A 72,089-nucleotide genomic window follows, 5' to 3' on the forward strand; every position below is an offset into this window, starting at 1 on the left:
CTTAAAACGATTTGTTTGATGTTTTGGATGGTATCGTGTTGTTTTGAGTGTTGTTTGATGATTGATTGATGTTTGTGAATTTTCGTGAAAAATAATTGAGTATCTGTTTCTAGAATTATTTTTATTGGATAGTATGGAAAAAAATTAAGCAATTTACTTTTTTACAGAACTCAATTTCGATTTAATTTGAATTAGTTATGATTTTTTGAAGTTTCGAAAAATATCAAGGGTCGTGCATCTACCCACGCGCGCGCACGAGGGCTTGTCTCTCGGACAACACGCGCACAAAAAAGTTTCTTGTCTGAAACCGAGGCTTCCGCGCGTGGAGAGGCTGCATGCAGCCTCCTGCGCGATGTTTCTCGGTCAGCCTCCCTTGAGCCCCCGCGCGGACAGTATGCAATGCATACTGTCCGTACAGCTCGCAATTTTTTCGTTTTTCTTCGATTTTTCATGCTATTTCATGGAATTAACTTCCGATTTTTTGTGTAATTTTGTATTTTGATTTTTGCTTTTCAATTTTTAAATCTAATATCAGAAATAAATTAATTTGAATTTTTAAAATTTAATTTTAGATATTAGTGTAATTTGAATTTGAAAACAAGTAAATATCTATCTTTTTGCTTGATTTTATATCTTATTTTTTAAATTTGATTATTTTATCTTATCTTTTAAATTTAAAGGTCAGATATTAAATATTTTTAAACTAATTTTTTTTTAAATATTTGACCTTATTTAAATTTAAAATAAGATTATTATAATCATGTAATTTTAAATAGAAGTAAGAAATTTTGCTAATTTTTTTAAATTTTTGTTATTTTATTTAAATTAAATTATAAAATCTGAAAAATATTTTTTTTTATTTTATATTTAATTTATAAAATAATTTTAAAAATTTAAAAGGTAGTTAGCAATTATTTTTGAAGTGATATTTAGGTTAGTTGAAACCTAATTTTTCAAAAATTGTAGGTTTAATTTTAATTTTTTTTTATTTTTTTTAAACCGAAATATTTTTTTATTATTTAAATATTTTCGAAAATAATTATTTAAAATTAAATAATTCCTACATCCAACTATCCAATTCATCTTGTTGGAGGAGTATGTGTTTTAGCTTGTATGTAAGTTTTATAAAACCTATTATTGCTTGATTGCAAATAGCCATGGTTAACTTGTTGACAGATCCAATGATCTGATTTTAACCCATGGTTCAATTGGTCAAGTAAATAATTTGTAACAAGTAAATTTTACAATCTTCTTTCATCTGTGTATGACCTAGCAACATGATAGGATCCATCCTAATGTGTGCCTGTGTGAGCCTATATGTTTAATTTTTGTTATAGATGCATATAGGTTGTTGTTGCTAAATAAAATATCATAGTTTTTGATAGATTTTATTTAGGCCCATTTAATTTTTGGGCCTATTCAATTAATAACAGTTGTTCATTTTAAGGTTAAATTCCTCTCTTTTGGGCCTTGTGTGAGAGTTGGGAGCCATAGTAGTGGGTACGCCATACTGATTGTGAAGGCCCATTTGCCTGATTTGGATAACTGTACTAGGTTAATTAAATTAGTTTAACCTAATAAAATTGATTAGCAACATAATTAATTTCATTTATTTTGAAATTAATTTAAGAAAAACATAATTTAATGAATTATATTCTAAGCTAAACTATATGTATTTTCTTGTATTTAATTAAATAAAGAATTATAACCAACTAGATTCTTTCTGAAGCTTAATTTAAATTTTTCATTACATATTCCTATTTAAGTTGAAAATCAGTTATTTCTAACTAATCAACTTAAATCGGAATATCTTTTGAATTTCAAATTTCAAAATTAAGTTGAGGAATTTTAGGAATTAGTTATTAAGACTCTTTAGATATTTTTTAAGTTGATATTTTTCAAATATTAACTTAAAATGGAATATTTTCAAATTAAGTGGTTACAACTTAATTTTATATTTAACTAAATCTCATTTGAAAGATATTTAAGTTGATTTTTTTTAGATTCTTCTAAACAACTTAAATAAGATATTTTCAAATTTGTTCCATTATTTTTCGAATTTATTTTTCGAATTTAAATAATAATTGAAAATTAATTAAAGTTGATTTTTTATTTAAACCAACTTTAATTTGTAATTTTTCATTATTAAAATATGGAACAGATGATTAAATAAAATACAATTTTTTTTAAATAATGAGCTTTAATCAAATGATATTCGATCTCCATTGTTGGTCTTACAATAGTTAAATTTTTTCAATATAACCTCAAGACGCTAGACTTCGTCCCCCTTATGGATGGTTATTCGTTGAAAACTTTTAACACCGTAAGATTTCATTTGATAAGTGTTTTGTGAGTTTTCGTCTCTATTAGACTCTCCTCTACGGTGACTACTTAGAGATAAACTCATAAAACATGAAACAATGGTGGAAGCTCATAAATTGAGAATAACCTTGACTCTCGCCTACCGGGACAACGTTGGATTCTCATTTTGATCGAATAAAAGGTTGTTAAAATGGTTTTATTTTAGATGAGCTGACTACTCTATTCAACTAATGTTATCTTTGACTCTCGCCTACCGGGACACTGTATTTCATTATGTTGAAAACCTTGGAAAATAAACTATGTTAGTGTAAAGCCCGCTTAGTTAATTTGGAAATTAGCAGTTGTTTATGTTTAATTATGAAATTATTTATAGCTATTTAAATAATTTATTACTGTTATTTACGGAATTCTGAAATGCATGATTATGTCATCAGTAGTTTTTATATTTCGCATTTCCGGTGTCCAGTATTTTGGAACTCGGCGTTTGGCTCAGTAGAAATCACAACTTAGTATGATTTATGTGATTTTATGGTGGAGGGGCAAAATGGTCTTTTTGCCCCATTAGTGTTTTCTCTTTTGTGGCTTTATGAAATGGAAAAATAAATGTTTATTTTATTATTACATGGCTGAAATAAAATGAGTAATGTGATTTATATTCTTCTTTTCTTAAAATTCAACACTTAGTCAAATTTAAAAGGAATTTTCAAAACACTCAAGCTCTCTCTCTCTCCCTCTTTTCGGCCAAGGCTTGGCTGTGCAAGGGCTGGGTTTTGCTTGGTGATTTCAAGTAGGTTTAGCTAGATCAAAGTGAATTTTCATTGAGGTATTTCTTGGCTTTAATTTCTTACTTTGTTTTTCTTGAAATTTATGATGAAAATGGGTGTTGCATGCTTGAATCTTTGATGTTGTTGCTGCTGAATATTATTGTTGTTGTTCTTTGTTTAAATGTTGAAATAATTAGGTTTAATGAGATTGTATAGCATGCTTGAATCCTTGTTCTAGTTGGTTAAATGCTTATGTGAAAAAGTTATGAATTTTTGAAAGAAATGGTTCATTTTGTTTCTGTGAAGTTGCTGGATGTTCTTGTGTGTTTTCAGAAGCTTATTCTTGCTTAGTTGAGTAGAATTAACTAGGTTGGGATGCATGTTAGTGGATTTAACCAAGTTTGAGTTTTGGAACTCAAAGCTTGGTCTTTAATGGTGATTTTTGTATATGTGTTTTACGGTGGTTTTGATGCCTTGGATTTGTTCTAGGGATAGTTTAGAACGGGTCCGGAAAGTTTGGGACCAATTGGGGTTGAATTGGTCGAGTTATGAGAATTTTAGTGGCTGCTGCGAGGAACCGGAATTCGGTTGTGCATCCGGAATTCGGATGAGGGTTCGATAATTCCCGAACCGGAATTCCGGTTGGGCAACCGGTGTGCCGGTTGGGGAATTTTTCCGAACCCTAGTTTTCCTCGTTTTTAGGTTTTTAGGGGTATTGCCATGCTTTTTATCGATAGGGAAACTTTTAGTTCCAAGTTTTAGTCCCCGGGAAGTGATTTAGCGTGTCACTTATAGCGTTGTGATTTTTATGGTTTAGGAGCCGATGTCCGCCGCTCGGCTTCGGTTCCGGTCGGGTTGACCGCACACACGAAATCGGAATCCGTGTAAGATTAGTATAAAAGTATGCATATGTAGATTACATGTTTAGCGTGCATGTAGGAAGCCCGCTAGATTACATTAGTTATGTATTTAGGCTTCGAACCATCCAACCCCGTCACGTCGGTACATGTGCCGGAGTATGACCGACGGCGGAGTATGACCGGTTCGACCGATCAGTGACACTTGGTTGGTGGTTCGGTCTTATTGACCTATCCCGTCGGTACAGGCTGGAGTATGACCAGCAGCCGGAGTATGACCGGTTCGACCGATCAGGAGGATACTTGTCAATAGTACCGTCCCCTGAACGTTCAAAACTCAGTACCATGTTGGACATGGCAGTAGTGGCTCAGTACCATGTTGGACATGGCAGTAGCGGGACTCAGTATCGTGTTGGACACGGCAATTAGTATTATGTATGATATTATTATGCTTTTCTTACTGAGTCTGTCGACTCACAGTTTATGTTCATGTGTAGGTAAAGGCAAGGCTGTAGCTGATGGACCGTGAGCGAGCTTATGAGATTGTACATGTCGGGGCGGTTAGGCCTGGAGCGTACGATCCTCGGGACAGCAAGGCTGAGATTTTTGTAACTGTCGTTAGACGACTTTTATTTTGATGTAATAGTTAAACAGTGAAACTTTTTGTAAATATTTTTATAATCGGGATCCCGAGTCTTTTATAATATGTTTTACAAGTTTAATCAAAAAGCAAAATTTTAATTAATCACGTTTTTCCATAAACCTCGTTGATTAGCAACGAGCTGCACAGTACGTTTAAAAATCACGTAATACGCCTAAGGTAGTTAGGGTGTTACAATTTGGTATCAGAGCCGCCAGGTTGTCTTCCGAAGATCGTCACGACATGTACAATCATCATCAGCAGTTAGCTCGGTTCACGGTTCAGTAAGCCTTTATTGCTTTAGTAGTTTATTTTATTCAGTTATAAAAAAAAAAAGAAAAGCCTGTTAGGAAGCATGTTAGTAGCCTGATAGTAGAATAGGCGCATGTTTCGTTTCTAAATTTCCAAATTAAGCGGCATTAGTAAGCTCGCCTTGAATACGACCTGATATGCCAACTCTTGGTTTCGCAGGCGGTTCTAATCAGATGGACGCCAGGCGGACTACCGGGAGTCGGGGCGCAACTCCGTAGGGTCGAATCAGGGACAGGGAGCTCAGTTTCCCCCACCTGCTAGGGGCCGAGGCAGAGGTCCCCGAGGCAGGGCTCGTGGCCGGGGTGATGAGAACCCGCCACAGGCTGCCCAGGCTCCCCCAGCCGATCAGGGAGCCCCGAATTGGGAGTTGCGGTTTGCGGAGATGCAAGCCCGGATCGAAGAGCAAGACCTCGAGATTCAGAGGTTGAGACAGCAGGGTGCTCCTGCAGTTCCTGTGCCCATAGTTCCAGTGGCACCTGCCCCTGCTGCCCAGGCCGAGATAGTGGTGGCGGCCCATAGATTGGAACCATTGTATGAGCGGTTCCGGAAGCAAGCACCTCCGGTATTCCTGGGAGGTCCGGACGTGATGAAAGCCGAACAGTGGCTGACGGTGATTACCAGAATCCTGAATTTCATGGGTGTCACCGGTAACGACAGAGTGGTGTGCGCCACGTTTCAGTTCCAGGAGGACGCCCTGGTATGGTGGGACATGGTGTCTCAGATCCATGACGTCACCACCATGACTTGGGAAAGGTTCCAAGAACTCTTCAACGCAAAGTATTACAATGAGGCGGTCAGAAGCGCCAAGAGGAAAGAGTTCGTTCACCTGACCCAGCGGGAGAACATGAGCGTCACTGAGTATACTACTCAGTTTGATCGGTTGGCGAGGTTAGCCTCGGGAATTGTGCCGACCGACTTCAGCAAGAAGGAGAAGTATCTGGACGGGTTGAATCCCAAGATCAGGCATGACCTGATGATCACCACCGACGACAGCACCACCTACGCTCAGATGGTGGAGAAGGCACTGCGAGCTGAGGGCGCGGTGGGGTGTATGTCAGAATCAGCCAGTACTCCGGTGAGTGGCGGAGCTCCTACCCCTCCTGCATCAGGCTATAGCAGGGGGAGTAGTGGATCGGCCATTGACCTGAGGAAGAGGGCACCCACTGCTTCCGGCGGCTCGAGTCAGAACAAGAGGTTCCGGGGGAACCAGAACAGAGGGAGTCGTCCTGGTGGTACTGAGACCCGATTCTCCTATCCCGAGTGCCCTAGCTGCAAGAGGCATCATCGGAGTGAGTGCAAGGGTCAGGGATGCTTTCATTGTGGCATGCCCGGACACTTCAAGAGGGAATGTCCCCAGCTCCGGCCAGAGGCACCGAGAGCTCCAGCGATACCCACTCCAGCCAGGGTGTTCGCTATCACGCAGCCGATGCGGATGCCGGCCCATCGGTTGTTACGGGTCGGCTTTTTATTAACAACTCGCTTTATTCGGTCTTTGTTTGATTCTGGGGCTACACATTCTTATGTGGCGGCCAGAGTCTTTAGTAAGTTGGGTAGACCCTTTGATAGATATGAATCAGGGTTTGGAACCCTGTTACCTGGCGGAGAATTGGTTATCTCCAATAGGTGGATTAGGTCTATGCCGATCAGGATAGATGGTAGAGAGTTAAGCGCTGATCTGATAGAGATGAGCTTAGTCGAATTTGATATTATTTTAGGAATGGATTTCCTATCTAAATATTCGGCGAGCATTGACTGTAAGAGGAAGATGGTGGTCTTCCAACCGGAAAGTGAAGAACCGTTTATATTTGTGGGTTCGGTTCAGGGATCTCGGATCCCGGTGATCTCGGCTATGTCAGCGAGAGAATTATTGCACGGTGGGTGCTTAGGGTTTCTGGCCGTGGTAGTGGACACCACTCGGCCAGACACCATTCGGCCAGAGGACATCAGAGTGGTTCGGGAATTTTTGGACGTCTTTCCCGAAGAACTTCCAGGGTTACCACCTCAGCGGGAGATCGATTTCGTGATTGACTTGGCACCAGGGGTGGATCCGGTTTCCAAAGCCCCGTATAGGATGGCTCCAGCTGAACTTAAGGAACTAAAGATTCAGCTCCAAGGGTTGCTTGACATAGGGTTCATTCGGCCCAGTGTGTCACCCTGGGGAGCCCCGGTTTTGTTCGTCAAGAAGAAGGATGGATCTATGAGGATGTGCATCGACTACAGGGAGTTGAACAAGCTAACGGTGAAGAATAAATACCCATTACCTAGGATCGATGACTTGTTCGATCAGCTTCAGGGGAAGACGGTCTTTTCCAAGATTGATCTCCGTTCGGGTTATCATCAGTTGAGAATCCGAGAGGAGGACATTCCAAAGACGGCTTTCCGCACTAGGTATGGACACTACGAGTTTCTGGTTATGTCATTCGGACTAACCAATGCTCCTGCAGCATTCATGGACCTGATGAATAGAGTATTCAAGGATTTCCTCGATATCTGTGTGATTGTGGTTATCGACGACATCCTCGTGTACTCTCAATCAGAAGAGGAGCATGAGTTACTGTTGGAAATTATTTTACCAGGATCTTAGATCTACTCACAAGTATGTTTATTAACATCCTAAATATGAACTTTCTAAAACGATGAAATAAACACATATAAAGTTTAAGAAACCTTACATTGGGTGCAGCGGAATATAATGACTCCTTCCGTTCAGATATCTAGCCCTTGATTCCTTTCTGTAGCAGAGCATTATCAATATCTGAACCTGGATCTCTTTCTCTGAATCTTTGATGCTGAAGCTCCTTTGCTGATGATCTTTCTTCACGATCTTCCTCACTATGATTGAGGTATCACTTGATGTGTGTGGGCACTACTCATACACTAAGGATTTCGAAATATTGAAGGAGAAGAGAGAGAGTGGTCAGCTAAAGATAGGGAGAGAGAAGGCTCAGTTTTTCTGAATAGAAAAAGTCAGAAGAAAAGTGTAATTTTCCTGAAGCCTTCACTATCTATTTATAGCATTCCTACTAGGGTTAGATTTGAATTATATGGCATTAAAATAATGAAAAAATCAGTTTAAATTTCCTACAAAAGTGGCTGGCCCTAAACTTAGTGGATTGGGCCTTGCTTTTTGCAATTTTACAATTTTAACACCTTTTGTATCTGATTTTCTCAAAAATGCCAATTTCCTAATTCAACCATTTAAATGTCAATTCTAACTATTTAATAACTATAAATAATTATTAAATAATATTGTCATTTATCATATTTATTAATTGAACCATACAAAGTATCATAATTAACAAATATGCCCCTATAAACTCTTTCTTTACAATTTCGCCCTTACTTAGTGAAAAATTCACAAATAGACATAGTCTAATTTGAGAATTATAATTGATTAATCAAAACCAATTACATGAGTCTTACAAGCAATATTATCTCAACTAGTGGGGGGACCATGGGTCTATATAACCGAGCTTCCAATAAGTAGATCAAGAATTTAACACTAAAATTCACTAACTTATTAATTCTTCGTTGAATCCACGCATAGAACTTAGAATTGCACTCTCAGTATATAGAATGCTCTATATGTTCCACCATATAGACACATCATTAGTTATCCATTGTTATAATCCTAATGTGATCAATGATCCTCTATATGAATGATCTACACTGTAAAGGGATTAAATTACCGTTACACCCTACAATGTATTTATTCCTTAAAACACTTGACCCCGTATAAATGATATTTCAGCTTATGTGAAATGAGTACTCCACCATTTATGTTCGTTTGGTCAAGCTCGAAGGAGATCATCCTTTGCTTACTATTCGCCAGATAGAAGCTATAGATTCCATGTTTATGATAGCGCTCCCACTCAATTGAACTACCGTGTTCCCAAAATGTACGTATCACCCTGACCTAAAAGTAGGCTTAACTAACAAATCAAAGAACACGAATAGCCTTTCAAGATTGAGCCTAATCATAACAGGATTAAGATCATTTGATCTAAGATCAACTAGGCGATATTGACTTGAATAGATATTACGGTAAGTTTAATAAATCTAAGTCAAAGTTCAATATCGGTCCCTTCCGATGCATACTCCATGCATCCAACCTGAGCTTTACTTTAACCAATGCTCTGGAAAGAACATAGCACTTCTCCAAATGCAAGTAAACTCTTGTTGTAGATTATCATATCAGTAAAACCCTGTGTCTGATAAATCTAGGAAACTTTATTCACATAGTCATGTTTACTTTCCAATGTGTTGACGGCACAATAAACAGGATCAAGTATGTGAAAAGGGTTTCAGATGAATGTATACATTATGTACATATAATCATGAAATAAATCATGTGAACCATGCAACATTAAATGTTATTTCTGATCTATATTAATAAGTAAATCTGATTATATTGAAATGAGTTTTATTTAGGGCATAAAACCCAACAAACTCCCACTTGCACTAATATAAAACAAAAAGTGCGTTTCAAATAATCTCAACACCTTGATATACAAATCAAGTGTAGTAGTAGTAAACTCCTCATAATAGGATCTGAAAGGTTGAATTAACCACAACCTTTTCTCCACCATTACTCTTCCTTAATCACAAAATCATTGATAATGTGAAATTCCTCTCTATATGTCTACTCTCTTGGGATACTGGATTCTATACCTTTGGCAACTACTTTTGGTTAATCAGGAAATTAACACTAGTAGTTTAAGGCAATTTGGAATGGTGCCAAAGATGTATAGAACTTTCCTTAGACTGAATAAGTAACTTTCCTGCAGCTTTAACATTCAGTCTCTCTCTGGTAGACTTAGAGAATTCAGATAGGTTTTTACACTTCTCCAAAATCACTATTCCACCCCCAGAGTAACCACCATCTTATCAGAAAGATTTTCTAGCACTAAGGCAAATTTCGAAATCTGATATGGTGTAGTCTAAGAGTTTTTAAACACACTCTTATAGACTAACATATAGTTCCTCTTCTTAATCTTAAAATTTACTTGATTGTCTTCCAATGTTCTTCTCCTGGATTAATCTGATACCTACTCATTACTCCCACTCAACAAATTGCATGTCCGGGTCTAAGGCATACAAAAGCATATCTAAGACCTCTCACTGTTGATGTAAGAAATTCTTTCATGGCTTTATCTTTTCTGGAATAGTTAAGACTTTTCCTTAGATAAATAAAATCTATGCCTAAGAAGTTGTGAAGCTTCTATAGATTGCCATTAGAAAGAAAATGCTTCAGCATCTTACTTAAGTTGCTTGCATTAGAGTAAGTAATTACCAGGTATACCACAAGCCATAGGTTTAGATAAACTCAAACCTATAATACTAGGAACAGGAAGTTTTGTTCAGTCCATTGAATGGACTTATAAACGAAAATTTCCTTTTATGTCCTTGTAATAGAAAACTTTAGGTTATTCCATGTGAATGGATTAAACCATAGTTCTATTCGCTTTCTTATTAGTTTCTTATCTTGACAATCCATTACTTGTTTAAACTCACAATGGATTTTAATCACTTGTGTCTCCCAAGTCATAAGAAGGTGAGTTCCTAGAAACTCTCCCACTACGACAAGGTACCGTGAATTATGTCGAAGAAAACTAAATGGTATTGATCTCTTCGGTTGTGACAAGACAACAGAGGCAGTGGGATCATCATATGTTATATAAGATGATAGAACACTTTTGGAATCAAGAATTAAATATCTCCTTTATTTGCTACTTGTTTTTCAGACTTAGTCATTTTCTTAGAAAAGTAGTATTTGTTTGAACAAACACTTTCTTATCTATTGACAATGGGATGGTCCACCCCTAATCACTTAGAAAAGCTAACAAACCATGGTTAACAGTTCTAGCCTTTCTTAAGATTTTGATTAGGTCATCCATGAATCTAGTAATGATTTACATTAAGTATACAACCATTACATCATTCTGAAATTGTATTACCATAGAAGGACTTAGGCAACGACTAGTAACTAATCATCAATATGCAAATCGAAATTTACGGGAGGTAAGTTTGGATATAATTCAAAAATCAATTTAATGATCTTTGAACTGCATATCTACTAACTATTTCTCCACCCCTATCAGTTCGCAAGATCTTTAACCACTTACCTTAATGGTTTTAACCATTGCTAGAAATTAATGAAATTTTTAATATTTCAAATTTTTGCATAAGGTATAATCTAGAGTTATCGTTTTAAGAATACAAGGAAAAACTCATATCCACCCCTGAATGTACATTCATCTGCGAATGAGATGAACTACTTTCAGTGGATATAGGCATATTAACTCTTTGCAGAGATTGATCTTGTCAAATCCACTATGAACAAGATACAAATGCCATAGATTAAGAAAATGTGGTAGTATCTATGATGACATAGGTTTAGTTACATCAAAGAGTTCTTAGAATACTTCAAGTGGATCCTGGTCACAGAATACCTAACTCACATTCCATACAGTTTTAATCCATTAATAAAAGATGGATATTAAACACTTGAGAAAGTGTAACTGTATTGTATTCTGGAATTAGAAATTTAAGAAAATTTCTATTTGGAATCTAAAATCAAAGTCAAAGACTTAAATTTATACCAAATATAATGAGTAATTCTATCTTGGACCAGCACTACTAATACAAACTCTAAGTCAGATTTGCCCATACAAGTAGGAAATTTCTAAGATTGAGGATTTATATCAATTGGGAATAGAATTTCGGGATTATAATCATATGCGTCATATAAAATGACATGAAATGATTTATAGACCATTCATCCAATGATATGTTTTGAAGCTAATTCTAAATGAATAAGCTAAGAGGAATTAGGATAATTTCGTTTAAAATAAGAATCCAACGATGCTTCGATTAGCGAAAGTCAAAGTAATCTTATTTATACAATCTTCTTGTTTCATATCGTAAAAATACTAGTCTAAGGTGTCATCAATTGATGAACAGCTAGATGTCGCATATACAATATTTATCTTTCGAGATCTAACACTATTATGTATGTCTAATGGTGAAAATCCACTAGGGATTTATCTCATTAGATAAACAAGCCAAGTTAGACCAACAATGAAGATTCGAAATTAAACTACAACTTAATAACAGAAAATAACATGGTTCAATATAAATTCATACACAATTCAGAAATTATAAGCATATAGCAAGTAGGAATGACAAGTGAAAATACTAAAACTTACAATCCTAAATAATTTCCAAGGTTTTCAACAAGGCGATATCAGTGTCCCGTTTAGGCGAGAGTCAAAGCTACCATTCATTGAATAGAGTTGTCAGCTCGTCTAAAATGTTAAACATTCTAGCAACCTTTTATTCGATCAAGATTGGAATTCAGCGTTGTCCCGTTTAGGCGAGAGTCAAGGCAATTCTATCTTATGAGCTTCCACCATTGTTTCATAATTTGCAAGTCAAGTATGGTCGCCACCATTAGGGTGATCCATACCATACAAAACACTTACAAACTACTTATCATGCGAGGTTAAACGGTGCGAAATTGCTAATGAACGTTCCTCCATTAGGGAGGATTACTCACTAAAACAAACGCGGTGTAAAACCCACAATGGAGATCGAATGTCTCTATAATAAAGCTCATTATTTGAAAAGAGTTGTATTTTCTATTGATTCTCCTTATTTATTCTATTTATTTTAAATATATATTTATTTAATTAAAATTTCCAATTTAGAATGAAAAATTCTAAATATAAATTTTAATTTAATATTTATAAATTTTACTTAGATGGATATGAAAATAACATGAATTATTTCCATCTTAGTAATAATTTCCAATAAATATTTAGAAAAATATTCAATTTAAGTTGTTACAAAATTAATTTAAATTAATTTACAACTCAAATTTAATTTTCTATAAATATATATTGCATTTCGAAAAATTAAAGTATATAAGAATACAATTTTCGAAAAATGCATATTAAAATAAAAAATAAATCCTGGAAAAATTATTCTAATTTAATGTTGGCCCAAAATTAATTAATAAAATTAATTTACAACAAAAAATATAATTTTCCTATTTAATTAAATATATAAGAAAAATTTAAATATTTAAGTATGATGATGAAAATCAACTTAAATATTAATTTTCTATTTAATTAAATACACTAGAAAAATACTTCAAGCAAAAATATCATCTATCTAGATTTTCCTTTGACTAATTAATTCAATTTCTAATAATATACTTTAATTCAATTTATTTTAAATTAATCAATAAATGAAAAAATCATTGATTTAAGTTGGTCCAAAATTAATTAAAATAAATAATTAATTTACAACTTAATCTATTTTTCAAGATAAAATTCGAAATTCTAGCATTTAAGAAATGCAATTTCGAAAAAAATTGATTAATAAAATAAAGAAAAAATATATTTTGAAAATTATTTAAATTTAGTTGAAAAATTAAATTTCAACTAAAAATAATTTTTTATTTAATTAAATGTCATGAAAAAGAAATATTTAAGTATGATGATAAAAATCAACTTAGATATTTAATTTTCAAATTAATTAAATGTATTAAATTCAAGAAATAAATAATTAAGTGTAGAGAAGACTTAATTATTAATCTCTAGTTTAATACTAGGAAAAATATACTTAAAGTAAATTGTACCAAAATTAATTAATAAATAATTAATTTCACAATGTATAATATTTCCTATTTAATATTAGAAATAATAAGTAGTCTAGAAATAACTATCTAGAAAATATCTTATTTGACTAAGTATCTTTTCCACAAAATTTGAAAAAATATCTAATTTAAGTTGACTAGAAAAAATCTAGAACTTAAATATTTTTCAAATTTAAATTTAATTAAATATCAAAAATTAAGTTGTAACCACTTAATTTGAAAATATTCCATTTTAAGTTAATATTCGAAAAGATATTAACTTAAAAAATATCTAAAGAATCTTAATAACCAATGCCTAAAATTCCTCAACTTAATTTTAAAATTTTGAATTCAAAAGATATTCAGATTTAAGTTGGTTAGTTGAAGATAACTAAATATCAACTTAAATAGGAATATTTAATGAAAAATTTAAATTAAGTTCCAGAAAGAATCTACATGGTTATAATTCTATATTTAATTAAATACAAGAAAATACATATAGTTTAGCTTAGAATAAAAAATAATTCTTTGAACTATAATTTTCTTAAATTAATTTCAAAATAAATGAAATTAATTATGTTGCTAATCAATTTTATTAGGTTAAACTAGTGTAATTAACCTAGTACAGTTGTTCAAATCAGGCAAATGGGCCTTCACAATTGGGGTGGTTTGTGTGAGGGGGTGCTGGGTTCAGTATGTCGTACCCACTTCTATGGCTCCCAACTCTCACACAAGGCCCAAAAGAGAGGAATTTAACCTTAATAAGAACAACTGTTATTAATTGAATAAGCCCAAAACTAAATGGGCCTAAATAAAATCTATCAATGACTATGACATTTTATTTAGCAACATTAACCTATATGCATCTATAATAAAATTAAACACATAGGCTCACACAGGCACACTTTGGATGGGTCCTATCATGTTGCTAGGTCATACACAGATGAAAGAAGATTGTAAATATACCTGTTACAAATTATTATCTTGACCAAGGGAGCCATCAGATCATTAGATCTGGCAAAAAGTAACCATGGCTATTTGCAATCAAGTAATAATAGGTTTTAAAAACTTACACATAAGCTAAAACACATACTCCCCGCAACAAGGTTAGGTTTGGATAGTTGGATGTAGGATTTATTTAATTTTAAATAAATATTTAATTTCGAAAATAATTAATTAAATAAATAAAAATAAAAAAAAAATAAAAAATTTTTAAAATTTTTAAAAAAATTAAAAAAAAATCGAAATTAAAAAAAAATTAAAATTAAACCTACAATTTTTGAAAAATTAGGTTTCAACCAACCTAAATATCATTTCAAAAATTTGCTAACTACTTTTAAATTTTAAATGTTATTTTATAAATAAAAATTAAATAAAAAATTAGAAAAGATAAATAAATATCTTTTTCAAATTTTTAAATGTAATTTAAATAAATAAAATAACAAAATTTAAAAAATTAGCAAAATATCTTATATCTATTTAAAATTACATGATTATAAATATCTTATTTTAAATTTAAATATGGTCAAAATATCTAAAAAGATTTAATTAAAAAATCTTAAAAGATAAGATATTTTTAAAATATCTTAAAAGATATTATAAATATCTTTAAAAGATAAGATATTTTTAAATATCTTAAAAGATATTATAAATATCTTAAAAGATATTATAAATATCTTAAAATATCTGACCTTAAATTTAAAAAAAAATATAATCAAATTTAAAAATAAGATAGGTTTTTAAGCAAAAAGATAAATACTAATTCTATTCGAATTCAAATTACACTAATATCTTGAATTAATTTAAAAAAAAAATAAAATTAATTCAAAAAGATAATTAGAATTGAATTAGGAATAGTATTAGTATATATACAAAACCATACAAAAATTTGGAAGTTAGTTCCATGAAAAGGTATGAAAAATTGAAGAAAAAGGGAAAAAACCGAAACTGTACGGACAGTTCTGCGATCGCAGAAAATATCAGCACAGCCCCGATTTTGTCAAATCTTCAAAAAATCATAACTAATTCAAATAAAATCCAAATTGAGTTCTGTAAAAGGCTAACTTGCTTAATTTTTTCCATACTATCCAATAAAAATAATTACAGAATCGAAATCACAATTATTTATCACGAAAATTTAACAAACATCAATCATTCATCAAATAACACTCAATACAACATGATACCATCCAAAGAACATACAAACAATCGTTTTAAAGTCCAAATTTCATGTAAGTAAATCAATTACCATGGCTCTGAGGCCAGTTGTTGGAAATTATTTTACCAGGATCTTAGATCTACTCACAAGTATGTTTATTAACATCCTAAATATGAACTTTCTAAAACGATGAAATAAACACATATAAAGTTTAAGAAACCTTACATTGGGTGCAGCGGAATATAATGACTCCTTCCGTTCAGATATCTAGCCCTTGATTCCTTTCTGTAGCAGAGCATTATCAATATCTGAACCTGGATCTCTTTCTCTGAATCTTTGATGCTGAAGCTCCTTTGCTGATGATCTTTCTTCACGATCTTCCTCACTATGATTGAGGTATCACTTGATGTGTGTGGGCACTACTCATACACTAAGGATTTCGAAATATTGAAGGAGAAGAGAGAGAGTGGTCAGCTAAAGATAGGGAGAGAGAAGGCTCAGTTTTTCTGAATAGAAAAAGTCAGAAGAAAAGTGTAATTTTCCTGAAGCCTTCACTATCTATTTATAGCATTCCTACTAGGGTTAGATTTGAATTATATGGCATTAAAATAATGAAAAAATCAGTTTAAATTTCCTACAAAAGTGGCTGGCCCTAAACTTAGTGGATTGGGCCTTGCTTTTTGCAATTTTACAATTTTAACACCTTTTGTATCTGATTTTCTCAAAAATGCCAATTTCCTAATTCAACCATTTAAATGTCAATTCTAACTATTTAATAACTATAAATAATTATTAAATAATATTGTCATTTATCATATTTATTAATTGAACCATACAAAGTATCATAATTAACAAATATGCCCCTATAAACTCTTTCTTTACAATTTCGCCCTTACTTAGTGAAAAATTCACAAATAGACATAGTCTAATTTGAGAATTATAATTGATTAATCAAAACCAATTACATGAGTCTTACAAGCAATATTATCTCAACTAGTGGGGGGACCATGGGTCTATATAACCGAGCTTCCAATAAGTAGATCAAGAATTTAACACTAAAATTCACTAACTTATTAATTCTTCGTTGAATCCACGCATAGAACTTAGAATTGCACTCTCAGTATATAGAATGCTCTATATGTTCCACCATATAGACACATCATTAGTTATCCATTGTTATAATCCTAATGTGATCAATGATCCTCTATATGAATGATCTACACTGTAAAGGGATTAAATTACCGTTACACCCTACAATGTATTTATTCCTTAAAACACTTGACCCCGTATAAATGATATTTCAGCTTATGTGAAATGAGTACTCCACCATTTATGTTCGTTTGGTCAAGCTCGAAGGAGATCATCCTTTGCTTACTATTCGCCAGATAGAAGCTATAGATTCCATGTTTATGATAGCGCTCCCACTCAATTGAACTACCGTGTTCCCAAAATGTACGTATCACCCTGACCTAAAAGTAGGCTTAACTAACAAATCAAAGAACACGAATAGCCTTTCAAGATTGAGCCTAATCATAACAGGATTAAGATCATTTGATCTAAGATCAACTAGGCGATATTGACTTGAATAGATATTACGGTAAGTTTAATAAATCTAAGTCAAAGTTCAATATCGGTCCCTTCCGATGCATACTCCATGCATCCAACCATGAGCTTTACTTTAACCAATGCTGCGGAAAGAACATAGCACTTCTCCAAATGCAAGTAAACTCTTGTTGTAGATTATCATATCGGTAAAACCCCGTGTCCGATAAATCTAGGAAACTTTATTCACATAGTCATGTTTACTTTCCAATGTGTTGACGGCACAATAAACAGGATCAAGTATGTGAAAAGGGTTTCGGATGAATTTATACATTATGTACATATAATCATGAAATAAATCATGTGAACCATGCAACATTAAATGTTATTTCTGATCTATATTAATAAGTAAATCTGATTATATTGAAATGAGTTTTATTTAGGGCATAAAACCCAACAGTTACATCTTCAGATGGTACTGCAACGACTTCGAGAACATAAGCTCTACGCCAAGTTCAAGAAATGTGAGTTCTGGTTGTCTCAGGTGTCCTTCCTAGGGCACATTGTGAGTAAAGATGGGATCAAGGTGGATCCCGGGAAGATTGAATCCGTCAGGGATTGGCCGAGACCGAAGACAGTGACGGAGATCGAAGCTTCTTGGGATTAGCTGGGTACTACCGTAGGTTCGTGGAGGGGTTCTCCAAAATTTCAATGCCCCTAACCGAGCTTACAAAGAAGAATCAGCGATTTATCCGGTCGGATAAATGCGAAGCTAGTTTTCGGGAGCTGAAACGAGAGGTTGATTACTGCTCCGGTACTAGCTTTGCCTTCGGACAAGGAGAAGTTCGTAGTCTACTGTGACGCATCCAAACAGGGTTTGGGGTGTGTATTGATCCAAGTCGATCGGGTTATCGCTTATGCCTCCCGTCAGTTAAAGGATTATGAACAGCGATACCCGACTCATGATTTAGAATTGGCCGCAGTGGTTTTTGCACTGAAGATTTGGCGGCATTACCTTTATGGGGAGAAGTGTGAGATCTATACCGACCATAAAAGTCTCAAGTATTTCTTTACTCAGAAAGATTTGAACATGAGACAAAGGCGTTGGTTGGAATTAGTGAAGGATTACGATTGTGAGATCCTCTATCATCCCGGAAAAGCCAATGTAGTGGCCGATGCCCTGAGCAGAAAGGGTCCCGGGCAAGTAGCTAGCATGGTTCGGATCTCACCTCAGCTAGCGAGAGGATATGGTTAGATCCGGCATTGAGTTTGTGGTAGGTCGGCTTCACAACTTAACGCCTGCAATCGATACGTTAGAAAGAATAAAAGTCGCTCAGATGACAGATCCGGAGATAGTGAAAATCCGAGATGAGGTATTGGCCGGTCAAGCCAAAGACTTTTCGAGTGTCGGACGAGTGGGATACTTTTGTATAAAGCCAGGGTTTGTGTTCCGAACAGTGCGGAACTTAGAAATGAGATCTTTGAGGAGGCTCATTCTACTCCATATTCTCTGCATCCCGGCACCACCAAGATGTACCAAGACTTGAAACCGTACTTCTGGTGGAACGGTATGAAGAAGAATTTGGTAGAATTCGTATCGAGATGCCTCACTTGTCAGCAGATCAAGGCTGAACATCAGAGACCCGACGGGGGTTGTTGCAGCCTCTAACCCTACCGGAATGGAAATGGGAGGATATTACGATGGATTTTGTGGTCGGGTTACCTAGGACCACGGGTATGTACGATTCCATCTGGGTAGTGGTGGACCGATTTACGAAATCTGCTCATTTTCTGCCGGTCAGAACAACATTTACAGTGGATCAGTTGGCAGAGTTATATGTCAGGGAGATAGTGAGACTTCACGGGGTACCGAAGTCTATAGTTTCGGACAGGGATCCGAAGTTCACCTCCAAATTTTGGCAAAGTTTGCAACGGGCAATGGGTACGAAGCTGAAATTTAGTACAGCATTCCATCCTCAGACAGATGGTCAGTCCGAAAGGACAATTCAGATATTGGAGGATATGTGGAGAGCCTGTGTTATGGACTTTGAGGGTTCATGGAGTAAATATCTACCGTTGATAGAATTTTCGTACAACAACAGTTATCAGAGTACGATAGGGATGGCTCCCTATGAACTGTTGTACGGTAGGAAATGTAGATCCCCTATCCACTGGGATGAGACAGGGGAGAGGAAATACCTAGGTCCAGAGTCAGTTCAGCGGACCAATGAGGCAATAGAAAAGATAAAAGCTAGAATGCTTGCCTCACGGAGCGGACGATGAAGAGTTACGCGGTCCGAAACGCAGAGATATTGAGTTCCAAGTAGGGGAACATGTATTTTTACGGGTATCTCCGATGAAGGGGATTAAACGTTTCGGGAAAAGAGGCAAGTTATGCCCTAGATTTACAGGACCTTTCGAGATTCTCGAGAGGATAGGTCAAGTGGCATATCGGTTAGCATTGCCTCCAGCCTTATCAGCAGTGCACAACGTATTCCATGTCTCAATGTTGAGAAAATACGTTTCAGACCCCTCTCATATACTCAGTTATGAGAGTCTTCAGCTTCAGCCAGACATGTCATATGAGGAACAGCCAGTGCAGATCCTGGATAGAAAGGATAAAGTCCTTCGGAATAAGACCATAGCATTGGTCAAGGTTCTCTGGAGAAACAGTAAGGTGGAAGAAGCCACCTGGGAGCTAGAGTCAGATATGAGAGCTCAATATCCAGAGTTATTCAGGTTAGATTTCGGGGACGAAATCCTTTTAAGGGGGGAATAGTTGTAAAGCCCGCTTAGTTAATTTGGAAATTAGCAGTTGTTTATGTTTAATTATGAAATTATTTATAGCTATTTAAATAATTTATTACTGTTATTTACGGAATTCTGAAATGCATGATTATGTCATCAGTAGTTTTTATATTTCGCATTTCCGGTGTCCGGTATTTTGGAACTCGGCGTTTGGCTCAGTAGAAATCACAACTTAGTATGATTTATGTGATTTTATGGTGGAGGGGCAAAATGGTCTTTTTGCCCCATTAGTGTTTTGTCTTTTGTGGCTTTATGAAATGGAAAAATAAATGTTTATTTTATTATTACATGGCTGAAATAAAATGAGTAATGTGATTTATATTCTTCTTTTCTTAAAATTCAACACTTAGTCAAATTTAAAAGGAATTTTCAAAACACTCAAGCTCTCTCTCTCTCCCTCTTTTCGGCCAAGGCTTGGCTGTGCAAGGGCTGGGTTTTGCTTGGTGATTTCAAGTAGGTTTAGCTAGATCAAAGTGAATTTTCATTGAGGTATTTCTTGGCTTTAATTTCTTACTTTGTTTTTCTTGAAATTTATGATGAAAATGGGTGTTGCATGCTTGAATCTTTGATGTTGTTGCTGCTGATTATTATTGTTGTTGTTCTTTGTTTAAATGTTGAAATAATTAGGTTTAATGAGATTGTATAGCATGCTTGAATCCTTGTTCTAGTTGGTTAAATGCTTATGTGAAAAAGTTATGAATTTTTGAAAGAAATGGTTCATTTTGTTTCTGTGAAGTTGCTGGATGTTCTTGTGTGTTTTCAGAAGCTTATTCTTGCTTAGTTGAGTAGAATTAACTAGGTTGGGATGCATGTTAGTGGATTTAACCAAGTTTGAGTTTTGGAACTCAAAGCTTGGTCTTTAATGGTGATTTTTGTATATGTGTTTTCTGGGTGGTTTTGATGCCTTGGATTTGTTCTAGGGATAGTTTAGAACAGGTCTGGAAAGTTTGGGACCAATTGGGGTTGAATTGGTCGAGTTATGAGAATTTTAGTTGGCTGCCTGCGAGGAACCGGAATTCCGGTTGTGCATCCGGAATTCCGGATGAGGGTTCAGTAATTCCCAGAACCGGAATTCCGGTTGGGCAACCGGTCTGCCGGTTGGGGAATTTTTCCGAACCCTAGTTTTCCTCGTTTTTAGGTTTTTAGGGGTATTGCCATGCTTTTTATCGATAGGGAAACTTTTAGTTCCAAGTTTTAGTCCCCGGGAAGTGATTTAGCGTGTCACTTATAGCGTTGTGATTTTTATGGTTTAGGAGCCAGTAATCCGCCGCTCAGCTTCAGTTCCAGTCAGGTTGACCGGCACACCTGAAATCGGAATCCAGGTAAGATTAGTATAACAGTATGCATATGTAGATTACATGTTTAGCGTGCATGTAGGAAGCCTGCTAGATTACATTAGTTATGTATTTAGGCTTCGAACCATCCAACCCTGTCACGTCGGTACAGGCTGGAGTATGACCAGCAGCCGGAGTATGACCGGTTCGACCGATCAGGCTGACACTTGGTTGGTGGTTCAGTGCTATTGACCTATCCCGTCGGTACAGGCTGGAGTATGACCAGCAGCCGGAGTATGACCGGTTCGACCGATCAGGAGGATACTTGTCAATAGTACCGTCCCCTGAACGTTCAAAACTCAGTACCATGTTGGACATGGCAGTAGTGGCTCAGTACCATGTTGGACATGGCAGTAGCGGGACTCAGTATCGTGTTGGACACGGCAGTTAGTATTATGTATGATATTATTATGCTTTTCTTACTGAGTCTGTCGACTCACAGTTTATGTTCATGTGTAGGTAAAGGCAAGGCTGTAGCTGATGGACCGTGAGCGAGCTTATGAGATTGTACATGTCGGGGCGGTTAGGCCTGGAGCGTACGATCCTCGGGACAGCAAGGCTGAGATTTTTGTAACTGTCGTTAGACGACTTTTATTTTGATGTAATAGTTAAACAGTGAAACTTTTTGTAAATATTTTTATAATCGGGATCCCGAGTCTTTTATAATATGTTTTACAAGTTTAATCAAAAAGCAAAATTTTAATTAATCACGTTTTTCCATAAACCTCGTTGATTAGCAACGAGCTGCACAGTACGTTTAAAAATCACGTAATACGCCTAAGATAGTTAGGGTGTTACAATTTGGTATCAGAGCCGCCAGGTTGTCTTCCGAAGATCGTCACGACATGTACAATCATCATCAGCAGTTAGCTCGGTTCACGGTTCAGTAAGCCTTTATTGCTTTAGTAGTTTATTTTATTCAGTTATAAAAAAAAAAAAGAAAAGCCTGTTAGGAAGCATGTTAGTAGCCTGATAGTAGAATAGGCGCATGTTTCGTTTCTAAATTTCCAAATTAAGCGGCATTAGTAAGCTCGCCTTGAATACGACCTGATATGCCAACTCTTGGTTTCGCAGGCGGTTCTAATCAGATGGACGCCAGGCGGACTACCAGGAGTCAGGGCAACTCCGTAGGGTCGAATCAGGGACAGGGAGCTCAGTTTCCCCCACCTGCTAGGGGCCGAGGCAGAGGTCCCCGAGGCAGGGCTCGTGGCCGGGGTGATGAGAACCCGCCACAGGCTGCCCAGGCTCCCCCAGCCGATCAGGGAGCCCCGAATTGGGAGTTGCGGTTTGCGGAGATGCAAGCCCGGATCGAAGAGCAAGACCTCGAGATTCAGAGGTTGAGACAGCAGGGTGCTCCTGCAGTTCCTGTGCCCATAGTTCCAGTGGCACCTGCCCCTGCTGCCCAGGCCGAGATAGTGGTGGCGGCCCATAGATTGGAACCATTGTATGAGCGGTTCCGGAAGCAAGCACCTCCGGTATTCCTGGGAGGTCCGGACGTGATGAAAGCCGAACAGTGGCTGACGGTGATTACCAGAATCCTGAATTTCATGGGTGTCACCGGTAACGACAGAGTGGTGTGCGCCACGTTTCAGTTCCAGGAGGACGCCCTGGTATGGTGGGACATGGTGTCTCAGATCCATGACGTCACCACCATGACTTGGGAAAGGTTCCAAGAACTCTTCAACGCAAAGTATTACAATGAGGCGGTCAGAAGCGCCAAGAGGAAAGAGTTCGTTCACCTGACCCAGCGGGAGAACATGAGCGTCACTGAGTATACTACTCAGTTTGATCGGTTGGCGAGGTTAGCCTCGGGAATTGTGCCGACCGACTTCAGCAAGAAGGAGAAGTATCTGGACGGGTTGAATCCCAAGATCAGGCATGACCTGATGATCACCACCGACGACAGCACCACCTACGCTCAGATGGTGGAGAAGGCACTGCGAGCTGAGGGCGCAGTGGGGTGTATGTCAGAATCAGCCAGTACTCCGGTGAGTGGCGGAGCTCCTACCCCTCCTGCATCAGGCTATAGCAGGGGGAGTAGTGGTTCGGCCATTGATCAGAGGAAGAGGGCACCCACTGCTTCCGGCGGCTCGAGTCAGAACAAGAGGTTCCGGGGGAACCAGAACAGAGGGAGTCGTCCTGGTGGTACTGAGACCCGATTCTCCTATCCCGAGTGCCCTAGCTGCAAGAGGCATCATCGGGGTGAGTGCAAGGGTCAGGGATGCTTTCATTGTGGCATGCCCGGACACTTCAAGAGGGAATGTCCCCAGCTCCGGCCAGAGGCACCGAGAGCTCCAGCGATACCCACTCCAGCCAGGGTGTTCGCTATCACGCAGGCTGATGCAGATGCCAGCCCATCAGTTGTTACAGGTCAGCTTTTTATTAACAACTCGCTTTATTCGGTCGTTTGATTACGGGGGCTACACATTCTTATGTGGCGGCCAGAGTCTTTAGTAAGTTGGGTAGACCCTTTGATAGATATGAATCAGGGTTTGGAACCCTGTTACCTGGCGGAGAATTGGTTATCTCCAATAGGTGGATTAGGTCTATGCCGATCAGGATAGATGGTAGAGAGTTAAGCGCTGATCTGATAGAGATGAGCTTAGTCGAATTTGATATTATTTTAGGAATGGATTTCCTATCTAAATATTCGGCGAGCATTGACTGTAAGAGGAAGATGGTGGTCTTCCAACCGGAAAGTGAAGAACCGTTTATATTTGTGGGTTCGGTTCAGGGATCTCGGATCCCGGTGATCTCGGCTATGTCAGCGAGAGAATTATTGCACGGTGGGTGCTTAGGGTTTCTGGCCGTGGTAGTGGACACCACTCGGCCAGACACCATTCGGCCAGAGGACATCAGAGTGGTTCGGGAATTTTTGGACGTCTTTCCCGAAGAACTTCCAGGGTTACCACCTCAGCGGGAGATCGATTTCGTGATTGACTTGGCACCAGGGGTGGAACCGGTTTCCAAAGCCCCGTATAGGATGGCTCCAGCTGAACTTAAGGAACTAAAGATTCAGCTCCAAGGGTTGCTTGACATAGGGTTCATTCGGCCCAGTGTGTCACCCTGGGGAGCCCCGGTTTTGTTCGTCAAGAAGAAGGATGGATCTATGAGGATGTGCATCGACTACATGGAGTTGAACAAGCTAACGGTGAAGAATAAATACCCATTACCTAGGATCGATGACTTGTTCGATCAGCTTCAGGGGAAGACGGTCTTTTCCAAGATTGATCTCCGTTCGGGTTATCATCAGTTGAGAATCCGAGAGGAGGACATTCCAAAGACGGCTTTCCGCACTAGGTATGGACACTACGAGTTTCTGGTTATGTCATTCGGACTAACCAATGCTCCTGCAGCATTCATGGACCTGATGAATAGAGTATTCAAGGATTTCCTCGATATCTGTGTGATTGTGTTTATCGACGACATCCTCGTGTACTCTCAATCAGAAGAGGAGCATGAGTTACATCTTCAGATGGCATTTACGTTTGGGTCACATAGGCTATGACAGACTAAATAAGCTAACCAAAGACGGTCCATTGAAAAATGTCGTCTTAGGTGAATTACCTGTTTGTGAGTCTTGCCTAGAAGGAAAAATGACCAAACGTTCTTTCTCTGCAAAGGGAGAGCGTGCCAAACAACCCCTAGGGTTAGTGCATTTAGATGTTTGCGGACCTTTGAATGTAAAAGCCCGAGGTGGTTATGAGTACTTTGTCAATTTCATTGACGATTACTCTAGATATGGACATATTTACCTTATGCATAAGAAATCTGAAACGTTTGAAAAGTTTCAAGAATTTCATGCTTTGGCTCAAAACCAATTGGGTAAAACATTAAAGATCTTGCGAACTGATAGGGGTCGAGAATATATGCATATGCAGTTCAAAGATCATTTAATTGAACTTGGAATTGAATCCCAATTAACCGCCCTTAGCACTCCACAGGAAAATGGAGTTGTAGAAAGACGAAATCGCACGCTTTTAGAAATGCTTAGGTCCATGCTTAGTTACTCAACTCTACCTACGTCCGTCTGGGGATATGAAATTCAGATGGCGAACGACATTTTTAAATGTTTTTCCATCTAAATCAGTCCCTAAGACACCTTTAGAACTATGGAATGGTCGTACACCTAGTTTACGCCATTATAGAATCTGGGGGTGCCCTACTCATGTCTTAAGAAAGAAAGATGGCAAACTTTAAAAGCGAACTGAAGTTTGCATGTTTGTTGGAAATTATAAAGAGACTAGGGGTGGACTATTTTATAGTCACAAGGATGATAAAGTGTTTGTTTCCACAAACGCCACTTTCCTTGAAGATGACTATATTAAGAATTTCAAACCACAAAGTAAAGTAGTGTTGGAGGAAATGCTTTCAAATATAAGTCTTTCCATTGTTCCGTCCTCTTCCACTCGAGAAGAGGACAATCCCACTCCCTCGGTAGAACCTACTGAGAAAACTACTACCAAAGTTCCTGTTTAGAAGATCACCGCTCCTCGTCGTAGTGGGAGGGTTTCAACAAAACCAGCTCGTTATGGCTTGGATGGTGAAATCAATATGGTCGTTGGTGAGGGTATTGAAGACGATCCATTAACCTATAAATAGGCAATGGCTAGTCCGCAACGGAAAACGATGGTCAGCCAGCATGGATTCAGAAATGGATTCCATGAAAAAGAACAAAGTCTGGGAATATGTAGACGCACCTGATGACTATCATCCAATCGGGTGTAAATGGGTTTACAAGAAGAAAAGAGGAGCTGGAGGCGAAGTCGAAACTTTTAAAGCTAGACTTGTAGCCAAGGGTTATACCCAAAGAGAAGCTGTGGACTATGAGGAAACTTTTAGTCCTGTTGCCATGCTCAAATCCATCTGAATTCTTCTCTCCATAACTGCTGCTTTCGATTATGAAATCTGGCAAATGGATGTCAAGACTGCCTTCCTTAATGGGGTACTTGAAGAAACCATCTATATGGAGCAACCAGAAGGCTATGTTCTTCCAGGGCAGGAAAAGAAAGTTTGCAAATTAAATAGGTCTATCTATGGACTTAAGCAAGCTTCTCGCTCATGGAATAAAAGGTTTGATGAAATCATCAAGACCTACGGCTTTCTTCAGAATGAAGATGAACCTTGTGTTTACCAACTCAAGGAAGACCAAGTAGTAGTATTCCTGGTCCTTTATGTTGACGACATTTTGATTATTGGAAACAATATCAAGAAAATGACTCACATCAAGGAATGGCTTAACACTCAATTCGATATGAGAGATTTGGGTGAAGCAGCCTATGTTCTTGGTATTCAGATTATCAGAAACTGGAAGAACAGATCTCTTGCTCTCTCTCAAAAAACCTATATTGACAAAATTTTAGAGAGATTCTCCATGAACAACACCAATGGGGCGAACATGCCTTCTAGATATGGTATCCGTCTGTCTAAGGAACAGTCTCCAACTGATCCTCAAGAGATAGAGGACATGGCAAAAATTCCTTATGCCTCTGCAATTGGAAGTCTAATGTATGCAATGTTATGCACTAGACCTTACATCTGCTATGCAATTGGAATCGTGAGTAGGTAACAGTCAAATCCAGGACAACAACATTGGAATGCAGGTAAGTATATTCTGAAATATTTAAAGAGTACAAGAGATCTAGTATTAGTCTACAAGGGTAGAGCTTTAAATCCCATAGGCTATACTGATTCAGATTTCCAGGCATGTCTTGAAGACAAGAAATCTACATCTGGGATGGTGTTTACTCTTGGGGGTGGAGCAGTGGTTTGGAGAAGTGCTAAACAAACCGCGATATCGGACTCGACGATGGAAGCAGAATACATAGCTACAGCAGAAGCTGTGTAAAGACCGCTTAGTTTAATTTGGAAATTAGCAGTTAATTATGTTTAATTATGGAAAATTATTTATAGATATTTAAATAATTATTTATGTTGTTATTATTGAATTCTGAAATACATTTTATGTCATATAGTGATTTTCATAATTTTGCATTTCCGGTGCCCGGTAACATGGAACTCGGTGTTTGGCTCAGTAAAATCACAACTTAGTATGTTAGTATATTGGGACAGTTTATTAGACATTGGGAATGTCAGGATTGGTCGGGAATTTAGAATTTCCTAAAATACCCCTTTAGTGTTCTTTATGTTATTTTAGTGTGAAGGGGCAAAATGGTCATTTTGCCCCATTTATGTTTTGTCCTTTAGTGGACTTAGTGTTGTGAAAATAATTAATTTATTATGTTATTTGTTGGCTAAAGTAAAGGTTGTTAATTGCATTTCACTCTCATTATTCAAAGATTTCAAAACTTAGAAAATTAGAAAATTTCAAGAGCTCTTTCTCTCTCTTTCTTTCGGCCAAGCTTGGGAGCTGCTAGGGCTGTGTTTCTTGGTTTAATTCAAGTGATTTTCAGCAAGTTTAAAGTAATTCTAGTAGAGGTAAACCTTGTTCTAGCTTCTTTTCTTGTTTCTTGGAAATTTTGGGAAGAAAATGATGGTTTGCATGCTTAGTTTAGGTTGATGTTGTTGCTGTGATTTTGTTGTTGTTTCTGAGGTTTAAAGCATGATTATTTGAGTAGCTTAGAGCTGTTGTTGATGCATGGTTGTTGCTTTGGTTCAAGCTAGGAATTTTATACTCAAAACTATGGTTGTGCTTGAGTTCAGTTTCTGCAGTTTTTATATGCATGAATATGTAATTTTAATCAAGGTTTGATGCATGATAGTGTTGTATAATCAAGTTTGAGTTTGGAACTCAAAGCTTGATGCTTTAATGGTGATTTTTGATTGTATGCATGAAGCTCAGTTTTGATGCTTTAGAAATGTTCCTTAGGGTCTAAATAGCAGGTCTGGAAGGTTTGGGGTGAATTGGATTTGATTTAAGTGAGTTATGATTTTTTTTGGTTGAATCATGCGAGGAACCAGAATTCCGGTTGTGCATCCGGAATTCCGGATGAGAGTTCAGGATTTCCTAGAACCGGAATTCGGGTTGTGCAACCGGTCTGCCGGTTGGGAAATTTTCAGGAACCCTAGATTTTCTCGTTTTTATGTTATTTGGGGTATTGCCATGCTTTTTATCGATAGGAAAACTTTTAGTTTCTAGTTTAAGTCACTGGGAAGTGATTTAGCGTATCACTTAATAGTGTTGTGATTGTTATGGTTTAGGAGCCTGTAAATCGCCGTGCAGTTCGTTCCTGTCAGGTTGACCGGCACACCTGAATTCGGAATTGAGGTAAGATTAGTATAACAGTATGCATATGTATTACATGGTTAGTGTGCATGTTAGGAAGCCTGTTAGATTACATTAGATATGTATGTTGGCTTCGTACAATTCGACCATATCACATCGGTTAGGCTAGAGTATGACTAGCAATTGGAGTATGACCAGTATACCGAGTATAGGCTGATACTAGGGTTGGTGGTACAGTGCTATGTGACCGTATCACATTGGTTAGGCTAGAGTATGACTAGCAGCTGGAGTATGACCAGTGAACCGAGTGTAGGCTGATACTGTAACACATCGGTTAGGCTAGAGTATGACTAGCAGCTGGAGTATGACGAGTGAACCGAGTATAGGCTGTTACTTGTCAATAGTACCGTCTTATGAACGTTCGGGACTCAGTATCGTGTGGGACACGACAGTTAGGGTTATGGTCAGGGGTATGGGCGTCTGATCATAACCCGGGATTTATGTATCATTATGATTTATGCTTTTCTTACTGAGTCTGTCGACTCACAGTGCTATGTTTATGTGTAGGTAATTGCAAGGCCAAGGCTGAGGAACCGTGAGAGCGAGCCGGTGAAGATTGTACATGTCGGGGCGGTTAGGCGTGGAGCGTACGATCCTCGGGACAACAGTGCTTTTTGTAATTAGTCGCTAGGCGACAAGTATTTCGTTTAGTCAGTAAATTTTTGCAAAGTGTTTTGTAATCGGGATCCCGAGTATTTTTTGTATAAATATTTTATAAGTTTAATTAAAAAGCAAAAATTTTAATTAATCACGATTTCCATAAACCTCATTGATTAGCAACGAGCTGCACAATACGTTTAAAAATCACGTAATACGCCTATGCTAGTTAGGGTGTTACAAGCTGCTAAAGAGCTTGTCTAGCTAAGAAAGTTCTTCACCAGTATCGGTGTCGTGCCTGGAATGGAAAAGCCTCTGGTCCTACTTTGTGATAATAATGGAGCAATAGCTAACAGTAAGGAACCTCGAAGCCACAAGAGAAGCAAACACATTGAAAGAATCACATCATCAGAGAATATGTGGCAAGAGGGGATGTACTAGTTGAGAAAGTGGACACAGAAGACAACCTAGCTGATCCATTCACCAAAGTCTTGGCCGTGACTGCATTTGAAAAGCACCGTCAGAATTTAGGATTAATTGATATGTACTGATTAGTTTTATATTAGTGCAAGTGGGAGTTTGTTGGGTTTTATGCCCTAAATAAAACTCCATTTCAATGTAATCTATTTTATTCAACATCAATAAAGAAACAGAAGTATTTTTCATTCATTTGTGTATGTTTTGGTTCATCTTATCAATTGCTTGTCTATTTGATTTATAAATTCATCTGAAACCCTTTTCACATACTTGATCCTGTTTATTGTGTTCTCAACACATTGGAAAGTAAACATGACTATGTGAATAAGGATTATTAGATTTATCAGACACAGGGTTTTACTGATATGATAATCTACAACAGAGTTTACTTGCATTTGGAGAAATGATATGTTCTTTCCAGAGCATTGGTTAAAGTAAAGCTCAGGTTGGGTGCATGGAGTATGCATCGGAAGGGACCGATATTGAACTTTGACTTAGATTTATTAAACTTACTGTAATATCTATTCAAGTCAATATCGCCTAGTTGATCCTAGATCAAATGATCTTAATCCTGTTATGATTAGGCTCAATCTCAAGAGTGTTATTCGTGTTCTTTGATTTGTTAGTTAAGCCTACTTTTGGGTCAAGGTGATACGTACATTTTGGGAACACGGTAGTGCAATTGAGTGGGAGCGCTAACATAAACATGGAATCTATAGCTTCTATCTGGCGAATAGTAAGTAAAGGATGATCTCTTTCGAGCTTGACCAAACGAAAATAAATGGTGGAGTACTCATTTCACATAAGCTGAAATATCATTTATATGGGGTTAAGTGTTTTAAGGTTAAAATACATTGTAGGGTGTAACGGTAATCTAATCCCTTTATAGTGTAGATCATTCATATAGAGGATCATTGATCAAATTAGGATTATAACAATGGATAACTAATGATGTGTCTATATGGTGGAACATATAGAGCATTCTATATACTGAGAGTGCAATTCTAAGTTCTATGCGTGGATTCAACGAAGAATTAATAAGTCAGTGAATTTATGTTATAAATTCTTGATCTGCTTATTGGAAGCTCAGTTATATAGACCCGTGGTCCCCCCCACTAGTTGAGATAATATTGCTTGTAAGACTCATATAATTGGTTTTGATTAATCAATTATAATTTTCAAATTAGACTATGTCTATTTGTGAATTTTTCACTAAGTAAGGGCGAAATTGTAAAGAAAGAGTTTTTAGGGCATATTTGTTAATTATGATACTTTGTATGGTTCAATTAATAAATATGATAAATGACAATATTATTTAATAATTAGTTATAGTTATTAAATAGTTAGAATTGGCATTTAAATGGTTGAATTTGAAAATTGACGTTTTTGAGAAAATGAGATGCAGAAATGATAAAACTGCAAAATTGCAAAAAAGGAGGCCCAAATCCACATAGCCATGGCCGGCCACTTTTATAGTGTTTATCATCTGATATTTTCATTATTTTAACCAAATAATTCAAACCTAACCCTAGTGGAATGCTATAAATAGATAGTGAAGGCTTCAGGAAATTTATACTTACACATCTGATTTCCTTCAGAGAAAAACCTGAGCCTTCTCTTCTAAACCCTATTCGCCACCTATACTCTCTTCTTCTCTCTTAAATTTCGAACCTCTTAGTGATAGAGTAGTGCCCACACATAGCAAGTGATACCTCAATCATAGTGAGGAAGATCGTGAAGAAAGACATTCAACAAGAAGGAGTTTCAGCACTAAAGAAGGAGAGAAAGAGATCCAGGTTCAGATCTTAATAATACTATGCGACAGAAAGGATACAAGGGTTAGAGATCTGAACGGATGGAGACATTTTATTCTGGTGCACCCAATGTAAGGTTTCTCATACTTTATATGTGTTTATTTCATAATCGTTTTAGAAGTTCATATTGAGGGTTTTAATCAACATACTTGTGAGTAGATCTAAGATCCTGGTAAAATAATTTCCAACAGCATATACACACACATATACATACATTCAGATAATCATATTACACATTATATTCAGTTCTTACCTGATTTCCGAATTCAAGTGTGCTGGCCGACTTGAACGGAAATCTTGTGCTAGATGGATGCCCTAATCACATTTTGAAACAGGGTAAGTTACATGATTAAAACCCTAATCCCGGGAAACCCAAAACCAAAACTCTAGGTTCTGTTATACTTTCTATGGGTTATTCTAACTCTGGAAATGGGGAAACACCCAACCAAGGCACCGCAAAGACGAAAATTGAGAAAATGAAAGGCCCGGGGAACCCTGCCAAAACTGGCTAGCCGGTTTTTGTGGCACTGCAAACCGGCTAGCCGGTTTGCACCAGTTTTCCCAAAGCTCTTCATTTGTTTCTCAATTCTTCACCAATTTCCATGAAACCTTCCAGAGTACCTAATAAGGGCATACACAACATAATCCATCTAGTATTTCACAGAACAAACCACTAAAACCCAAGTTGCCATTAAAGCTCAAAGCTTTGAACTCAAAGCTCAAAGTTGCATAAAACTTACAATAAACCTCAAAACCAGCTGCTATGAACTAAAATCAATCCATACAAGCCCTAGAATTCGAACTATTCAAGCATCAAACCCTAACAGCCCCCATAACCCAAAATCACCTCTTGAAACTAAAATACAACTTCAAAAACTTAAAAGGAAAGCTAGGGTTTACCTTGATTGTTCCTCCTTGAATCTTTAGCTGAAAACACAGAAAAAAGGGAGCTTGGCTGAGTTTTCCTTCTGGTTTGAGAGGGGCCGATGTGAAATAAATACATATAAAGTATGAGAAACCTTACATTGGGTGCAGCGAAATAATATGACTCCTTTCGTTAGATCTCTAACCCTTGTATCCTTTCTGTCGCAGAGTATTATCAAGATCTGAACCCGGATCTCTTTCTCTCCTTCTTTAGTGTTGAAACTCCTTCTTGTTGAATGTCTTTCTTCACGATCTTCCTCACTATGATTGAGGTATCACTTGCTGTGTGTGGGCACTACTCTAACACTAAGTGGTTCGAAATTATGAAGGAAGAAGAGAGAGAAGAAGTGGCGGCTAGGGTTTAGAAAGAGAAGGCTCAGGTTTTTCTCTGAAGGAAAGTGTGAAAGTTAAGTGTCAATTTCCTGAAGCCTTCACTATCTATTTATAGCATTCCACTAGGGTTAGGTTTGAATTATTTGGCATTAAAATAATGAAAATATCAGATGATAAATGCTATAAAAGTGGTCGGTCCTAGCAATGTGGATTTGGGCCTCACTTTTTGCAATTTTGCAGTTTTATCATTTATGCATCTCATTATCTCAAAAACGCCAATTTTCTAATTCAACCATTTAAATGCCAATTCTAACTATTTAATAATTGTAAATAATTATTAAATAATATTGTCATTTATCATATTTATTAATTGAACCATACAAAGTATCATAATTAACAAATATGCCCCTAAAACTCTTTCTTTACAATTTCGCCCTTACGTAGTGAAAAATTCACAAATAGACATAGTCTAATTTGAGAATTATAATTGATTAATCAAAACCAATTATATGAGTCTTACAAACAATATTATCTCAACTAGTGGGGGGACCATGGGTCTATATAACCGAGCTTCCAATAAGCAGATCAAGAATTTATAACCTAAATTCACTGACTTATTAATTCTTCGTTGAATCCACGCATAGAACTTAGAATTGCACTCTTAGTATATATAATGCTCTATATGTTCCACCATATAGACACATCATTAGTTATCCATTGTTATAATCCTAATTTGATCAATGATCCTATATATGAATGATCTACACTGTAAATGGATTAGATTACCGTTACACCCTACAATGTATTTTATCCTTAAAACACTTAACCCCGTATAAATGATATTTCAGCTTATGTGAAATGAGTACTCCACCATTTATTTTTGTTTGGTCAAGCTCGAAGGAGATCATCCTTTACTTACTATTCGCCAGATAGAAGCTATAGATTCCATGTTGATGTTAGCGATCCCACTCAATTCCACTACCGTGTTCCCAAAATGTACGTATCACCCTGACCCAAAAGTAGGCTTAACTAACAAATCAAAGAACACGAATAGCCTCTTGAGATTGAGCCTAATCATAACAGGATTAAGATCATTTGATCTAGGATCAACTAGGAGATATTGACTTGAATAGATATTACAGTAAGTTTAATAAATCTAAGTCAAAGTTCAATATCAGTCCCTTCCGATGCATACTCCATGAACCCAACCTGAGCTTTACTTTAACCAATGCTCTAGAAAGAACATAGCATTTCTCCAAATGCAAGTAAACTCTGTTGTAGATTATCATATCAGCAAAACCCTATGTCTGATAAATCTAGGAATCTTTATTCACATAGTCATGTTTACTTTCCAATGTGTTGACAGCACAATAAACAGGATCAAGTATGTGAAAAGGGTTTCAGATGAATTTATAAATCAAATAGACAAGCAATTGATAAGGTGAACCAAAACATTCACAAATGAATGAAAAATACTTTTATTTCTTTATTGATGTTGAATAAAATGGATTACATTGAAATGGAGTTTTATTTAGGGCATAAAACCCAACACCGAACATCAAGAGAGAGAAAGAAAAATGGTATTTTCTCTAATTTTGATTTCTTTTCTTATTTTGCTTTATTTCAAAAGTAATACCTCTCTTTTAAATTCAGTTAGGCTGAAATAAAATAGGTGTCATCACCCAAGGCTGCCACCTAACCCTCATTAACCATTTTACTAAATGACTATAATGCCCTTGCACATAAAACTAGGATATACCAAAAGCTAGGGGTAAAATGGTCAAATTCCATAACCCCACTCAATCCCGATAATTTATTTTCTCTAAAATATTTCCCACTAAGAAATAAGGTTCTAAACTTACCCATGTGACCAATCTAGCCATCCATCGCATTTTCCGTTGTCCCCGAGCAAAAATTACAAAAATTGTATATTTCACATATAAGCTAAATAATAACCCTAGAGTTTAATAAAATCTCCGGAATCGAGAAATTATAACTCTAATATTTATTTCCAAATATTGGCGTCCAAAATTAAATAAATTCATAAATAATAATAAAATAATAAAAATTAGTGCTAATTGCCTTTACTAATCCAAATTACTAAAGCGGTCATTACAACGACTGTGAAATTTTGTATCACCCCGGGAAGGCCAATGTTGTGGCCGATGCTTTAAGCAGAAAAGGTCACGGGCAAGCTTGTACCACGATGATGATAGGCCCTCAACTAGCCTCTGAAATGGTTAGTGCAGGGATTGAGTTCGTAGTTGGGAAATTGCACAATTTAACACTTCAATCTGATCTATTAGAAAGAATCAGAAAAGCGCAATTGGAAGATCCCGAGCTAGTTAAGGTTCGAGACGATGTAATAACTGGTCGGCCTAGAAACTTTTCAGTCTCGAACAGTGGAATGTTGTTATACAAAGCTCGAGTTTGTGTTCCTAATGTTGATGAGCTTAAGAAAGAGATACTTGAAGAAGCTCATACCACCCCTTATTCATTGCATCTGGGAACCACCAAAATGTACCAGGATTTAAAACCCTACTTCTGGTGGCATGGGATGAAAAGAGATGTGGTGGACTACGTGTCCAAGTGTTTAACCTGCCAGGAAATCAAGGCTGAACATCAGAGACCGACAGGGTTACTGCAACCTTTAGTCCTTCCTGAATGGAAGTGGGAGGACATTGCAATGGATTTCGTAACTGGCTTGCCTAGAACTACGGGAATGTATGATTCAGTATGGGTCATAGTGGACAGATTTACAAAATCAGCTCACTTTCTACCAGTGAAAGTTACATATTCAGTGGATCAGTACGCTGAATTGTATGTGAAGGAGATAGTACGTCTCCATGGAGCCCCTAAATCTATTGTGTCGGATAGGGATACAAAGTTTACATCGAAATTTTAGGTAAGTCTTCAGAAGGCTATGGGTACCAAGTTAAAGTTTAGCACAGCCTTTCACCCTCAGACTCATGGTCAGTCAGAGAGAACAATTCAGATATTAGAACACTTATTGCGAGCCTATGTCATGGATTTGAGGGTTCATGGAGTAAGTACTTGCCTTTAATTGAATTCTCCTACAACAATAGCTACCAGAGTACAATAGGGATGGCTCCCTATGAGATGTTATATGGTAGGAAATGTCGTTCTCCTATCCATTGGGACGAAATGGGAGAAAGAAAGTACTTGGGTCCAGAGTTAGTGCAGAGGACCAATGACCCTATTGATAAAATCAAGGCTCGAATGCTTGCTTCTCAAAGCATGCAGAAAAGTTATGCTGATCCGAAGCGCAAAGATTTCACATTTCAGGCAGGGGAACATGTTTTCCTACGGATTTCACCAATGAAGGGTATTAGGCACTTCGGGAAGAAGGGTAAGTTGAGCCATAGGTTCATTGGGCCATTTCAAATACTTTAGAAAGTCGGGCAGGTAGCATATCGGCTAGCCTTACCACCAGAGTTATCGGCTGTTCATGACGTATTTCACATTTCTATGTTGAGGAAATACGTATCAGACCCGACTCATATCTTGAGTTATGAAGCCCTTGAACTGCAATCAGACTTATCCTATGAAGAGCAACCTGTACAGATTCTGGATAGAAAAGAAAAGGTTCTTCGGAACAAGACTATTGCTCTGGTGAAAGTGCTCTGGAGGAACTGTAAGGTGGAAGAAGCCACCTGGGAGTTGGAGTCTGATATGAGGACTCAACATCCAGAGTTATTCAGGTTAGATTTCGAGGACGAAATCCTTTTAACGGGAGGATAATTGTAAGGACCGCTTTAGTAATTTGGATTAGTAAAGGCAATTAGCGCAAATTTTTATTATTTTATTATTATTTATGAATTTATTAAATTTTGGACCCCAATGTTTAGAAATAAGTATTAGAGTTGTAACTTCTCAATTTTAGAGATTTTATTAAACTCTAGGGGTATTATTTAGCTTATATTTAAAATATGTTATTTTTGTAATTTTTGCTCAGCGACAACGGAAAATGCGATGGATGGCTAGTTTGATCACATGGGTAAGTTTGGAACCTTATTTCTTAGTGGGAAATATTTTAGAGAAATTAAAATATCGGGTTTGAGCGGGGTTATGGTATTTGACCATTTTACCCCTAGCTTTTGGAATATCCTAGTTTTATGTGTAAGGGCATTTTGGTCATTTGGGTAAATGGGGGAAAAGGTGGCTGCCCTAGCTTAGTGACACCTAGCTAGATTAATTTCAGCAAAGGAATTAATTAAATTCTTTTACCCCATTTAGTTAATTAGAGAGAAAATACCAAATTCAAGAGAAATTCCTTCTCTTTCTCTCTTTCCCTTCGAGCTGCACCAAACCAAGGAGAAAACAAGCTGATTCTTTGCTTCTTCCTCTGAAATTCAGTAGAGATTCAAGGGTATTTGAAGCTAAGGGCATTCATCTAGCACGTGAATTTCCGTTCAGGTCGGCCAGCACACTTGAATTCGGAAATCAGGTAAGAACTGAATATAATGTGTGATATGATTATCTGAATGTATGTATATGTGTGTGTATATGCATGCTTAGATTGTTATTTGCACTACCAACACTTGTATAGTTATGATACAGAGTGCATTGGTATAGTGAGTGTTGGTGTGAGTACGATACAGTGATACCAACACGAGTACGGGAAAGTGCTGAGGTGTGTGGTATATCACTCAGTGGTACTCAGGGTACGAAACAAACCCTACCAACACTCGTATAGTGAGGTACGTTGTGTATTTGGTACAGTGGCTGTACCCTAGTATTGAACGTTCATGCTCATCTGTTAAGCCCTGTAAATAGGTGTATGGGCCCCTAACTACAGGTCGGAAATTATGTGATATGTTATATGCATTTCTTACTGGGTTTGTCGACTCACAGTTCTGCTTCCATGTGTAGGTAAAGGAAAGGTGAAAGCTGAACAGGAGTGAACCAGAGCTCGGATGAGATTGTACATGTCAAGCAGCGCGACCTGGAGTGTTCGGTCTCGGGACATCTGGGGATTGTATTTTGGTAGTCGCTGTTCGAAAAGTTTATTGTGTATTTTGGAATATTAATTTTAAAAAGTTTGAAAACGGGATCCCGGCACTTGTAAATATTTTATTATATTGTAAAGTTTATTAATTAGTATAAAAGTTTTAATTTGACACGTTTTTCGAGAAAATTCTTTGATTAGCAAAGATTGCATTGTAATTGAAAAAGCACTGTAGCGTGCCTTAGCATTAGGACGTTACAGGTCATAGGCATAGAGGAATTCAAGTTTGAATCCTTCTCTCTCAATGTCAGGAAAATTAAATTTATCATTTCACACTATAAAAGGGCATCAACTTTTATTAGAATTTAAAAAGTGCATATTAATCATATGACATCAAAAGAAAACCTATAGGGTCCAAAAGTTAAAAAATAATAATAAAAGCATCTTTAGCCAAGTAAAACAAATATAATGTAAATGAATTAATAATTTTTTTAGTCTTTTCTTCCAATGATCTGAAAGGTAATTAAAATAGAATTACAATGACATAATATTAGAAAATCCCATATTGCTAATACGTAGAAAGATAATAGAATAAATAAGATGAATGAGTTACTTTTCCATTACTAATTAATTTTGAGATGGAATCCCATTCACCTTAATCAAATTGAAACACTTAATAGTACAAACACAATATACATTACTATGATGAATGAATTGACCCTCTACTGCAATATACATGAAAAATTAATTATTAATAAATTTTATATATATATATATATATTACAATTGCAACACAACTAAAGCTTGTAACATGAAATCCAAAAAGAATAAAACTCATCTAGCACCCTCAAAACATAACATGAAACTTATCTCAGAATTAATTTTGATCTTTGACCATAAGGTTCACAATAATCTCCATAAATTTTGAATCACTTGTTTGAATGAAATTCTATGTGTTGGTTCTAATTTATATTCAATGTGCTCATCAACACATATATATATATATATATATATTTATATATATATATATATTTATCATTTTCCCATTCTCCACTTCACTATGAGATTCACGACAATAAAAAAATTAATTATATGTGATCCAGATGAATATGATCGTTACATAATATACATGCCTTAGTTCATTATAGTTTAATAAACTATTGAAACTTTTGTTTTTAAAAAAAAACAAAAGAAAATCAATAAATAATATAATAAAGACGTTTAAAAGTAATTTCACTCCATTTTTTGTTTCATACATGTACTTATACATAATATTAATAAATAATATATACTAAGCATAAGCATGGAGATAAAATAATAAATAATATATACTAAAGAACTCAAGAATTTAAGAACACTCGCACCAATGCACCAATTCAAAGAACTAGTCAATATTCTTGCTTCAATCTTAAAATTGTAAATTCAACAATTTTGTTTACTATTATTATTATTATAAAATTTTAAAATTATATGAACGTTAAAAAATATTCTCAATAATTATATATATATATATATATTTATATATGGGGCTATTATGGTAGGGATTGGGTATTTTACCTATCAATAGGGATATTAATTTATAGCCCTTGATTTAATCTAATGGTTCAAATCAACTCTTGAAAACTACACCAAAATTAATATATTTTTTATTTATAATTAACTTTTAATATTATTAATGGTAGGTTCAACTAACAAACTCCAAACTTAACTCCAAACCTAATGTTTTATTTTTTTGTATTTTATTTCTATTCAAAATTTAGTTTTAATTACATATTTTTTTTTATTTCAAATTTACATAAAAAATATTTAATTAAATTTATTTTTAAAACAATAATTATACTTATAAAAACTTATAACATATTCAACTTATAATAATTTTATAATAATCACTCTTAAAATAATTAAAATGTCATGAGTTCAATACTTTAGAAGTAATATTTTCTTTTCTTTTCTTTACTTATATTTAATTTAAGATTTCAATTAATTTAATAGTTTTAAAATTCTATCATACTATATTAATTAATTTTATTTTTCAAGATTATAATGTTCAATGTATTTAAAATTTTTAGATATAAAATTAATTATTTACATCAGTTACATTATTTATAAAATCATGCATGAACTAGTAAATAATATACATTCATAGTATGCTTATTCTTCAACGTAGTTTAAGGTAAATGTTCAATGTATTTAAAATTTCTAGATATTAAATTAATTATTTATTTTAATTACACTATCTATATAAAGCATGCATGAACTAGTTAGCAGTACACATTTTTAACATAATTATATTTTATTCTCAATAATAAAAAAATATATTTTTTTTGGGTCACACCATCAACAATATTAGCAAGGTATGTGTTTTTTATTCATATATGTATATAATATTATTGTATCATTATTATATTTTTTTTATTTTATGTACAACTTATTTTTCTTTTGATTTTTCTATTTTTTTTTATGTCTTCTGATGAAGATTGGATGGCTACACCAAATAAAATATTTGATCTTAATGCAGCAAGAACAATATATTGTCTATCAAAAAAGAGACACGCTAAACACTTATTGGGGACCTAAAATCAAAACTATGAATAACTATATCGATAATAGGATGGTAATGTTTCAAACAACATAAAAATTAGAAAAACTAGGGTTCTAAAAAAGGCCCAACCGGCAGACCGGTGCCCAACCGGAAGATCGATTCCTAGGGACCAACCGGTCGACCAGTTGTTACAGGCTCCCCTGAACCGGTCGACCGGTTTAGTGCAGGGAACCCCAAAAATATTCCCCACAACTCAAATCGAGCCCAAACTCTACCATACTCTCTAGAACACCTACATATACTATACTAAATCTATTTCAAGCAACAAAACACATCAAATATATAGCTCAGAAATTAAAAACACCATTAGAGAGCCAACTTAAGCTCTCTAACTTCAAGTTTGAGTAATCTGTAGCACAACTAGCTATCTCAGCACAAAATCAACTAAAATAAACCTATCTTAACCCCAGAATTCAAACCCAAACTAGCTGCACACTACAGAACCTCAAATCACTAAAATCATGCAATTAACCTATCTTGAGCTAAAGACGGCTAAGCATTATACCTTGAATTGGACCTCTTATTTCTGATTGAAAACTCTTTAATTGCAACAATGATAGTTTAGTCATTTACCACTCCCGACAAATCCCCAATATCTCCAATGCCTAACAATAATACCCCGCTATTGACATTCTAAACCATACAAAACGTGACTCTCTAATTAGGAATGGCAAATGGGGCGGGTCTGCCCCGCCCCGCTTCTGACCCGCCCCGCCCCGACAAGCTTTTGCCCCGCCCCGCCCCGCCCCGATTACCTTAAACAATTAATTGGGTCTGACCCGACCCGACCCAATTGGGTCGGGTTTGACCCGAATTTTTTTTTTTTTTTTTTCCTTCAAATTTACTTCTTCAAATTTTATATTATAAGTGACTTTATAAGTTAAGAAAAAAATATTTTCCTAAAATTTTATAAGAAATTTTATTGAATCAATTAAAGTATTTAATTATATTTTATAATTATTTTAAAATTTATCAAATTTAACATTAAGAGTTTTTTTTTAATAAAAATATATATTCTCTTATTTTTTTTTTATATTCCTTAATAAACTTTTTTTACTAACCGAGTAAATTTAAAAATTACTTTTCACCATATAAATCGATGGAAAAAAAGAATATGTTGGCTTTATATAGATATTTAGTAATGCATTGCATGCAACAAAATTCACTATAGGCTATAGCATATATTTTGTTAATTTATCTTTAATTATTGGATCAAATCATGATTTTATTTTTTAAATGGTAATATTCAAAAGTTGAGATTGAAATATGTGACATAGATTCTTCATCTCACACTATGTCACATATATAATATTATTTATATATTACTTTTCAAACAAAACAAACAAACAAACATCTCTTGGATTCATAAAGACATACTTAAAAATTAATTTCTAAAGATGTTCATATCTAAATTAAACAATACCCAAAAAATAAAGTTCTAAACAAATTTCCTAATTATAATTTGAGTTGAAATATCAATTACATTCATATTACTAATAACAAAGTACATTAATAATAAAAACTAACAATAAAACAACATATATTCTAATCATCAAGATCAACAACGTAAGGCTCCCGAAAAAAAACAAAGAAAAATATTAATAATAAAAATTGATAATTTTTTTTGATAAATTACGAAAACTGAACTAGTTACCATTGTTGGATCAACATCAACATCTTCATCATTTATTGTTACTGTAAAAAAAAAAACAAAATCAATACTAATTATGAAACATATACACAAATATATATAATTATTTATTTAATGATATTTACCTTTTTTGTCAGTCATCAACCAATTCTGTGTGCATACTAATGCTTCTAATGTAGAAGGATGAAGTCTCGATCGATGAGGACTCACGTGTCTACCACCAGTGCTGAATGAAGATTCTGATGCAACAAGTTGCTAACAGCACGCAAACACATCCTTAGCAATCATACTCAACAAAGGGTATTTGAGGCCCGTCACCTTCCAATAATTGCATATATCAAATGACTCTTCAGTCCTAGGTACCAAGTTCTCCTCCAAATATAAATCTAGTTCAGACTTCATATTTTCTACTCGATAGGAAGCTCTAACATATCTGTCAAAGTTAGAAAGAGCATCCATTCGCCGTGTCGAAGAAGATGATACATTGTCTACCTGAACCCTTCTCTCTCTCAAATCAGGAAACTTAGACCCATACTCCTCCAGTAACTCGCAACAAAGCTCACGAATATTTGTAATTTGAGTTACATATTGCTCATCTCCATAGATTACAGGGAAATAGTATTCGAGCAACATAAACTTGTATCTCGGGTCTAAAACAACCGCCACACACATAAGCCCATGAATCTCTTTCCAATATTTTTGAAACTTAGACATCATTTGAGTTGCCATGTCCTTAATAAAAGGCACATCTGATGACATCCATGAGTCAATATTTGTCTTAATTTCACAAATTTTAGGGAAAAAAATATTGGCGGTAGGGTACTTTGTTCCCAGAATAGCTCGTCACTTCATGAAACACCTCTAATTTATCACATAATTGTTGAGCATTTTGCCAATCAATTTCCGAAGGGGCACACCTCAATCTCAACTCACGTAACCTTGCACGTTCAAATACTGTCTTGTACGATAAAGCTGTGCTAAGCATTAGAAAAGTGGAATTCCACCTTGTTACACAATCAAGTGATATTTTTTTGGTGTATGGTACTCCAAGTTGACGAGCAGTGTCCTCAAATTTTTCATGTCTTTTTGGTGTGCCCGACCAATAAGCAACACTGTCTCGAATTTTGTCAACACTATCACCAATGACAGATAAGCCATCCTTGACAATTAGATTTAAAATATGTGCACAACAACGCACATGCAGCAATTTTCCCTTCAAAATAAAACTGTCAGGCTCAAATTGTCCTTTCAAAAGATCTATCATGGAATCATTTGCACTACAATTATCGAGAGTCACTGTACTGATCTTGTCTTCTATTTTCCATTCATTAAGACAAGATCTTAGTGCCTCAAGTAGTCTTCTGAGCATCGTGAGTGGCATGGAACATACTTAAAACTCGAATCCGATTGTGCAAGTTCCAAGAATCATCAATAAAATGAGTCACATGTACCATATATCCCCTCTTCGATGATTAGCAAATTCACATGTCACCGGTTATGGCTATTCTACTCCTACTTTTTCCAAACTTTGCCTACATTTTTCTTTCTCGCCTTTATACATTTTCATGATGTCGACCTAATTGTATTCTCGACACCATTTGAAATGTAGGACATAGAGTACTTGAATATTCGATGAACCCGCTATGCTCAACCATGGACAATGGATACTCATGCTTAACGATCATTTGAGCCAATTTGATCCTTGCTAAATCAGATCAAAATTGAAAGGAATTGAAGGACTGTAGTTGGATTATCAGCAAGTTGGGCCTTTCTAACTGGACACCTCTTCACGTGAGTATTTAAATGCGTAGTCCCCGCAAAGACTTCCTCCCACCAACTTACGCCCGCAAAGGATTACAAACCGCTTTAAATTTACCATCAATTTCTTGTCGAGTAAAATGATCCCAAGCACGAGAAGTTCTTTTTCTCCCTGTATTCTGATGTTCATCTAATGTATTACTAACAGATTGTATTTCTTCAACATTAGTTGATGGCACAAAATCAACATCATCCTCCGAATTAGAACCGATTTGACCAGACATTATTCTTTAATCAACCTACAATAACATCATATTCTCATGTCTATCAATGCACACAACTACTTAGAAAATATGATAAATATATTTTTAAAAAATCGGACAGCATTTCCCCTATTTTATTAACCTAACCATCTGTCAATTTCAGTCACAAACAATCAGATAATACACAATTCATCCTTATATCACCGCAGGACATAAATTTCACAGATCCTACTTCTCTATGGATGAATATATAAGATATTCAAACTCTTCTATTGAATTATATGTAATATAACAATTCTATAAAATATACCTCCAATGTAATAGATCAAGTGATAAGTTGCTGCAGAAGTTGAGACTAAAATTTCCACTTGCAAAGCGTCAAAGCCTAAGAAATAAGAATAGAATTTGCATTCTCGATTTATACATGAAAGGACAATGATGAGTAGACAAAAATTAGAAAACAAATGACCACTCAAATAGTGAAACTGAGTCAAACTGATTCGGTGGAACATTGTATTCAATTACAAAGAGTTAATACCTATAAAAGTATCTATGAAATTCACACAACTATTTAATTTACCATGTAAACTAAAGCAAGCATACAATTAGGACGACTCAAAACAATTAATACATTTCCCCATGCTAAAATTGTAGGTGTAAAACATTGAATAAAAACAATCAATACAAACCCAACTTTTCACCAGCAAAACCAAGTAAAATTAGGACATTTGTCATCCTATTTAAAACCAAAATGAATGTTAGTTTGATCTAACCACACCTCACAAAGCAATAACTGCCTTAATATAAGTAGCGAGGCATGCATGCATCTAAAGTTAACAAAAATAAAAACCAAGGCAAACAGGGCATGTTGGTAACTCAGCGGACCCATCTGGTGGTGTCCCAGCTATCTCAGCTGATTCTGTGTAATCCACCGAATGCAGAAACAGAATGTGACAAACCTCAGCCTAAACAAAATTCAACCTTTAAAAACCAAGGATTCAACTGTTTAAATCAAAACAACACAGCCTCCACAAAAAACATAAGACAAGATAACCAACCTCTCCGGGTGAGAATTTCTTCCCATTGAGACTGCAATAAAATCCATCAGACGTCACCTGATTCATAAGCCTAATTATAACGCTGTATCGATCATCCATCCCATCGTTCCTGATTAATGAAAAAACAATTATCTTAATCTCGAATTATCAAATTATCGATTAGAACCACAGTGATAAGCAACATGCAAATCTTCTCTAACCAAATCAACCCAGTTGAGAGTTTAGATCAAGAAAACGAAACACCATAACAAAAATCATATTTCTTGATTATCTTTCTTACCTCTCGAAATTACCCGGAATTTAAAAAAAAATGTCCAAAATCAGTAATACTTCACCTTATGAAGACAAGCTCAGTGATATGATCGATTCGAGAGCCACAAAATCGGATGAAATCATCAAAGGAGAAGTAATTGGGGACGGCAATGACGAAGATGGTAGTGGACTTGGAGCTAGGGTTTGGTAACGAAGAATGAGCTATACTCCGAAACAGATGCGTTACACCTCTCCTTTCGCTATACTTGGAAACAGCAGTATTGGGATTCGATTGAGATTTCTTGGTGTTGATAGTATTAGTAGTATGAGGAGATTTCTTGGGATTCAATTAAGAGCTACGGTGATTTGAGGAAGGAGACTAGGAAAAGGGCTTCTTCGAATTTGCAATTTAGGGCTTTAGGGATTTTTGAACTGAAATTTAATTTTTTTTTAGTTAATAATGAATTGCCGAATCGAGTCAGCCCCGATCCGAAAAATCCGACCCAAGGCGGGCGTAGGCGAAAACCCGATTAGATATCCGATTGTACCGGGGCGGGGCTGCCCCATCGGATCGGGGCCCCGACTCGAACCACGAAAAATCCCCAATTTGCCATTCCTATCTCTAATGGCCCACATAGCTTTCCACCGTTATCGAACACAAGCACAGAAAACGTGAAATTCATATATATAGCATAATTAATACATTTTGAATTTAAATAAATCTCCATAAACATGTAAATCATAATTAATAACTCAATATTACAATTAAACCTAATCATTTAATAATCCAAAATATTGATCTTAAGTGGTCATTACAGTTATCATATACCATCTAATTTGAATGAGATCAACGGTAATGGAGTTCATTTTAAAAAAAATTAGTGCAAAACTTTTTATCTATTTATTATGCATAATTTTCTTGGACAAAGAACCATAACTCTTCATTTGAATATTATTTATTAATGCATGTATTATTTTATTGTTCACTATTATAATTACAATCTTAAATTTTTTATAGTGTATTTCATACATTATTGTTTAAAACAAAAATTTTAAATTATTAAATTAATTTAAAAGTTAAATTAATAATAAATAATAAAAAATTATGTCTTTACAAGGGTAGCAATTCGATCGTTTATAGTACGTTTGAAGCACCTTATAATTAAAGTTGTCATAAACTATAAAATTTCGATGAGATCGACGATAAATCGAAATCGTTTAGATATTTTTTATTACAAATTTTTTCATCTTTTTGTAATGTATTTTTTTTTTTGACAAAATTTATTAGTCAATTTTTATTTGACAAATTTTTTATTTGATTATTATTATTATTATTATTGCATGTGTTATTTTATTGTTCACTATTATACTTTATGTAATACAACCATCAACATATATTAACAAATAAAAGTTTAAGACTTTTCACCAAAATAATTACAAACTTTAAAATTTTTATAGTATAAGAATTGTTCCATATTAGTAAATATATATAAAAAAAATGAATTATTGTTTAGAAAAAAAAATAAAGAAATTCAAATTATTAAATTAATTTAAAATTTCAAATTATTGTACTTGATATACAATAATTTTACTACTTACACTATTATTATATTATTGGTTGTATTGATTATTGTAGGATTAAATAACTTATTTTGTACTTTTTTAGCTACAATTATTATGTTAAGTAGAAAATAAAATTAATTAAAAATAAATATATAAATTTCAAATTAAAAAAATAATTAATTGAAAATTATAACTAGTCATAAGATAAATAAGTAAAAAAAAATTAAGTTTGGAGTTTGTTAGTTGAACTTGTAATGAATAATATTCAAAATTAATTATGAATAAAAAAAATATATTAATGATAGTTTAGTTTTCAAGGGTTAATTTGAGCCATTTGATTAAATCAAAGGCTACAAATTACTATCCCTATTGATAGGTAAAAATTACAATACCTATTATATTAGCCCCCTATATATATAAACATTCTCAATAATGAATCAAAAACAATTTTAGCTCATTTACATAAATATTATAACAAAGCATAAAAAAAATAAATTATGTACCTTTGCAATATGATCACAAACTTTACCCAAAACTAAGAAGGATGGTACAACATTTAGTTTTGGAAATTAACATCTTCACCTTGAAAGAGAGCCTCCATTGTGTTTGTACAATTTTATTAAGATATATGTAGAAAGAATGAATGATATTGTAATTATAAAATTATTAAGTCTAATTTTTAAATTGCACACAATTAATATATACATATAGTAAATTTATAGAGAGGGGAGAGGAAAGGTTACATAAATATTAGGAAGAGTCACATATACATCCTAAACTACCAGCAGTTACAAAATAATTTATTTATTTATTAGTTGGTTTCAATAACCTACAATAATAGGTTTAAATGATACTAATTGTAAGAGAAAAAATGTATTTATATATGTATGTTATTACTCTTATATCCGTTTTTTAACAATAATATAAAATAAATAGATATAGATTATTGGTAGTTGGTTTCTATAACCTACACTTATATGTTTAAATAATGAGAAGAAATATATTATATATGTTATTACACTTATCAGTTTTTTATATTAATAAATATAGATGGATTAACTTACAATTATAAGTTTAAAAATGATATTAATGTAAGAAAAGAAATGTTTTTATATATGTTATTATTCTTATCAGTTTTTTTATATTAATACATATAAATTGATTGATATTAAATAGAAAGAAATTAACCAAAGTCTAAAAAAAATTAGAAAAAATGAAAGAGCAAGAAAATTATAAGAAAGAGCAAAAAAATTATAAGAAATCTTATAGAGACCGTCATGTCATCAAACCTAACAACAGGATTATATATATATAGATATAGATATAGATATTGATAATCATAATTTAGCATGAATCACAAATCCAAACATATGAGAGGATAATACAAAGCAAGAAAAATCCAGACTTGTGAACCTAATGCCTACTTATTTAATGATGTTAATTAATATAAATACATATATAATCACTTATGCTTTTCATTGCTTAGAAGCATCTCAACAACTTGGCTCATAGTGGGTCTCACATCTTTGTCTTCCTCGACACATCTAAGAGCCACTTCGATCAAAATTTCCACTTCTCTTAAGTTATAATTGCCTTCCATCATGGGGTCTACAATTTCATCAATACACTCTTTACTTAGCTGACCACTTGCATAAATCTTCTCTCTTACCCACGTAACAAGCATTTTGGGTCTAGCCTCACCAACATCTTCTCCATCAGAACCTCTTGTTGGGCCATTGCCAGTCACCATTTCAAGCAAAACAATTCCATAGCTATAAACATCCACTTTGGATGTGATCGGAAGATTATAAACCCATTCAGGAGCCATATAGCCTCTAGTTCCTCTAATCCTAGAGAAGCTTGAGTTCCCGCCATGCTCATTTCGGTTAAGTAGCTTTGACAGGCCAAAATCAGCCACTTTTGGCTCATAACTAGAGCCCAAAAGTATGTTATGAGGCTTTACATCGCAATGTAAAACCCACTCCAAACATTCTTCGTGCAAATATGCAAGGCCTCTGGCAGTTCCTATGGCAATATCACACCTCATTTTCCAATCCAAAGCATTCGAAGCCAAGTTTTTAGCTAAAGACCCATGTTCCATGTACTCATACACAAGAAGCCTATGCTTTCCCTCGGCGCAATATCCCCACATTTCTATCAAGTTCATGTGGTTTAGTGTTCCTATGGTGCTTACCTCTGCGTAAAATTCGACTTCTCCTTGGTTGGTATCCGTGAGTTTCTTGACAGCAGCAACACGATTATCGGACAAGATGGCCTTGTACACTATTCCTCCCGCACCTCTACCAATCTCTAGATTGAAACCATTTGTTGCCTTTTTTAACTCTAAGTAACTGAATTTTTTGAATCCAGTTGCAGCAAGAAGATAACCAGCCTGAATGTTATCCAGGCTTGAATTTTCATTTGTTCCAATGACAAATAACCAAACAATTAAGATGACTATGATTTCAACTCCTCCTACTCCACAGGCAAACCAGAGCACGAACTCAACTACACCACTAACTTGTTTTTTAACATATCTTCTGTCCAGATGTTGAGTCAAATTTCCTGAAAGGAAGCAATTCAAATTATTACTGGCCACGTTATTTGGAGCCGGGTGAAGAGAAGTGAGGACTGATTTGGGTAGTTTCAAATATATGTCTCCATCAAAACCAGGGGTCCGGTATCCATTTCGGAGTTGATATTTGACGTAACAGGTATAACGACCCCCAACATTGTCATATTTGTAGTGAAATCCAACGCATGAGTCACACAATTCCAAGCACGTTGTTTTGCAGCGCTCCAAGGTGTAGTCGTTATAGACGTGGTAATCATAGCCGTAGAACTCAACCCTTGGTAGGTGAAGAAAACCAGATTGATTAGCATTACTAATGGAGCAAGGGAGTTCAAAATTTGCCTCACACCCGTGAGTCCAATCAGCATGGTTGATCAACTTAAAGCCAGGAAGGCAAGAACATTTCCTACCATACTCAGGCACGTAAGTACAGAGACTATTAATCCCACAAATGCCATGAATCTTGCAAGGTTGTAAAACAGCTTCCCACGTAACAATCCACGTACTACTTTGCTTCCATGGTAGTACTTTTCTACTGTATAATCTAAGATTACCGTCAGCTTCAACCTTTAGCATTCTCTGGAGTAGATTAACACCATAATCCGAAGCCATGATCATAAAACTATCGGAGGAGCTGAAATTCCCTGAAGAATCAAGCACTGCTGTTCTGCTGTCGTTGAAAATTGACCTTCCAGCGAAAGCTGGCAAAAGCCAAGGGTCTGGCCAGTAAATGCTCGAAATCTCGTGACCATCATAGAGAAGGCGAAGAACGTTGTCGTTGTCATAAAATAGTATATAAAATCCAGAGGAATAATTAGACTGGCTTCTAGACGACACTAGCTTTGCGTTTCTTGAGAGTGTTTGTCCAGGAACAAGAGTGTCCGTTGGGGCAGCAAAGCTCTGCCACAAAATATCATGATTATTCTGAGAGATTAGGACAAGGTTCCCGGAGTCCAAGAGTTGTAACTGGGATTCTGAGTTGGAAGCAGTATCGCTGGACCAAACGGTTGATTGAGCGGCGTCTATCAGTACAAGGTTACCGGATTTTAGCAAGGACAGCTTTGAGCGCCTTCCGTTTACTGGATGATCACGATTGGCCATCCAAATCAGCGTCAGGTTGTTTTTCCGGGATGGGTCAGCCTCAGTAAACCATATGGCAAAGCAATATGCATTGTGACCCACTTCAAAAAACCCGGCGGAGAATACTCCTGTGGATGAGGTCAGAACATCGGAAGGTTTTTCAACGGAGAGAGAGAAGCCTTCTCTCAATAAGTTATTGGATACTGTTACTAAAGCCTTGTACACTGAACAATGTGAAAGTAAGAAGAGAACTAGAAGCCACAATAATAGAGGGCCACCGCCTCCGCCGCCCATTATTATAACTCAAATCACAAATAATAGAAAAAAATCAGATTGAGATATAGTGAGAATAGAGAGTTAGGAATGATTGAGGGACAGGGAATGAGCCAATGGATGGAGTGATAATACAGACTACTTAGATGTATATAAGGTCATCTACAGGCAACGACTAGGCAGCCTTGATATGGCCCATTTTCTGTTTTTATAATTTAACGTACGATAAAGTATTGACCAAAATCAAACATAAAAAAAAAAAATAGAATATAAGAGACATAGCTGTTGAGGAGGGACTCTAGTATTTTTTTTAGTTGAAAAGTCAATATTTTTGTGTGGAAGGATCCCACTAACTGACAGGCATCTACAATAGCAATTGCATTGAAGATGCCCTAAAGAGAACGGTACTTTGACTGAACAGGCAGGGATAATACGCAACATCGTGAGCAATATGGCGCCAATACTATTCTTTTGACCATATACTCTTAATTCAATTTAGAATATCTCAAAATTAATTGATAAGACAAATTTTTTCAATTTCAATTAGTGCCCTTGTTTTGTGTCTGTATCAGTCATCTTTTTAATTGTTTTTCTCTTCCTAACCTCCATTACACTTAACCATCTCCTTCATCTTCTTCTCTGTTTTCTTGTTTTTAAAATTCTTCACTTAGATAACCGTTCCTGCCCATGTGATCCTTAAGCTTTCCCGACCTGATTTTCTTCTCCACACCCGTCTTCATCTTCAACATATACAAACAATAGAAGAGACTATCGAAACCTCACGAGACATATTAAAAAAAATAGAATATGCCCTGTGACAGCACCCCAAGTTGGACTTGAGAACAATATGACGCAATTGGTTAAATGAATATAATATGTGTATATATAGCAACTGGAAATTAGTTAATTGTATTATCCAACAACTTGAACATTTTTTTTTACTTAATATATCTAATTTATATAAAATGTGTCTATATAACACAATTCTTGATTTATGAAAAATTATTGGGTCACTTTTTTTTAAAGGATAGTGTAGTTAGTTAAACCTAAATATAATAAATTTGTTCATATTATTTATATTTTTATTAAAATTATTTTCAAATTTTGATATTTAGAATTTGTTAAATTTTAAATATTATTTTAAATTGAATTTAAATGTTTTGATAGTTTAACCAAATGAACATTTTCATTAATTTCGAAGATAAATTTAGGACGAAAATAATTTTTTTTTTAATTACTATTAGAAAATATAATACTAATTTTTATTTTTATTTAAATCAGTATTATGCTTTTAAATTTCAATGATTATCACTACATTGAATATTATTAATTTTAAACTTATGATATTAAAAAAAAAAACTAAAAACTAAAATAAAATTAACATACGTGACTTGGAACGTAAGATCTATCTAGTATATATATATGTATATATTCTATATAATATGTAGCTATATAACAGAATTCTTAGTTTATGAAAAATTATTGGGTGACTTTTTTTTAATAAAAAAAAATAACAAATTATTAAATGTTGCCACATAAAGAGTCAGCATCCATGTAGTTAGTTAAACCTAAATATAATTAACCACCTAAAGGGTTGCAATTAATAATAAATTTGTTCATATTGTTTATTTTTTTATTAAAAATTATTTTTAAAATTTGATATTTAGAATTAGTTAAATTTTAAATATTATTATTATGTATATTCATTTATTTAAATAAGATCCACCTCAGCTTAATTATTATTATGTAGATGATGTTGGTATAGTTGTACCTACAAAATTTTGACTTAAAATATATAATAGTTGACTACAACTGTATATCTGTATACCTACATTGAATATTATTAATTTTTAAATTATGATATTAAAAAAAAACTAAAAACTAAAATAAAATTAACATACGAGACTTGGAACGTAACATCTATCTAGTATATATATATGGGTCCGGTTTTAATGGAAACTGAAATATATACCCACTGATGAAATCCTCATTTTTAACCGTTAGATCTTAATCTAATGGTTGATAATTACTGACTAGGCTAAGTTCACCTTTTGACTTTTCAAACATTTGGAAGGGAAACCTGATGGTGACCTGCTGACATGGACCTATATTTAAAATTTATTTAATAAATTAAAAATTAAGCTAATAAAGATTCATTCCTAGATTCTTTTTCATTCCCTTTCTATTTTTTATCCATTTATTCTCATTCCATATTCATTCATTTGTGCATTAAATGCAGATCTCGAAAATATTAATGAAATTAATACTTTGTGGGCTATTTAATAATAGTTTTTTTGAATTAATAAATAAAAAATAATAGTAGTATAATTTTTATTTAAAAAAACAGATTTTTTTTAAAAATAATTTAAATAAAAAGTTAAAAAATTTGTTTTTTGTTTTTTAAAAATATATCATACTTCTTTTTATATATATTCTAACACTTGGTTGTGACTCACTTATGTATTCTCAAAAAACTTCTTACTACTTTGTATCCAAGTTTGAAGACTCAACCAAAATATTATACAAGTATTTTATGTAAATTATTATTCACATTTGTTGAAAGTTTATTCTTTGTCTTTTTTATTATCTTAATTTTTTTTATCTTACTTTGGTAGATGGAAACAGAAAATAAATAGAGGATTCACATGGAGAATGAGATAAATGATCTAAAATATGAATTGGCATCTTTGAGTTATCTCAAAGAAGAAGTTAAAGCATTGAAAGCACTTATGTTAGAGAATGAACTTCACCCTATGGTCATAAAAAAAATGTAAAACAACAAATGCATCATTAAATTGTAAAACTTCATCATCCACATTAGCTCGTAAGGTTGTGTTGTTTGAAGAATTCAAAGTTACCAATCAGCTAAGGTTGAAAGATAGACAAGTCTTAGAGTACATATTTTCGAACTCAAAACAAAGGTTATAATTCATTCTTTATTTTTATTCTTTTATCTTTTTTCAAAAAATTGAATCCTTAATTATCTGATTTTTTATTTTGATATTCTTTTTATGTATAGTGATCTTATAGTAGTGTTTGGAGGCAATTATCTACAGCGTTCAGACTTTTGATACCTTAGACCAGAGACTTGGGTTGAATCATTAGTAAAAATAAATACTTCTTTAAATGTGATAACTCAGACAATATGAATGAACAATAATTAGTTTTTTAGTAGGTTATTACTATGATTTCTCTATTCTTGACGGAGGAAGAAAGGAGTGGTGGTTGCTCCACCATTTGGTATATCTTCCATGTCGATTATTGGTTAGTTCTTATTTGATTTTATATTATTCTAATACCTTCGCAAGAATTATTGCACATAATGTTGATCTCAACATATTTCTAATTTTCAAATAGAAAGAATCTTTACCGTATCGTGACTTACCATTACATGAAGTTTGGAGGGAAATGGATTACTACAACATATTCATGGGAAATCTTGATTTCTGCAAAGAAGTAAGGTTTTATTGCTCTGAGTCTTTTCTTTTTACATCCTAATCCTATTCCTATTGCATATATTTTATTTGTTGTAAGTCTAAACGTTCTTGTAGATATACATTTCGATTTTATCGTCCAGCCACTATTGCCTTGCTCGAGTTATTATATCTCTAAAGACGGTAGAAGTGTGGGACTCACTTGCTGATGAAAAATCTCCAGTTCAACAATCTAATAAGATTAAAAAAATAGTAAGTATTGAATTCATTGTATGGAAAATGACAGATTTATAATTTTATTACTTAATTTATGTATTGTAAACAATTTTGCAGCTGCGCAATCTAGATTTGGCAATGGCGAACCAGATTAAAAAAAGACCGTCAACTTTTAGCTTCGCTAGTTTTTGCATCTGTCGTGCTCAAAACGTTCCAAGACAACCGAATTCCTTTGATTGTGGAGTGTTTGTTGCATTGTTTATGATACATAGGTGTAGACTTGATAAAAGATCTTTCGAGGTAGTTCATATCTTTAATTAATAGTGTAAATTTAATTATATTTTATTACATATCGTATTGACCAAATTCCTTTCTGTTATCCCAAAACTGGCACTCTGACGTGGCATCACAAGAATGGTGACACGTGGACTCTACTTAGAGCATCTGGTCGGATCAACATGCCGAGTAGGATGCCTCGCTGACATGTCCATAATGGAATACTCAACAAGCCGTGCAGAATGAGCAGCACTTAGCGAATTCAACTAAACGCATCGTGAGTCACCAGCTCAATCCCTATAACTCAGGGATCAACTTGCGTGGATGTGGCATACACACGATCCCACTATCAGTGTATTCAGCCTCAATCCCACGATCCTAGCATTCAGCATTGATCACACGATCTTTCTGTTTATGCGCATTGTAACGAGAGAGGAAACTCTTCCTCCTCAAGCTTCCTGCCCTATAAATAGTGAGGAATGTTCACTGGGCAGGGGACGGATAAATTGTACGCCGAAACGCTATAAGCTAAGGCTATCTAAGAATTATATATTCAGAGATATTATTGTAAGAGCTATAAGAAAAGGAATCTTCTTCCTTATTCTTAAGCCAATACAACTAACGAGGATTAGGCTATTACCGAACTGCTCGGGGCTAAACCTCTATAAAATTTTTGTGTCTTATTATTGCTTTACTACATATTCTTATTACGACATATCGTTTATCGCTTATCAAAAAGACTCATTGTCGTTGGCTAAAAGCGAAGTCAACACTTTCAACAGTTTAATTCAAATGAAGAACGTTGTCACTTAGCACAGTGGATTGCATGTTCCAACTACAATAAACATAGAACCAAATTGATGAAGAACGTTGTAGAATATTTTTCTTCCATGCAAATCGAAAACTGAATTGATGAAGAACGTTCAAATTTGATATTTGTTTAGTTCATTTTACAAAGTTTTTATTTATTGGTTTACTTATCACTTGATGTAATCTTCTTAAAATAATAATGTTATTTCTTTATGTATGAGAATTTCAATTGGGTGGTCCATTTCGAGATTGATCTAAGTAATAAAATATTTAGATTAAAAGTCAGCATTAATTTGTTAAAATCTTGATGATATTTTTTTAATCCATAATTTGTTCAAATATTAGTGACATGCAATGTAACTAAAGATTAGGATCGGTAATTTAATGATGTAATTAATTAATTGTTAAGTAATAAAAGAATTTTTTTAAAAATTAAATGTGTGTTGAGTATTTAACAAGTGTTTTTGAATATATTTTGGGACTCTAAATTAATACTTTTTTGAAACGTGCACAACATCCTTGGGGAAATGCACCCGGTGCGGTCGCTAATCGAGTAGCTCTAGAAGCATGTGTACAAGCTCGTAATGAGGGACGTGATCTTGCTCGTGAGGGTAATGAAATTATTCGTGAGGCTTGTAAATGGAGTCTTGAACTATCTGTATTGGAAAGGTAAAGTTATATAACATTGTAATTTTCGAGATTGATATGAGTAAATAAAATATTTGGTTTAAAAGGAAGCATTAATTTTTCGATTTTTTTTTTAAATCCGAATTTTTTTAAATATTTTATGTTTTATTTAAAAAACCATTAATTGTAGGAGTTAATGTTTATTTTAAAATATTCACTAAAATAATTTGAAATTACATTTATTTTACCAAGAAAATAAATTTTTAATCTCAAAGAGATATTTTTTTTAATTTTATTAGGCTGCCCTTAGAATTGTTATTTAATGAAATAAATTAATTTTTTAATTTTTCAAAAATCAGTAACGTGTACTGTACTTAAACAATGTCTTCATTATTATTAAGAATTTTTATTTAAAAGTAAATGTGTAGTGAGTAATTAACAATTATTGTTAAATATATTTTGGAACTCTAAATAAGAAATTTATTGGAATTCACACAAATCTGTATTGGCACTACAAAAAAACACATTTTTCCCGACTAGTTTTTTGGTCATTAAAACTCATTAATTAGTCACCCAAAATTTTTTGTGACTAATTATTTTTAGTCACCATTTAGTCGCTGAATGTCGGTCGTAGAAGAGATTTAGTGACTAATATATTTAGTCAGAAATAATGTTATTTTCTATGACTAAAATTTAGTTACAAAATATATTAAAGTTAGTCACAGTAAGATTGATGCATTGGTCACATAAATACCAATATGCACTTTCAACAACCAAAAAAGTAAACTTTAACAACTAAAATTTAGTCACGAAAAACCTAATATTTTGTGACTAAATAGTTTAGTTGGTAATAATAAATAAAGAATTACATAAATTAATTATTCAGTGACTAATATTTAGTCATAAAAACTAATTATTATTTTTTAATTTAAAATATATTCATTTAAATTATATAATAAAAACAAATTATTCAAAAAGCTATATTTAAATAATATTGAACACATTTATTCATTACATAAAAATTACAATAGCAATCATAAAAAATTCAATTACATAGTCCTTGCTTGAATTGTATTGTCTGTGAACTACAACAACAAACTCCATGAATCAGAGTTGCCAACATGGAAAACAGAAAAAAGTTATCCCCAATACAAACCAAACTAAATGAACAAAAAAATCTAACACTAAATTAGGCAAACAAACATAAAAAAGAATGTGAAGCCTCTGTCTTGATCTGGCTCCAACTCAAAAGCTAGAAACACACACCCCTCAAACTCTTAAAGCATCCTCTGAGCATCTGTAGGCATGATCTGTGAAAGAATTATAGGAAAATTATTAAAATCAACAGCAATACATAACTATCACTACAATTTTAAATGAAAATTTATACTTTATTAGTTCCGGAAACAAACTAATCATACACTCGTATAAATAATATTGAAAGACGTATATGTAAGAGTAGGACAAAGACCATGTTTATTCTCTGTATAGAGAGAAAGCATACCCCTGCAAAATTTCAACATGTAGACAGAGCAAATAACAAATATTTTCACCTTTACATCGTCAATCATCGACCTCTGCTTTAATTTCTCTCTGTAGATCTTCCTTGTATTCCTTAAACGTGCCTGGAAAGTTCCGTACAGTACCATCTTCGACCACCCAAATTTCACTCTTCTCTTCGTCCTCGCACACACGTGATATCAGCCTAGAATCATGACTGACCAGCACAACTCCACCAGTAAATTCATCAAGTGCGTCAGCTAGAGCATCAATACTCTGCATATCCAAGTGATTTGTGGGTTCATCCAACAGCAAAATGTGGGGTTTTGACATGGATATTGATGTGAAGACAACACGGGATTTCTGTCCTCCAGAGAGAGATCTACAACAGTGAAAGTTCCACTCTGCATTATCTTGCAGCAGAGAGAGATCTACAGCAGTGAGAGAAGTTAAACATAATATAACAGTACTATAAAATCTCACCTGAAAAATCAGTAAATTAATACAGAACAGAGGGTTCTAAAATAAAAAAGCATATATGCCCCCTACTTTGATGATTCTATTTTGATGTATATATCTGGTTTAGCAGATGAAAAAGTTCTAATATACCTTAAAAGTGAACTACACTTAACGCTATCACCAAATAATACTTAAAGATAATACTTCATGATATGCCTGCAAAGTTAAGAAACAAAACTAATTAGTGCGGCAAAATTTATTTATTGCTTGAATAGTAAATATATACCTCTAACATATTCTACTTGCTTCACAAAAATTCCTCTAATTTTGAAATTTGCTCCCTTAAGGATTCACTTTTATTGATAAACTTTTTCCTCTGCAAAGAATTACATTTAAGTATAAAGTCCTTGCAAACAATGACTAAGAGATTTGAAGCAGTTCTAGGTGTTGAAACTGAAAAACTTGTCACGAGAATGGTACCTGTTGTCCTTCCAAAACTCATTGTGTCTCAGCAGGATGATGATCAAGCAGTTGATGTGTTAAATGAGTTGGCTAAGTCACTACTATATCAACATAAAGTCACTACTATATCAACCTATATTATCAAACTCTTGATGACAAAATTAAGGGAAATTAAGAGAAAGCCATCAATAATTCTCTTAAATTATTTTACCCAACTTATTTATATGAAATGTAAGAGCATGGAAAGCTTACCATTTTTTAGACCAGATGTTGCAACTGCATTGCTTGAAGATTCTCTTATTATTATAGGAATTACACCATCCAAATTATCAAGCCCCACAACAATACCCTATGTGCATATTCATCAAAACAGTGAGAATAACTCATTTTCTCATAACTTTGTAGCAATCCAAAACAAAATTACAACTCCGATTTCAAAAATAATTCAACATTTTGCAGCAAATAAATAGGAAAAATATATATATATATAACCGGAACGAAAATATAGATTAACCTGTAGTCCGTAAGCTATGAGTCTCAAGAACAAGCATCAACAAAGCAAAGAATTCATCTTCATATATGAATATGTATCTTTCATATACAAGAAGCAATGCAATGAATATGTATCTTTCATAGTAATGTGACCAGTTTTCATGATTGAAACTAATATTTCTTAATATTTCATGCTTATATGAGTACTTATAATTATTATAATATGAGTACTTGAGAATTTCGAACCAGTAGTAAGTAAATCAGATAATGATAGTACATGATTTACAGTTTAATCTGTAGTAAGTAACATAATTTTCCTCTGTACTGACCTGAATCCCTGACTCAAACTAATCAGTCCATTCAGTGGGCAGCTGCAATCAATAACATCAATTATTGGAGTCAGAACCAGATATTGCTAATAAAACACCGTCTTACCTAAAACAGAATAATAAAAGCAGAAGTAATACTCAATTTACTAAGTTTAAGTAATTATAAGAACATACAACATCAAAAGAGCTTTGCCTGTAGTTGGAGATATTAGGTTCACATTCAGTTGGTTCTTTGAAGACCCATTTGTGACATTTATCAGATGCAACTTTGCCCATCAGCCTGGTCATGATCAAATGAAACCCATCAAAAGAAAAGAAGAAAACACCAGAAAAATTTCACCAAAAATGTAGTCATGTTTATGTGCAGACATATTTTGGTAGGAGCAATTAGATTTTAGATTGTAAGAGGCAGAGAGATTATTAAATTGAAACAACCACAAAAACAGCTACCCAGTACCCACCCTTCTTCATAATTATACATCTGTCATGATACAATGAGGTGACTTCCTCGAGATCCGCCTGCAGATCGTGCAAATATAAGCATGAAATCATAGAAAACAATAAGGTTTAATCACTTCATTGTAATAATGACTGGGTCCCAAATTATTGATACCTAGCAGATACTGTCTTGACCATTCATTTTTGCAACAATGCTAGCAGGAGATATAAGCTGAACAGCATGTCTGAGAAAACAAAACACAATGGCATCATTCAGATCAAATTATACACTGGTTGACACTTGACAGCAAGGACAAAACAAATAAATAAATTTAACATGTAAGCCAGGACCTTAAAGAAGTTCGATCAAAATGTTATAAAGTTAGTGACAAAAAACTTTATCAAAATGTGATCAGACAAAGTTTTAACAGAAAAAGAAAACCCCCATTACTCAATGTTAGATTACCTATTAAACAATTAAGTTAGTAGCAATGAAATTGATTGAGATATCTGAAATCTTTTAAAAGAAATAATTAAAAAAAAAAAATCTATTCTTTGCTTACGTTTTAAACAAGTGCAGTAGGATTATATAGCAATCAAGTTTTATATTTATTTGAAGAAATGTAATACCTTGAAAGCTACATGGTACTTGCTCGTGTTCCTTAACCTAACTGCGCTCTTCACTTGTTTCCCAGGTTCATCTATATCATCACAAAATAAATAAATAAACAAATACAAATAGATGTCTATGAAAACACAACAATAAATTGAAAAAGTACTTTCTTGCATTTTCTCTGCATATTAAAAAGAAAAACTGTAAAATAAGAGAAAGAAAGGGAAAAAAGTTTAATACACAACAGTTTAATTAGAATACCCCAAACGCCTCACTCAAAACTCTCTTGTTACAATACACAACAGTTTAATTAGAATACATAATTTGCTTTCTAATGAAAAATATGATTTGTACCTAAAGGAAATGACCTTATACACCTCTGTTTTATGGATATAACAGCTTTTAATTCAAGTCTTTATTAACATAGCCAAAACAGTGACCAAGAGACAAAATCCTTCTCTGACTGTCCCCTTTGGCCAGGGATTTTTCTACACACAACTCATTATACAAAAGACATTGACCCCAAAAACAAACAAAAGCTCATAAATAAAGTTCATATAATTCAGAAATGACACATGTTTTGGCTTGGCTGTAACTACTACATTGCATATTCAGTATGTAGTTTTAGTAGTAGTAGTAGTAGTAGTAGTGGTAGTGTACCACATAAGCACAAATAAAGCTGAATTAGTTCACAGAAACCCACTTTGGAGTTACAATACAAAGCTTAAATTAAAAAGAGTTTGGTGATAACTTGAATATGAGTTCCAACTATACAAAATGACTCAAGTCTCCAAGTTCATTTCTAACATCACTCTCAATGAGAATAGAACCTAGATACACAAACGACAATTGAGAATACGACAAAAATTATGGTTTGAATACAAAATCCATTGCTTCCATGAAATTGGTATAAGCAAATATATTAAAATAAAACAACAGGAAAGAAACCTATCAAAAACTTGTGACAAGTGAATGAAATAAATACCAGGGCAATGATTGGCGTCAAAAGTCGTAATCGTGAATGAATCGATTGCCCCACCGATCGATTTCCACGAACAGAGAATGATCAAGCTGCAAAAAGCAGAGAAGAAATTGAAATTAAAAGGCGAAAAGAGAGGGAGAGTAAATTAGGAATGGGAAGAAGGAGAAAACCTTGGGAAATGGTTGAAGGAGGAGGGCTTTAGTGAGAGAGGTAGAGTAAATTGGGAAGGAGAAGTGAGCGGTGATTCCAGTGGAGTGGTCTTTACGGGCATGTGTCAAGAAATGGTATCTCTTCATCTTCGAACATTCACTCCATGTATCCACTGAGAATTATAACAGTACTTGTGTTACCAGATGTGATAGTCTTCAGATGCTTTGCCAGAGAGATGATTGGCCGGAAGCCATTTTCAACCGGAGAAGATGATCGGAGTCAGAGGAAATGAACCGCGGCAGAGTACAATCAACGGAAATAGAAGAATGGGTGAGAAAGCTGTGGATAGTAAATACTGAAATAATTTCACACATACTGAAACAAAGTTTACAGTAAATACCTTGGATCGCCGTTCACCGGAGGAGACCAAGACACTCGAAATTCTTGTCGTCGGAGTAGCTGAGCACGAAGCACCAGCGATTATCCTTGGGGGCGCTGAGCTGAAGCACGAAGAAACCTAGCCTTTCTTCTTCAAGGTTACTGTACCCAACAATAAGAATTTCCAATTCAAATGAGCCCAATTTTGAATAACTCTTTAATGCCCAATAATTAATAAGACCCAATAAACGTTATCGCTGAATGTAATTAAAAGTTAAAAACGTTGTAGTGTGAACCCTCTTACTGGTTTTTCCTTAACGATCAGAGGGTCGTGGAGCTAATTCTTTCTTTGTCACGACATGGCCTTTGTTCAAACCCAGAAAGAGACCCGAGTTTGGCTGTTTTGGATCCATTACCTGAGCAAATTGTTGGAGCCTTGGAGGAGCGGCATCAGATTCATTTCATTTGGGTCGTAATAAATTATATGAGAGGAAGTAAAGTTGAAAAATACCAATAGGGTGCACAGTGAGGGTGGGTCTATTAGAGAAAACTGAGACAGAGTTTTATTTGGGGAAGAAGACGAGAGAGAGTGGTAACTGTGCCATAGAAGGCTCATTAAGTTAAGGTAGGAAATTGAAAATAGAGAGGGAAATTTTGGAATTTACCTCCAAAATAAAATTTTTAGGAAATGAATATTTAGTAGCAGTTTGTTTTTAATAATGAATAATTATATTTTTTTTTAAAAAAAATAATTATATTATTTGTTATCTTTATATATTGGTTAATATTTTAATAAAAATATTTTTATATTATATTAAAAATAATATATCAAACTAAATGATTACTTCGTACATATAAGTTATTAATACTTGTAAAAATAATTATTTTAAGACTAATATATTAGTTGTAAAAGATCATTAGCTTTTACTGACTAACTATTTCGTCACAAATTTTAAAATTTTTAGTGACTAAATAATTTTAGTCACCAAAAATTATTAGTCTCGCTACTATTATAATTTGGCGCCAAAGTTTTAGTGACTAAATACTATTTTAGTCACTAAAAATAACAAACAGTGACTAAAAAATTGGTCATTGATTTTTTTGGTTCTAATTAAATAATGTCTCATGACTAAAAATATTTACGACTAAATATTAGTCGCAAAATCTAACTATTAGTGACTAAGTTGGTTTAGTCACAAAAAATCTAGTCGCTGAAAACTTATTTTCTTGTAGTGTGGAAAGGTAAATCTATATCCACTTTTTTTAATGTAATTTTTTAAATGAAAATAATTATTTATCTCATATATATAACCGTGTTCATTATTTTTTTATTCATAAGCTGAGTATTTAAAGAATAAATGAATCAAGGTTGCTTGTCATCTATACATGCAAAGTTTATTCTATATTGTCACACTCATCTTACAAACCAATCAATAAAAAAAATGGCTGAAAATCGGCAGATTGAAGTGGTGAGCAACATCAAATCAATAAAAGTAGAAATCGATCAAGAGAATCCAATCCATGATCGAAAAGGTAAGAGAAAATTGGAAGACAACTCACAAGAGGAAAACGCAAATGGCCAAAAAGAAATAGTTACGGCTGATGATAATGGTCTACCTTCTTCTTGAATAAGGTAATTGATTTAGTACGGGACGACACATCTCGTAAGGATGAAGAAATATCTATAACAGAAAAGTTCTCCAAAAAGAGGCAAGAAATTAATCAACGCTTAAGTGACCTACGAGTTAGAAGGATTAAGCTTAACCAACTTTTTGAATCGCGATGCATCCCAAAGCGAAATTTGAAAGAAGCAATCGACATTCAAAAGTAACAACATGTCACCATTCAAAAGCTTCTCCATGCAGTCGAGAAGGAGGAGCATTACTGGCTTGTAACACTTATTAAGCTTGTTGACGAGGAGAAAGAAGAGATAAAATCTTCGCAAAATCAATTATGGAAGGATACTATTTCGCTATAATAAATATGTCCTGCAAGCATTAAGCAAAAAAATGTCAGTAGAGCTCGTTTATAATTAAGCAAAAAAAAATGTCATTTGAGCTCGTTTATAATTATTTTTTTTTTATTTCCATTTCATATTTCAAAATAGTATAAAATAAATTTCAATATTTTGAGCTCTTTTTTTTATTTTTCTAATATCCATCAATCTATAATTTATTTGATTAATATACTTAATTATAACAATAACTTATCTTCATTACTTTAACATTGGTTAGAAAAATATAATAAATGAATCACATGTACGATCATTTTATTTCTTTATGAACCACATCATTTTTATTATTGTTCTAACCATTCTATATTTAATTTTATTTGATAGATAAAATAACTTGAACTTAACATATTATTATTTTGTACTTATATACGATTTACAAAAAAAAAAAAATTATGTTTTTTGTTAGCAACTCAAATCTTTACTGGGGGAGTGTGTTCCTTAACTCTTAATATATCTAAGCAACTCTATATTTTCAACTCCATTGATCCCTTTTTTACTATAGAATAGCTAAAAGAATAGGGAGATCTTATATTTATAATTTTTATATTAATTTTATAATATTTTTATTATTTTAATGGTTTACTGTTTTATTAAATTATTTTTATTTTAGTATAATATGTGTAGAGAAATACTATAAAGTAACATACTTAGTATTAAAATTATTAAATAAAATATTTAAAAGAACAAATGTTAGATAAAGTCAAGAGTTTGGTTAGAGTGATGTGTAAATAAAGAAACTTATATTTTATAGGGTACTGGGCACTGATATTTTATGGGGAACTAGCTTCATTTATAAGTACAATAAAATAATCTACAAATGACAGTAAAAATATAATTTAATTAAACGTGTCATTGTTATCTTCAAAGACTTACACAAGGCTCAAGAAATTTACATTGGTAAAAAAAAGTAGCATTAATTATATTATACCATGTTGGAATGGTAATTCGAAATTTTCTATGTTGATTTCTAAGGGTTATCTCGTTTTACTCAATGTAATCATTCAAAAATACACATGCCTAATCTAAACATTTCAATGGTATAAATATGATTGACATGTGTGATTAGGTCACCCAAATATCACCATTATAACATTTTCTTATAGAGAAAGAGATGATGATCAACAATAGAAAATTAGAGTTGCAGATGAAGCATAATATCATGCATGACAAAGCCACGGTTAGGATTGTTAATCAGTTTTCTATTTCAAACTCTTGAGAATTACATGCTTTCCGTGAAGATATCAAGGGTCGACTCATGCAAACTCAACTTGAAAGAGCGACTTTAAGAATGAGCTTCGTAGACCATACAACTCGGCCGTATAAGGGAATATCCGACTATGTTGATTTCATGATACAAGTTCAACATGATTTAGCTACAGCTTTTCTCGACGCTTCAGAGGAGGAAGACGTTCTGTGGAGGAAACAACTTTTTGATGTAGAAAATGAAATCAATTATCATGATGCCTTACTTTTCATTTACAAGATCAAACAAGTAGTATGTTATGTATGATAATTGTTAATTCCTCTTAACTATTATGGTAGAATATAATATGTTCGGGTTAATATTTATTTTTCTCAAAGTATAACCGTTTATCAATTAATACATGTTAAAAATGTTTGACTAACCTTGTTTATGCATAATTTACATATTTAATATTATTTCTTATTTAATAGTTTTTATATTAATACACATTATTTTTATTAAATATACATAAACCTTGTAACTCCCACCATTAATATTACCATTTTTTTTAAAAAAAATTATTTATTTATTATTTTTTTTTATTATCCTTTCGAATTGGCCCAAATTACAAAGCAATGAGAATATCTATTAGTATTTTTTTTGAACAGATACAATATTTATTATTAAAGGGAACTACTTTAATACAATAATTTTGTTATTATATTCAAAAAATAGGACCTAATGTATTAAAAAACCACCATAATATCATATCTATCTATATCTATATATAAATATAAAGAAATGTTCTAAAGAGGTTTAGGTGGCACTTTCTATGCTTTTTATTCTAATTTTACTCATTTTTTAAGCTTTCACAATTTTTTTTCTTTGAAAAATACATATTTTTATTAATTGTGTGTAACAGTCTTTTTTCTTTATTATTAAATTAATTGTGTAACAGTGAAAAACTTTTCATTTGCATTGTAAAATTATAAAACACCTTTTATATATTTACCTAATTAATTATATCATTACAATTAGAAACTTACATAATAATACATACACTATAAAAAATCATCATTCTTTCACTCTATATGAGTCTTTACGAAGCTTCCTTTCCCAATTTTTGATTTTTAAAAAGTACCATCTACATTTGAAGCTCTCTTTTCTTCATCACCACTGTCCCTTCCTAGGCACCTCCATGTGAGCATTTTTTTCTTAGAATTTTATCAAATATACATGATTCATTCCCAAAAGTTTAACACACACATATATTTACATATGTATACAATGTAAGTCTTTTTTTTAGAGAAAATATTAACTAATGATTTTATTGGATTAATTTATTATTATTTCATCATCGCCATCAATTTTTTGGCACCTATGTGAGTATTTTTTTTTATTTGGCTAGAATTTCATTCAAACATACATGATCCATTCACAAAATTTGAACATATATATATATACATACAATGTAAGTCTTTTTGTTGGAAAAAGTCTTAACTAAATGTATTGATTTTGTTGTATTAACTCATTACGATCTATACATATACATGTAACAAAAATGGCTTCTCCAACAGTAAATGTTGCAAGTTGCATATACATCGTATCATGTAGCAATCGAATTTTATTTGCTTCTTGTATATATGTATATGCATATATATATATATATATATTTATTGTATATATATAATTGTGATGCATGATATGAGGTAGCACTTTTACTTTATTTTAAGAGTTTTCTATCCTATTTTTTGAATCTCTAATTTTTTTAATTTTTCTCATTATACAATAATCTATTAATAATAATTAATATTAATATAAACTCTTATTTATTTCTTTTCTTTCAATTTTTTTTTCATTTTCTCAATTATTAGTGTACCATTACAAATCAGTTAATTTAGTATATTTATATGCATATAAATGTTTCAGTTATAAAATTAAATTAAAATAAATATATATGACTTTATTATTCAACTTTTATTCTTATCATCATTTCTTTTCACAATTTGAATGCACAAAAAAAATATTGCATTTAATTTTATCATTCTCGATATTATTAAAGATAGATCTATGTGTGCTTCTTTTTTAAGTTATTATGAAAGTACACTAAAATCTCAAAATTAATATATAGTTTTTTTTTTCTTTTTTAAATTGATTTGCTTGAAATATTATTATATTGTTGTACATGTACTATACGTTCACAGTTATATAAGTGATTAAGGGAAGTCTATCAATTATTAATTTTTATATTGTCGAGAAAAAAAAAATTAATCATTTCATTATTATATCGAGCTTATTTTTTTTTTGTACAAAATAGTCTTTCACAAATTATCTAGGAATATTAAGTTTGAACTTTCTTAACTCAATCATATTTTTTCGTATCTCGATGAAAGAATACAAGTGAGAGGATCGACGGATGCCCCCGCAAAACACTTTTGCACTGCCATGAAGCCACTTATTAGCCTCGCTCCCCTATTTTTAAACTCTTTCGGAGAGCTCTAAAATATTAATGATTGGAATTGTCTCTTTTGCCATTATTCACGCTCATCTATGCCTTTGTTTTGTCAAGTGTATTTAGTTTTTAATAATTAGATTCAAGTGTATCTATCTCACTTATCTCTCCCTATATTTTGTCTATTTTCTTAGTATTATATGTTATTTTATTTTATCAATGTGAAAGAGAGTTTCTATTCAAAATCCAACTGAAAATTACCTTAATATTTAGGGTCTATTATCATTTATGTATTTGATTCTCATTTAGTGTAGATGTATATTTGTTGCATTTTTAAATTTAATTTTGTATTCAAAAGGAAAGAAAGAAAAAAGAGAAACCTATTGTTTATTGTTTTTCTATTGATGATACCATTTAAAATGTTTTTAGTCCACAATTAGTGAACTCCATAATAGAACACTCTAATACGTAATTTCTATTGAGTCTAAGATATTATTTAACAATTGTAATCAAAATATATAGGAATATACGCTATGAACTTATAAAAATAAATAAATAATAAAAGAAAATGAGTGACATAACTTTAATTTTTTTTAACAAGAATAAGAAAATGGTAATATTAATAATTATAATAGAAATGTTCTATTAAATTTTTTCACTAACAAATCAGTGATTTTAATTTGAAAAATAAATAAATAAACATTGTGTGAATGTTTGATTATTTTATTTATTATATCGTTTGGAATTTTGAAGAGAAGAGAGAAATTGATTTCAAAAAAAAAAAAAAAGAGAAACATAAAGGATTCTAATGACTTTTGATATTATATCATTTCAAACAAGATCATGTAGGAGGTACATGCAAACTTATTCAATTGCTTCTCTTAATTTTTTAAATTTTATTAGCTTCTCATTTAATTAGCTTTAATTTTATTAAAAAAAAATAAGTAACCGACCAATAAATATGTTAATAATAAATTCATTAACTAATGACTTTCTATTGCTCTTCAAAATTTTAATTTTATTAAGTTACTTTTGTCATAATGTTCTTTTATATTCATTTTTTTGTTGTTTTACTTTTTAGTGAAGTTACAAACTATTAATTTTAATTTTTTTGTCATAATATTATTCAAGTAATGTATAATAAATATATAGTCTTTCAAGTTTATACAAAAAATTTTTAAGTTGAATTTTAAATTGTATAATTTATGTGTAATAGTGATTAATACACTATTTTAATGTGTATTAAGTATATTAAAATGATTGAGTTTACAAATGTAATGTTTAAAATATGTCGAAAGAGAAATATTTGTAATAAAAGAAGTTTTTTGACATTTTTTATTGATTATGTGATCATGATACTCATCTTTAGCATTAAAAAAATTAATCAAACAATAATAATTCATCTCCAAAAGAATTGTTAAAAATAAAAAAGATATTCTCAAAAGTGAAAAAATAATGATAATATAGAGATGTGAGATGATATTTTATTTTTCTAACATCTTATTTTCTATAATTTATAATAATGGGTAAATACTATTTTGGACCCTGTATTTTGCTAAAGTTACCAATTGGACCTTATGTTTTGTTAAATGACAAAATGGACCTTGTATTTAATTTCCAAAATAGTAAAAATAGGACCCTAAGCTTAATTTTTGATAACTTTTTTTTTAATATAACCAACTTGAAGACAATTCTTAATACGAACAGATGCAGAAAATGTAAACAGTTTTGTCATAGCACTTTTAAATCGGATTATAATTAAATTTTATTTTGATAAAAAATCAATTCAGGGTCCTATTTGTACCATTTAAAAAAATACAGGGTCCATTTTATTATTTAACAAAATAGATAGTCTAATTAGTAACTTTTACAAAATACAGGATCCAAAATAGTATTTACTCTATAATAATTTCAATTTTTAACTTCACAATATCAATCATATATAAATAATTGATTAGTCTAAAAATGATACTAATAATTTAATTAAGTAAAAAATAAAGTTACATCATCATTCAACTTATTATATTTATTTAAACATAAATGCAACAATAATATGATAATATTCCCTCACAAAAAAAAAAAACAAATAATAATTAAAGAGGTGGCGGTATATTCTTTTTTTTTTCCTCTAATCTCCTTATTTTTGTGGTAATTTTAATATTTAATTACAAATTATGAATAATGCTAATTAATTAATCTATTTAAAAAAATTAGTTAAATAATTGTATGTCCATTGTTAAAAAAGTTAAGTAATAATTGATATTAATATAATTGTAACTTAATTATTGAAAGTTCAAATAACGTTTTATATATATATATATATATTTTTATATTTTTTTATTAATTGATTAGTGAAAATAATATTATGTGTATTATTTGTGTCTATTAATTTCTTTTTGAAAAGTACTGATTATTAATTTTTAAGGAAAAAAAAATATCCCTCAACAATTTTTCTCAAAAGATATTTTAATAAATTAATTGTTAATAATTAAAAAAATTTATATATTTAAGACTAATAAGATGGATTATATTTTTTCAATGCATTTTTATTATTTTTTAAAAATTTCAGTTTTTTTACGATCTTACTTTGTAAAAATCTGACATTTAGAAAATATTATAATTTTTTATATATATAAACTGTAATAAAGTTTTTATTTATTCAATAATTAATTAGTATTTTACCAACATTCTTTACAAACGTAAACATTTTTTAATAATGTATATAACTTAAGATTTTTGAACACCGCGCAACGCGCGGCTTTTATTTCCTAGTTTATATATAACCCTAACTCATCAATGTGAAAAAATAACTTCTTTCCCAAAGAAAGTAAAAAAAGTGTCGCTTGCCATCCCCATACCCTTTTCTCCTTCATCATCCTCATGGCCATGGTTGGCTTGAAGAACATTTGAAGACTATAGACATTATTATTGGTAAACTACAATTCCTTTTGTCAGTTGCATCTCTTCTTCCTTCCTCTCCCGTTCTTGATCATGACAGCGGGCTGCCATACCGATTTTCTATCAAAATTAGACAATATCGAAGGGGTCTGACCATTGAATTCATTCAATCCTTGAATAAGGAGATCGAAAGTTGGATGGATGAGAAGGAAAGAATTAAGGAGATGGATGAAAACATTAGATATGGTTTACAGGGCTTTCACAAGAAAGAAGTGATGCAAATCCTACGTGGTCTCCAAAATGCTGAAAACCAGAAAATGATTGAGAATGACGAATATGATATTCATTTGTTCAACTTGTGTGATGCCTATCTTGCATATGGAACCAAGAAAAACTGATTGTTTAAGGTGGCTTTAATATGTTAAGTTTGAGTATTTTGGTTTATAGTTTATTTTAAATATTTTATTTGTATTTCGATCGAACAAAGACTGTTTGGAAATATGTTTATCAATTTATGTGTATTTACAAATTTAATTTAATAATGAACTTAGATTCATATTATATATATTTGTCCTATTACACGCAACCAACACTAAACCATCAACATCCTACATCCTCTTCCATTACTCTTCTTTCATTTTCTCTCTTTCTTAGAATGTATTTTCTTTGTAATATTTATTCTAAGAAAGTTATGAGCCTCTAAACTTCTTAAGGTTGTTAAGATGGAAGATGAAGCAACATATATAACTAAATAATACTTATGGTGTGTTTTTTTTTTTTTGACGCGGATACTTATGGTGTGTTGATTTCCCATTATATGCTTTATAGCACATATTTTCACTTCATTCTTCATTGTGTAAAAAATATAATTTACTTTGATTAAGTGTGGTTCATTAGATTGTTCATAATAAATATCTTTGATTTTTTGTAGTTTCATTAACTTGTTTCACATCACAACTAATGCTTTGAAATTATACTTAATTAAGTGAAAAATTCCTATCTTATGAAAATACTTTGTGCTTAAATGAAAAATATATTTTAAAAAATGATAGTTTGATTGAGCTCAACTATCAAGGAAATTTGAGAGTCGATAAACTATTAAAAATTATTAATAAATATTATGTATTCTAACGTCTTAATAATCTTTTCTCCACCATAATTTATTCATAAAATCCATATTATGAGGCCGAAGAGTTGATTTACATGTAAGAGAGACTTTTTAAAATTAAAATTGACTAAACTCTAACCTAGCTCCAAATAATTGATGAGATTTGTTTCAGGAAAGAAAATAAATATTTTAATGCCTTTTTTTATTTTTCCAAAAGCAATGTAATTTTACCCAAGCAATGTACTATTTTAAATCATACACAAAGCAATGAAAAATTAAGTTTTTTTATTAACATTAACCGAAACAATATATACACACATTACATTTAATAGCTCAAATAAACATTAACAAATAATAACACTAGAAACCATTTAACAAAGAATAACACTACAAAGTAATATGATTCAATTATTAACAAATAATAAAACAATGAAATTGTTAAAACTATTAATAATTAT

The 72,089-nt window shown here is 33.2% G+C and overlaps 2 protein-coding genes and 2 long non-coding RNA genes across 4 annotated transcripts; all 4 read right to left on the reverse strand.

Moving 5' to 3' along the window:
- Window positions 1-41,771: 41,771 nt before the first annotated feature.
- Window positions 41,772-42,235, reverse strand: LOC133032357 (uncharacterized). Its single transcript, XR_009685048.1, has 2 exons — window positions 42,117-42,235; window positions 41,772-42,035 (listed from the first exon to the last, which is right to left on the reverse strand). It is a non-coding gene; the product is annotated as an uncharacterized LOC133032357 (long non-coding RNA).
- An 11-nt stretch (window positions 42,236-42,246) lies between these two features.
- On the reverse strand, window positions 42,247-44,033 carry LOC133032292 (zinc finger BED domain-containing protein RICESLEEPER 2-like). The gene is made up of 3 exons (XM_061106183.1): window positions 43,854-44,033; window positions 42,815-43,150; window positions 42,247-42,723 (listed from the first exon to the last, which is right to left on the reverse strand). Exons 1-3 carry the CDS (start codon window positions 44,031-44,033, stop codon window positions 42,247-42,249), a joined length of 993 nt encoding a protein of 330 aa, XP_060962166.1.
- An 810-nt stretch (window positions 44,034-44,843) lies between these two features.
- LOC133031727 (uncharacterized) lies at window positions 44,844-45,675 on the reverse strand. The gene is made up of 3 exons (XR_009684819.1): window positions 45,406-45,675; window positions 45,071-45,179; window positions 44,844-44,977 (listed from the first exon to the last, which is right to left on the reverse strand). It is a non-coding gene; the product is annotated as an uncharacterized LOC133031727 (long non-coding RNA).
- A 2,540-nt stretch (window positions 45,676-48,215) lies between these two features.
- On the reverse strand, window positions 48,216-50,996 carry LOC115714749 (putative receptor protein kinase ZmPK1). The gene has a single exon (XM_030643510.2). It carries the CDS (start codon window positions 50,829-50,831, stop codon window positions 48,348-48,350), a length of 2,484 nt encoding a protein of 827 aa, XP_030499370.1. The 5' UTR covers window positions 50,832-50,996; the 3' UTR covers window positions 48,216-48,347.
- Window positions 50,997-72,089: the final 21,093 nt, after the last annotated feature.

The sequence above is a fragment of the Cannabis sativa genome, chromosome X (genome assembly GCF_029168945.1).
Source record: "Cannabis sativa cultivar Pink pepper isolate KNU-18-1 chromosome X, ASM2916894v1, whole genome shotgun sequence".
Taxonomy (NCBI): domain Eukaryota; kingdom Viridiplantae; phylum Streptophyta; class Magnoliopsida; order Rosales; family Cannabaceae; genus Cannabis; species Cannabis sativa.

What these genes read in the sequence shown, in the direction of transcription:
- LOC133032292 (XM_061106183.1), bottom strand. Translation starts at nt 44,033, where the DNA reads ATGTCTGGTCAAATCGGTTCTAATTCGGAGGATGATGTTGATTTTGTG. An exon ending in TTGATGGTAAATTTAAAGCG is followed by an intron (nt 43,151 to 43,853) that starts GTTTGTAATCCT and finishes CTAATTGTCAAG; the next exon opens with GATGGCTTATCTGTCATTGG. An exon ending in CGAGCTATTCTGGGAACAAA is followed by an intron (nt 42,724 to 42,814) that starts GTACCCTACCGC and finishes CCTTTTATTAAG; the next exon opens with GACATGGCAACTCAAATGAT.
- LOC115714749 (XM_030643510.2), bottom strand. Translation starts at nt 50,831, where the DNA reads ATGGGCGGCGGAGGCGGTGGCCCTCTATTATTGTGGCTTCTAGTTCTC.